Source organism: Hyla sarda, unplaced genomic scaffold, assembly GCF_029499605.1.
Source record: "Hyla sarda isolate aHylSar1 unplaced genomic scaffold, aHylSar1.hap1 scaffold_942, whole genome shotgun sequence".
Classification (NCBI taxonomy): Eukaryota; Metazoa; Chordata; class Amphibia; order Anura; family Hylidae; genus Hyla; species Hyla sarda.
Window position 1 is genome coordinate 1 of NW_026610972.1, and position 69,913 is coordinate 69,913.

Sequence of the window (69,913 nt, forward strand, 5' to 3'; positions counted from 1 at the left end):
AAACAACAACAACCCAGCTTTGTTGTGTATGTAACCATAGGGATTTGTGATGTCACCTAGAACCTTCACAGCAGCGACAGCTTTATGAGGAGCATCAGCACTGCTCTGCCTGAGCAGAACCATCACCGCCATAGGTTGTCAAATAACCCGGATTTAACCCACACAGGTAAGTCCAATGGGGTGCAGGCATGTCCTCTATGCTTACAGCTTCCCGTGGGTGTTGGTTTGATACCGTTTGGGGACAGCCAAGGAGGCATCTGCAGGCAACAAAGGTAGGTGTGTGCTTGTGTGTGTGTTTCCTATGCAGATCCTAAGCCCAGTGTCACATGCAAGTAGGAGGAGTAAGAAGGGTTCCTGGCAAATCCGGGTTATGGATTGCATTTAAAAAGGCCCCGTGGGAGTGCAATGGGCCCCTGTCTTGCTGCTTAGCAATAATGGTATGGGTTTAGGTTCTGCTGTGTGTACTGGTGGTTGACTGCCCCCCAGCCCAGAGTGTGCATGGAAAATTGTCTGGCAGCCTCCCTGACAGCAAGCAGTGATAGTGCCCATGAAGGGGACCTTGTTGGGCCCGCCCCTTTCACGGTTATCGCTTCTCGGCCTTTTGGCTAAGATCAAGTGTAGTATCTGTTCTTATCAGTTTAATATCTGATACGTCCCCTATCTGGGGACCATATATTAAATGGATTTTTGAGAACGGGGGCCGATTTCGAAGCTTGCTTCCGTCGCCCTATGCATTGACCCGATATGGCAGTATCTTCGGGTACAGTGCACCACCCCCTTACAGGGTTAAAAAGAAAGATTCCTACTTTCATTGCTACCTGCTTGCTGGCTAGCCAGCTAGCCAGCCCTGTGGGCCTTGCTGCTGCTGCTGCAGCCAAAAAACAAAAGGTGGTGCTGCTGCTGCTTCTGCTGCTTCTGCTTCTGCTTGTGTCTGGCCCCTGTTGGAGCGTCCAGGCACAGGACTTCTGCTGCTGCTGACTAAATGGCCTCCTTAATTGGATCATTTGAGTAGCCAGCACACCTGTGCAGGTAGGGCATGACATGATAGGCAGCTGCCTTGATAGCGGGTGGGTGCTGAATGTTCCTAATTGACAAAATAAGATTAATGCTTATGAAGAAATATAAAATCTCATCCCTTCCCCAATATCGCGCCACACCCCTACCCCTTAATTCCCTGGTTGAACGTGATGGACATATGTCTTTTTTCGACCGTACTAACTATGTAACTATGTAACATAACATGGGGGGGGGGGGGGGGGGGTCTCCTGGCTGTTCACACAGGTGTGTCATTGCTGTACATTGACCATGCATTGCTTCTGTGGTATTGCAAAGGCAAAGACAAATGCTTCCAGCCATCCATTGCACTAATGGATTGGTCATCAGCTGGCTGTCTATGTCCCGCATCAATATAGACCAAAGTACAGAGGGTTAGGCTATGCTATTGTGCACCTACCTGATGCATCAGAAGGTGCGAGGCCCTTGCTAAATTCTGTGCACAGACTTTGAGATCTATGCTTTAGACTGTATCTAAACCTGCTCCAACATGGACTGACATTCTGGCCTACTTTCAGCCGATGCGACTTGTCTGTCGCTGAACAGTCGCTTTTTATGTATTCAGCACCTATGTATAATGTTGTAAAAATGCTCTAGAAGCTAAAGTCGCAGAAATGTCACACATATTTGGCCTGCAACTTTCTGTGCGACAAATTCAGACAGGAAAAATCAGTATAAATCCTTAGAAAATTATCCCCCAGTGTCTCCATCTGCTGGCGGTATTGAATAAGCATTGCTGCACTGATGGGGTATGCATTAGACGAAAAAAAAGAAGAAAAAGAAGAATAATACGCCCAGAAAAGAGGCGAAAAGGAGAAAAACGTAAAAAAACGTGAAAAAAAAGTAAGAGGAAGAGAAGGGAAAAAAAGGTGGAAATGGGTTTAAAAGTGATTTCGGCGGAGAAATATATATATATATATATATATATATATATATATATATATATATGCGCACACACACACATAGATATAAACGTATTCTCCGTTGAGATATTGCAGCCGCTGCTGTGTCCAGGCCCAGGAGCCTTAGCACTGTGCTGTGATGTCACTCAATACCACTGACATCACTAGGTGTAAACAACATCTCTCCTTTGCTGTGTATGTGACTATGGAGCTGTTTGGTGATGTCGTCTATTACGGCCTTCATAGAAGCAACAGGAGATTGTTGCATCCATCTTGAACCCTCAGAACTACAGTGCTATGATGTCACTCACTTCCACAGGCCTTGCAGAGTGTAAACAACAACAACCCAGCTTTGTTGTGTATGTAACCATAGGGATTTGTGATGTCACCTAGAACCTTCACAGCAGCGACAGCTTTATGAGGAGCATCAGCACTGCTCTGCCTGAGCAGAACCATCACCGCCATAGGTTGTCAAATAACCCGGATTTAACCCACACAGGTAAGTCCAATGGGGTGCAGGCATGTCCTCTATGCTTACAGCTTCCCGTGGGTGTTGGTTTGATACCGTTTGGGGACAGCCAAGGAGGCATCTGCAGGCAACAAAGGTAGGTGTGTGCTTGTGTGTGTGTTTCCTATGCAGATCCTAAGCCCAGTGTCACATGCAAGTAGGAGGAGTAAGAAGGGTTCCTGGCAAATCCGGGTTATGGATTGCATTTAAAAAGGCCCCGTGGGAGTGCAATGGGCCCCTGTCTTGCTGCTTAGCAATAATGGTATGGGTTTAGGTTCTGCTGTGTGTACTGGTGGTTGACTGCCCCCCAGCCCAGAGTGTGCATGGAAAATTGTCTGGCAGCCTCCCTGACAGCAAGCAGTGATAGTGCCCATGAAGGGGACCTTGTTGGGCCCGCCCCTTTCACGGTTATCGCTTCTCGGCCTTTTGGCTAAGATCAAGTGCAGTTGCCTTGGTCTCGCCTGAGGGTGCGATCTCTGGGTTTACCCAGTTTGCTGGAAGGGATTCTCTTTCTGTGGTTTCGTGCCGACAGTTCTGCCTGGAGAGATGGCTGGTCTGAAGAATACCATTCGTTTGGAGGTGGATCCCGGAAGTGCTGTGAAGAACAATGTTGTTTACCTGGTTCGGGACATCATCATGCTGAAGCTTGGAGTGGACAAGTCAGAAATATTCAGCGTTAATGAGGCTCCTCGCAAGGGTTCTTATGAGGTCACCTTTGAGCAGGAAGGTAGGTGCCTTGATGTTTATGAACGTTTGAGAAATTTCAGCAAGGACCCCATGATGGAGGGAGTGAAGATTACTCCTTTGTTTGGGTTTCAAGAAAAAACTGTCCTTGTGCATGTTTATAACCCTTTCACGGATGTGGCTATAATTGAAAGTTTTCTGCGCCAATATTGTGACTCTGTGCGTGGAGGTGAAAAACAGACCAATGTACTGGGAATCTTTAATTGCAAATATAAATTTGTTGTGAAACTGAAAGTGGATCCCAGTTGTGTTGGTGGCTTTAAACATCCCCCAGCTAGTTTTTCAGTTGCTGGACATAGGGGATATTTATCCTATGCTGGACAGCCTTATTATTGCCGCAATTGTTTTTCTTTTGGCCACGTGAAAGAGAGCTGCCTTAAGGGACAGGTGTGCCGGAACTGTAATGGTACTGGTCACCATGCGGGGAGTTGCCCCAACACAAAAAAATGTGACCTGTGCCGTGAGGAAGGGCATGTTTATAAAGACTGTCCTGGTACAAAAAGACCAAGCTATGCAAGTGCTGCAAGAGGGGAGGAAATTGTGAGGAAGTTGGCCCCTCAAAAACTGAAAGTTATTCCTCAGAAACCTGTGGATGTACAAGTTGCGGTGGCTGATGCCTTTAGGAAGCTGGAGGAGGTGATTGAGGGAGTGCAGAGCCCTGTTCACACAGCTGAATCTGTTCATCCCTCTGATCCTGCTAACATAGAGGAGTTTCAGTCCTCTGGAGAGACTAGTTTGTGTAACAGGGAGGGTGGTGGGAAACATAATGTCCAGGATGAAAATAATGATGGCTTCAAGCTGGTGCATGGTGGGAAGTCCGCCAAAAAAAGACGTGGTGAGGAGAGTACGAATTTGGCGCCAGAAACCAGGAACACATTTGAAGTGCTGGAAACGGACATTATGGAGACTGCTGAAAGTGGTGAATAGATATGCCGGGACTTGATATGAAATGTTATCAGGTGGTGAAGCACCTGTTTTCTAATGACTTTGTTATACCTGCTTTGTGTTTTACTATGTGTTCTCAATAGGTTTGCCGGGACTTGATATGCAAATGATATCAGGTAGTGAATCACCTATTTTCTAATGGTTATGTTATACCTGCTTTGTGTTTGTATATAGTTATGAGCATTATTATTTGTTCTCAAAATGTGAGAGTATTTAAAAATAAGGCTAGGAGAGCTGCTATTTTAAGTTTTTTAGCACAAGAGAATGCTTCAATTTTCTGTTTGCAGGAATGTGGTATTGAGTTCGCAGTAAGTCAGGATGAATGGGTGTATAGTCGGTGTGTGTGGTCTGGGAGTTCAGTGAATAAGAATGATGGTGTGGGTGTTTTAATTAAATCACCTGAAATTTCTGTTGAAAGTTATTTAGTTATTGAGCCTGGTAGGTGTATTTCTGTTAATTTATGTTATAAAGGTATTATGTTTCGTGTTATAAATGTGTATGCTTCTGCATGCAAAAATGAAAGAAAAAATTTGTTTGAGAAATTAAAATTTTATGTTCAAGGTAAAATACCTATTATTTTAGTTGGAGATATGAATGTGGACTTATGTAAGAAAGCATTTGATATATCAGGAAGAAAATTATTTGAGTTAGTTTCAGATTTTAGGTTTAAAGATATTCAGGATTTATGCAAAGTTAGTCCTAATTTATGCACTTATCATGCAGATAGGGGGAATGTTCACTCTAAGTTAGATTATTGTTTTTTGTCTGAGAATGTTAATGCATTAAGTTACAGACAGAGGTCTGTTTGTTATTCGGACCATGAGTCTTTGCTGTGTGAGATTGATGTGGGTCAGAATGCTGTGTATGGGAGAGGTTTGTGGAAGATGAATATTAAACATTTAGATAGTGTGGATGTGAGAGACCAGTATGAATGCATATATAAAAAATGGCGTGAAAGGAAAAGTGAGTTTGATAACATTATTTTGTGGTGGGAATGGGTTAAAAAGAAAACAAAATCCTTTTTTAGGTCTTTTGGTTATAAAATTGCTGCTATTAAGAGGGAACAATATGTTAAGTTAAATGCCCGTCTATCCTTTTTGTATAGATTGAGAGACTGTGGTGTGGATGTTCAGAATGAAATTGTGAGTGTTAAAAGGGACATTAATGAGTTTGTGTTGGAGAAAGGGAGGAGTATTATGTATAGAGCTAAATTAGATAAGAGGGAACATGATGAAAAATGTTCACGTTATTTTTTCAAAAAAGTTTTTTCAAAAAAGCCGGTTATTGATGTGATTGTGAAAGAGGATGGTAGTGTTGTGTCTGGTGATGGTGTGAGTGAGGAAGTTGCAGTTTTTTATGAAGAATTGTATGGAGAGAAGTGGAGGGATGAGAATTTGGAGAATGAGGTATTGAGTGTGTTGGAAAGGAAACTTGGAGAGGCTGAGCAGGCTTTTGTTATGCGTGGTATATCAAGTGAGGAAGTTTGGGATGTAGTGCAGAAAATGTCAGCAAATAAGACTCCAGGTGAGGATGGTTTGCCTGTGGAATTTTATCGGTTGTTATGGAATGTGGTGGGGAAGGATGTAGTTGAAGTGTGTCAGTTTATGTGGGAGAATATGGAGGTTGCGGAGAGTATGCGTGGGGGTGTGGTTGTGCTGATTCCGAAAAAAGGGGATTTAAAAAGTTTAAAGAATTGGCGTCCAATTACATTACTTAATTGTGATTATAAGATCTATGCGAAAATTATTGCCAATCGGATGAGAGATGTTGTTGAAAGCGTGGTGGGTGATGATCAGTTTTGTGCTGTGCCTGGACGTCGTATACAGGAGAGTTTGTGTTTGTTGAGAGATTGTTTGTGGGATTGTAAGAGTAGGAAGCAAGATGTGTGTTTGTTGTCATTAGATTTTGAAAAAGCGTATGATAGGCTGTCTCATAGTTTCTTGTTCAGGGTGTTGTTGCGTATGGGTTTTCCGAGTGACTTTGTGTGGAGAGTTAGGAGTTTGTATGACAAAATATATAGTAGGATGCTTGTTAATGGATGTGTGGGGAGAAGAGTGAATGTGTTCTCAGGGGTTAGGCAGGGGTGTCCTTTATCACCAGTGGCATTTATATGTGCTATTGAGCCTCTGGTATGTATGATTAGGAGGGATAAGATAGTGAGAGGTGTACGCATTCCTGGTAGTGATGGAAGGGAGTTTAAAGTTAATGCTTATATGGATGATGTATGTGTCCTGTGTGATTCTGAGTCCGCTGTGAGGAGGGTGAAACTTTTAGTGTCTATTTTTTGTGGTGCATCTGCTTTTAAGGTTAATTGGTTAAAGAGTGAATGTAAGTGTTTTGGTGAGAGTAGATTAAGTAGAGATGTTGGGGTGAATGTTGTGGAGGGGTCTATTAAAGTGTTGGGGATTAAGTTTAGTGACGATTTGGATGGGAAAGAGAGTTGGGAGGAGGCGAAAAAGAAGGTGGAGTTGCGTCTAAATTATTGGAGTTTGAGAAGTCTTTCCTTCATTGGGAAGATTGTAGTTATTAAAAGTGTTGTGTTACCAATTTTTCTGTATGTTGCTATGATTTTTCCTCCCCATTATATGGGTTTGAGGAGCTTGAACAGGGTTCTGTTTGTCTTTTTTTGGGGTTCTAAAGTTGAGAGGTTGAGGAGAGAAATAGTGGTGAAAAATTGGAAGAAGGGTGGTATGAGTTTTCCAAATTTGGAGGTGTACTTTGGAGTGAATATTTTAGTTTTTATTTTAGCTATTATTGGGAGTGATAGAAAGGTGTCCTGTATGACAAGATTTCTGGCTGGTAGATTTTTTGTCAGGTTGAAGTGGTGTGAGAGGGATTTGAATAGGCCTATTGCTTTTGAGGTTCCTAAATGGTATGAGTGGGTTGTGAGGTTTTTGGAGAAATTTGAGTTGATAGAAGAAGAGGTGAGTGTTTTGAAGAATAAACGTTTGTTGATGAAAATGATTGAGAGTAAAGAGGTTGTATGTAATATTAATTCTGTGAGAGGAGCGGATGTGGAAAAAGTTTGGAAGAAAGTGAGGATGGATGGTATGTCTAATAAGCAAAAGGAGATTGTATGGCAAAGTTTGCATGGGGTGTTGCCAGTGAGAGAGTTTCAGAAAGCAAGGGGTTTGGTGAGATGTGATGTGTGTCCTAGGGAGAATTGTAATGGTTTTGAAAGTGTTATTCATCTTTTTTGGAATTGTAAGTATGCTCGTGAGGTTGTGAGAAAACTTGGGCCTTTGTGCAAGGAATTAACAGGTGTGGAATTTTTGTATTATGAAATGATGATGTTTGGATTATGTGTGAGTGGTGGTCAGAATGAAAGAGTGTTGTGGTTATTGTTGTCGTGTATTAAAGAAGTCTTATGGGATGTTCGGAATGTTTATTTGTTTTTGAGAAAGGAAATAAGTGTAAATAATAGTGTGAGGATGGTGTTAGGAAAGCTTTATTTGTGTTATTTGTGGGATGCTAGGAGGGGTGGGATTGATGCGGAGGGTATTTGGAAAACGAAAAAATGGATTCATTCTGTTGATTTATCTTGATGTTTTTCATGTACTTGTAATTTTGTCTGTTTTTGATTATAAATAAAGTTCCCGATGATGAGAGGGTTGTGTGTTACAGAAAGTTTGTAATGCCAGTTTTGAAAGTATTGTTTTGAGTACTTTCATCCCTTATCTGAGGGTTTAAAAAAAAAAAAAAAAAAAAAAATCTGTTCTTATCAGTTTAATATCTGATACGTCCCCTATCTGGGGACCATATATTAAATGGATTTTTGAGAACGGGGGCCGATTTCGAAGCTTGCTTCCGTCGCCCTATGCATTGACCCGATATGGCAGTATCTTCGGGTACAGTGCACCACCCCCTTACAGGGTTAAAAAGAAAGATTCCTACTTTCATTGCTACCTGCTTGCTGGCTAGCCAGCTAGCCAGCCCTGTGGGCCTTGCTGCTGCTGCAGCCAAAAAACAAAAGGTGGTGCTGCTGCTGCTTCTGCTGCTTCTGCTTCTGCTTGTGTCTGGCCCCTGTTGGAGCGTCCAGGCACAGGACTTCTGCTGCTGCTGACTAAATGGCCTCCTTAATTGGATCATTTGAGTAGCCAGCACACCTGTGCAGGTAGGGCATGACATGATAGGCAGCTGCCTTGATAGCGGGTGGGTGCTGAATGTTCCTAATTGACAAAATAAGATTAATGCTTATGAAGAAATATAAAATCTCATCCCTTCCCCAATATCGCGCCACACCCCTACCCCTTAATTCCCTGGTTGAACGTGATGGACATATGTCTTTTTTCGACCGTACTAACTATGTAACTATGTAACATAACATGGGGGGGGGGGGGGGGGGTCTCCTGGCTGTTCACACAGGTGTGTCATTGCTGTACATTGACCATGCATTGCTTCTGTGGTATTGCAAAGGCAAAGACAAATGCTTCCAGCCATCCATTGCACTAATGGATTGGTCATCAGCTGGCTGTCTATGTCCCGCATCAATATAGACCAAAGTACAGAGGGTTAGGCTATGCTATTGTGCACCTACCTGATGCATCAGAAGGTGCGAGGCCCTTGCTAAATTCTGTGCACAGACTTTGAGATCTATGCTTTAGACTGTATCTAAACCTGCTCCAACATGGACTGACATTCTGGCCTACTTTCAGCCGATGCGACTTGTCTGTCGCTGAACAGTCGCTTTTTATGTATTCAGCACCTATGTATAATGTTGTAAAAATGCTCTAGAAGCTAAAGTCGCAGAAATGTCACACATATTTGGCCTGCAACTTTCTGTGCGACAAATTCAGACAGGAAAAATCAGTATAAATCCTTAGAAAATTATCCCCCAGTGTCTCCATCTGCTGGCGGTATTGAATAAGCATTGCTGCACTGATGGGGTATGCATTAGACGAAAAAAAAGAAGAAAAAGAAGAATAATACGCCCAGAAAAGAGGCGAAAAGGAGAAAAACGTAAAAAAACGTGAAAAAAAAGTAAGAGGAAGAGAAGGGAAAAAAAGGTGGAAATGGGTTTAAAAGTGATTTCGGCGGAGAAATATATATATATATATATATATATATATATATATATATGCGCACACACACACATAGATATAAACGTATTCTCCGTTGAGATATTGCAGCCGCTGCTGTGTCCAGGCCCAGGAGCCTTAGCACTGTGCTGTGATGTCACTCAATACCACTGACATCACTAGGTGTAAACAACATCTCTCCTTTGCTGTGTATGTGACTATGGAGCTGTTTGGTGATGTCGTCTATTACGGCCTTCATAGAAGCAACAGGAGATTGTTGCATCCATCTTGAACCCTCAGAACTACAGTGCTATGATGTCACTCACTTCCACAGGCCTTGCAGAGTGTAAACAACAACAACCCAGCTTTGTTGTGTATGTAACCATAGGGATTTGTGATGTCACCTAGAACCTTCACAGCAGCGACAGCTTTATGAGGAGCATCAGCACTGCTCTGCCTGAGCAGAACCATCACCGCCATAGGTTGTCAAATAACCCGGATTTAACCCACACAGGTAAGTCCAATGGGGTGCAGGCATGTCCTCTATGCTTACAGCTTCCCGTGGGTGTTGGTTTGATACCGTTTGGGGACAGCCAAGGAGGCATCTGCAGGCAACAAAGGTAGGTGTGTGCTTGTGTGTGTGTTTCCTATGCAGATCCTAAGCCCAGTGTCACATGCAAGTAGGAGGAGTAAGAAGGGTTCCTGGCAAATCCGGGTTATGGATTGCATTTAAAAAGGCCCCGTGGGAGTGCAATGGGCCCCTGTCTTGCTGCTTAGCAATAATGGTATGGGTTTAGGTTCTGCTGTGTGTACTGGTGGTTGACTGCCCCCCAGCCCAGAGTGTGCATGGAAAATTGTCTGGCAGCCTCCCTGACAGCAAGCAGTGATAGTGCCCATGAAGGGGACCTTGTTGGGCCCGCCCCTTTCACGGTTATCGCTTCTCGGCCTTTTGGCTAAGATCAAGTGTAGTATCTGTTCTTATCAGTTTAATATCTGATACGTCCCCTATCTGGGGACCATATATTAAATGGATTTTTGAGAACGGGGGCCGATTTCGAAGCTTGCTTCCGTCGCCCTATGCATTGACCCGATATGGCAGTATCTTCGGGTACAGTGCACCACCCCCTTACAGGGTTAAAAAGAAAGATTCCTACTTTCATTGCTACCTGCTTGCTGGCTAGCCAGCTAGCCAGCCCTGTGGGCCTTGCTGCTGCTGCAGCCAAAAAACAAAAGGTGGTGCTGCTGCTGCTTCTGGTGCTGCTGCTTCTGCTTGTGTCTGGCCCCTGTTGGAGCGTCCAGGCACAGGACTTCTGCTGCTGCTGACTAAATGGCCTCCTTAATTGGATCATTTGAGTAGCCAGCACACCTGTGCAGGTAGGGCATGACATGATAGGCAGCTGCCTTGATAGCGGGTGGGTGCTGAATGTTCCTAATTGACAAAATAAGATTAATGCTTATGAAGAAATATTAAATCTCATCCCTTCCCCAATATCGCGCCACACCCCTACCCCTTAATTCCCTGGTTGAACGTGATGGACATATGTCTTTTTTCGACCGTACTAACTATGTAACTATGTAACATAACATGGGGGGGGGGGGGGTCTCCTGGCTGTTCACACAGGTGTGTCATTGCTGTACATTGACCATGCATTGCTTCTGTGGTATTGCAAAGGCAAAGACAAATGCTTCCAGCCATCCATTGCACTAATGGATTGGTCATCAGCTGGCTGTCTATGTCCCGCATCAATATAGACCAAAGTACAGAGGGTTAGGCTATGCTATTGTGCACCTACCTGATGCATCAGAAGGTGCGAGGCCCTTGCTAAATTCTGTGCACAGACTTTGAGATCTATGCTTTAGACTGTATCTAAACCTGCTCCAACATGGACTGACATTCTGGCCTACTTTCAGCCGATGCGACTTGTCTGTCGCTGAACAGTCGCTTTTTATGTATTCAGCACCTATGTATAATGTTGTAAAAATGCTCTAGAAGCTAAAGTCGCAGAAATGTCACACATATTTGGCCTGCAACTTTCTGTGCGACAAATTCAGACAGGAAAAATCAGTATAAATCCTTAGAAAATTATCCCCCAGTGTCTCCATCTGCTGGCGGTATTGAATAAGCATTGCTGCACTGATGGGGTATGCATTAGACGAAAAAAAAGAAGAAAAAGAAGAATAATACGCCCAGAAAAGAGGCGAAAAGGAGAAAAACGTAAAAAAACGTGAAAAAAAAGTAAGAGGAAGAGAAGGGAAAAAAAGGTGGAAATGGGTTTAAAAGTGATTTCGGCGGAGAAATATATATATATATATATATATATATATATATATATATATATATATATATATATATATGCGCACACACACACATAGATATAAACGTATTCTCCGTTGAGATATTGCAGCCGCTGCTGTGTCCAGGCCCAGGAGCCTTAGCACTGTGCTGTGATGTCACTCAATACCACTGACATCACTAGGTGTAAACAACATCTCTCCTTTGCTGTGTATGTGACTATGGAGCTGTTTGGTGATGTCGTCTATTACGGCCTTCATAGAAGCAACAGGAGATTGTTGCATCCATCTTGAACCCTCAGAACTACAGTGCTATGATGTCACTCACTTCCACAGGCCTTGCAGAGTGTAAACAACAACAACCCAGCTTTGTTGTGTATGTAACCATAGGGATTTGTGATGTCACCTAGAACCTTCACAGCAGCGACAGCTTTATGAGGAGCATCAGCACTGCTCTGCCTGAGCAGAACCATCACCGCCATAGGTTGTCAAATAACCCGGATTTAACCCACACAGGTAAGTCCAATGGGGTGCAGGCATGTCCTCTATGCTTACAGCTTCCCGTGGGTGTTGGTTTGATACCGTTTGGGGACAGCCAAGGAGGCATCTGCAGGCAACAAAGGTAGGTGTGTGCTTGTGTGTGTGTTTCCTATGCAGATCCTAAGCCCAGTGTCACATGCAAGTAGGAGGAGTAAGAAGGGTTCCTGGCAAATCCGGGTTATGGATTGCATTTAAAAAGGCCCCGTGGGAGTGCAATGGGCCCCTGTCTTGCTGCTTAGCAATAATGGTATGGGTTTAGGTTCTGCTGTGTGTACTGGTGGTTGACTGCCCCCCAGCCCAGAGTGTGCATGGAAAATTGTCTGGCAGCCTCCCTGACAGCAAGCAGTGATAGTGCCCATGAAGGGGACCTTGTTGGGCCCGCCCCTTTCACGGTTATCGCTTCTCGGCCTTTTGGCTAAGATCAAGTGTCTTGCCCTAAGGTATTCGGGTACCCCTCTCCTCGGCCTTGTGGGATCGCCCAGGTTTATTGCCTGGGCTTCACCCACCTGCTGCTATTGGGGAGAGGGCTTAGTCCCAGGATAACGGGAAGGTGATCATCGGAGGACGGGTCTGCCGGAGAGGATGGCTAATGCGCCGAACGCTCCTAATACAGTACGGCTGTTTATCGAGGAGGAAAAGAGGAGTGCCTACGGGATTTTGCATGTCCAGCAGAAGGTCGTGGAAGGAGTGCTGAGGATGCCGCATGCTTCCATCTTCTGTGTCCAGGTCTTTCCCAGCCAAGGATTCTTTGACGTGACCTTCTACAACCTGGATGATCTCCGTACCTGTCTCTACCGGAGTAAGGAGAATGCTTCTCACCCTGACCTACAAGGGATCCGATTCATTTCCTGCGAGGCTCGGCCTAAGAAAGTTCCAGTGGTAGTGCATATGTACAACCCTTTTGTGCGGGATGAGGAGATCCAGACCTTTCTAAGAAGGTATTGTGTGTCTGTTTCTGGTGCGGAGAGGAAAAATAACATCCTGGGGACTTTCACAGGCATGAGACGTTTTTGGGTGGAGTTTAGGCCTGCCCCCGAGGGTGGTGCTGAAGGTTTTTGTCACCCCCCGCAGAACTTTGCGATAGGGAACAACAGGGGGTTTCTGCACTACCCGGGGATGCCAAGTTTTTGCCGGGACTGTTTTTGCTTTGGTCATACCAGAGAGAACTGTACAACCGGGCAGGTTTGCAGGAACTGCCACAAGCCTGATCACCGCACTGCAGACTGTCCCGAGAAACGCAAGTGTCATTTCTGTGGTTCTTCGGATCACCTGGCTAGGAGTTGCCCCACTTACCAGTCCGGGGCACCCCGATCATATGCAATGGCTCTTCGAGGTGGGACAGTTCCTGAGGACTCCAATGCTGCCAGGGCAGGCGATGCAGAGGTTAGCGTGCTGACCAGTGAAGCAGAGTCTGCCCCTGTTTTTCCTTCCATTTCTAGGTCTGTTCCGGATGCTTTGGTGGCAGAGGGGGAGAAGGCGGAGTCTGTTTCGGGGGCATCTGTTTCGGAGGCCTCTGATCCCCCAGAGGAGATGACTGTGGACAAAGAATCCTTGAAGAGAAAGATGCCGGTGGAAGAATCGGAGGATGACTGTCCGACTCCTCAGAGTCAAAGGATTGAGGACTTTCCTAGCCCGGGAAGGGAGGAGGCAGGTGGAGGGTCGTCATGTCAGATTGATTCTGACTCCTCTTTATCCTCCCTGGGCACAGGTTATTTGGAGGAATGTTCAGTCAAAAAATTGACAAAGACTCTTAAGTTTAAGGAAGGGGAGGCAAAAAATAAGGGTAGAGGTCGGGGAAAGGCTAGGCCTCCTTTTGATAATGCTTGATTTTGTATTTCCTTTTTTTCCTTCAAATGTTTGAATGAGTTTAACAATTGGTTCTCTAAATGTCCGCAGTATTAGATCTTTAGAAAGGAGATCCGCCATTTTTGATTTACTTTCTAGATATTCTTTTGATGTTCTAGGTCTCCAGGAGTGCTGCTTGGATGGGGAGCCAAATATCTCCTGGCCTTATGGGCAATCGGTATGGTCTGGTTCAATGGAACGTAATTCGGGGGTGGGGATTTTGTTCAAAAGTAATGAGTTTGTTGTTAAAAAAGTTGTCCATATTGTTCCGGGTAGGGTATTATTAGTGCATTTTATTTTCAGGGGTTTCACATATAAAGTAATTAATGTTTATGCTCCAACTGGGAGGAAGGAAAGAGGGGAGGTGTTTGAGAAATTATATTTCTTTTTGAGTGGGAGGGATGATGTGTTCCTTATAGGGGATTTCAATTGTATAATAACAGAGGGGGATAGGAGTAGTACTACGGTGGGTGGTGGGTCTGGTTTAGACAGTACTAGTAAGCAGCTTAAAGAGATTGTAAATTTATTTGGGTTAAAGGATTCCTTTGTTGCCCATAATGATGGTACTATCGGTTATACATATTTTTCTAACAATACAAGTTCGCGTATTGATTTCATTTTTGTCTCAAAACTAATGTCTGTTTCTAATTTCAGACGGAGGAGGTTACCGTTCACGGATCATGCCTGGATTGAGTGTGTGGTAAAAGGTGGTGGTCTAAGTGAGTATGGAAAGGGTGTTTGGAAGTTGAATGTGTCTTTATTGGATAATGAATGTGTATTACAAGAATATAGGGAGCGTTTTGATGGATGGGTGTTGAGGAAGGATGCATTTTATAGTGTGGTTGAGTGGTGGGAGTGGGTGAAGTTAGAGACTAAAAGGTTTTTTATTAAAAAAGGGTGTGAGAAAGGGAGGAAAGATAGAGAAGAGTATGAGAGATGGCAAAGAAGGTTAGAGTATTTGTATGAATTGAGGCGTTTGGGGATGAGTGTTGAGAAGGAGATTGAGGAAGCTCGTGGAAGTGTGAATGAGTGTCTGGAGAGGAATGGAAGGAAGATTATTGCACAGGCTAGGGTTGAAGTGAAAGAGAAGGATGAGAAATGTAGCAAATTTTTCTTTAAAAAGGCATTCAGTAAAAAAACTGAGATGATGAGTGTTTTTACGAATGATGGGGTAGAGGTCTTTGGTAAGGATGAGGTGTTAGAGGAAGTGTGGAAGTTTTATTCTGATTTATTCACGGAGAAGGAGCGGGACGTGACTCTAGAGGAGGAATGTTTGGGATATGTGGATAAGCGTTTGGATGAAATTGATGGGTTCTTTATGGAAGAGGATGTGAGGAAGAGTGAGGTGGAGGATGCTGTGAATGGGATGAAGAAAGGAAAAGTGGCAGGGAGTGATGGTTTGCCTGTGGAATTTTATCTTGTGTTTTGGGATATGTTAGGGGATTATGTATGGGAGGTGTGTAAGGAAGTACTTAGGAGAGGGAAGTTATCTAAAAGTATGAGTGAGAGTGTGACTGTGTTATTGTTTAAAAAAGGGGATAAGAGGGATCTTAAAAATTGGAGGCCTATAGCGCTCTTGAATTGTGATTACAAAATTATTGCTAAAGTTATTGCGAATAGGTTAAAGGATGTGATTGATTGTATGGTAGGTGAGGAGCAAATGTGTACAGTGCCTGATCGTAGGATTTCTGAATGTCTGTTAGGTCTGAGGGATGTATTGTGGGACTGTAAAACTAGGAAGCAAGGTGTGGCTGTTGTTACGGTGGATTTTGAAAAAGCGTATGATAGGGTGGTGCATGATTTATTGTTTAGGGTTTTGAGGAGGATGAATGTGCCGGACAGAATGGTGAAGTGGATTGAATGTTTGTATAGGGACATTTATAGTAAGATTCAGGTCAATGGTTTTCTGAGTAGGGAAGTGAGTATAAAATCTGGAGTGCGGCAGGGGTGTCCCCTGTCGCCAATTCTTTTTATTTGTATGATTGAGCCTTTGTTGGGGATGATTAGGAGAGATAAGGTGATGCGGGGTATAGAAATACCTGGTAGTCATGGGAAGGATATGCGAGTGATTGGTTACATGGATGATGTTACTGTTGTATGTAAGTCAATGGCAGGGGTAAGGCGTGCTAAGTTATTGATTGAGTGTTTCTGTTTAATGAGTGGGTTTAAGCTTAATGTTGGGAAGAGTGGTTGTAAATTTTTTGAGGGGTGGGGAGAGAGTGGGTTGTGCGAGTGGCCTGTGAGAGAGGGGGGTGTGGAAGTGCTTGGGGTGGTGTTTGATAATGATTTGTATGGGAAAGAAAGTTGGGAGAGGGTTTTGGGGAGGGTGGGGAATAAAATAAACTTCTGGTCTTTAAGGACTTTATCGATTGAGGGAAGGATTCTGGTTATTAAAGCTGTTATAATTCCTATTTTGCTTTATGTTAATTATGTGTTTCCTCCACCGGATAGGTGTCTGGCAAGAATTATCAGGCAGATCTTTGTTTTCTTATGGAATTCAAGGATGGAGAAATTGAGTCGTGGGAAGGTGGTGAAAAGCAGAATGCATGGTGGGAAAGGAATGATGAATGTGGAAGTGTTCCTGGCTGTGAAGTATGTCAGTTTTTGTCTCGCTGTAAGTAAGAAGGAATGTGTGTTTGGGTGCATGGTAAGGTATTTGGCTGGTAATGTGTTGTTGAAATATAAGCTAATGGAAAGGGACTTAAGGGTACCTGTAAGTTTTGAGGTTCCTTGGTTCTATCAGAGAATAGGGCGGTGTGTCAGGAAAAATAATCTGGAATGTGTGACTGAATGGAATGATAGTAAGAAGGTGATGATAGTGTTGGAGCAGAGAGAAACAGTGGAATGTGTGGGAGGTCTGTCTGAGAAGGATTGTAAGGTAGTGTGGGAAAATGTCAGTCACAAGGAACTGACAAATAAACAAAAGGACTTGTCTTGGATGTTAGCTCATGGGTGTCTGCCAACAAGGGAATTTCAGAGGAGAAGGAGATTGGTAGACAGTGAAGTGTGTCCCAGGGATGGTTGCGGTGGATGTGAGAATTATGTACATGTGTTTTGGGAGTGTGGTTATGCGAAGTCTGTGTGGAGAAAAATGTCTGGTCTAATTAAAAATCTTACTGGAATTGAAATCTTATCCTTTAATATGATGATGTTTGGTTTGTGTGCAGTGGAGAGAGAGAAGGCAAGAGTGTTATGGTTCATAGTAAATTGTGTAAAAGAGGTTCTGTGGGATGTAAGGAATATTAGGATTTTCAATCAAACTGAAGTAAGTGTGAAGGAATGTCTGGGCATGATCCGTGGTAAAATTTACCTTTACGTATTATGTGATAGGAAAAACTATGGTTCTGATGATGCAGAGGGGATCTGGAAACACAAAAAATGGAAGTACTGGTTATGATTGTATTCTTATTTGTCTTTCTTTTTCTTTTCTTACAGATTATATCCTGATATGAAGGGACAGTTGGAGGGACAGAATCCGCTGCAATTAATTTTTTCTGAGGGAAAGTCATGAAGGGAAAGCTTTTTGTTATATGTACATGTAAAGACATGCTTCCTGTATATATTGTATATGTCAAATATGTGTTATTCATGTGTTTTCAGATGAATATGTAATTTTTTGAATGATTTACTTGGTTATGTATTGTATATTTCCTTTTCAATAAAAAAAAAAAAAAAAAAAAATCTGTTCTTATCAGTTTAATATCTGATACGTCCCCTATCTGGGGACCATATATTAAATGGATTTTTGAGAACGGGGGCCGATTTCGAAGCTTGCTTCCGTCGCCCTATGCATTGACCCGATATGGCAGTATCTTCGGGTACAGTGCACCACCCCCTTACAGGGTTAAAAAGAAAGATTCCTACTTTCATTGCTACCTGCTTGCTGGCTAGCCAGCTAGCCAGCCCTGTGGGCCTTGCTGCTGCTGCAGCCAAAAAACAAAAGGTGGTGCTGCTGCTGCTTCTGCTTCTGCTTGTGTCTGGCCCCTGTTGGAGCGTCCAGGCACAGGACTTCTGCTGCTGCTGACTAAATGGCCTCCTTAATTGGATCATTTGAGTAGCCAGCACACCTGTGCAGGTAGGGCATGACATGATAGGCAGCTGCCTTGATAGCGGGTGGGTGCTGAATGTTCCTAATTGACAAAATAAGATTAATGCTTATGAAGAAATATAAAATCTCATCCCTTCCCCAATATCGCGCCACACCCCTACCCCTTAATTCCCTGGTTGAACGTGATGGACATATGTCTTTTTTCGACCGTACTAACTATGTAACTATGTAACATAACATGGGGGGGGGGGGGGGGGGGTCTCCTGGCTGTTCACACAGGTGTGTCATTGCTGTACATTGACCATGCATTGCTTCTGTGGTATTGCAAAGGCAAAGACAAATGCTTCCAGCCATCCATTGCACTAATGGATTGGTCATCAGCTGGCTGTCTATGTCCCGCATCAATATAGACCAAAGTACAGAGGGTTAGGCTATGCTATTGTGCACCTACCTGATGCATCAGAAGGTGCGAGGCCCTTGCTAAATTCTGTGCACAGACTTTGAGATCTATGCTTTAGACTGTATCTAAACCTGCTCCAACATGGACTGACATTCTGGCCTACTTTCAGCCGATGCGACTTGTCTGTCGCTGAACAGTCGCTTTTTATGTATTCAGCACCTATGTATAATGTTGTAAAAATGCTCTAGAAGCTAAAGTCGCAGAAATGTCACACATATTTGGCCTGCAACTTTCTGTGCGACAAATTCAGACAGGAAAAATCAGTATAAATCCTTAGAAAATTATCCCCCAGTGTCTCCATCTGCTGGCGGTATTGAATAAGCATTGCTGCACTGATGGGGTATGCATTAGACGAAAAAAAAGAAGAAAAAGAAGAATAATACGCCCAGAAAAGAGGCGAAAAGGAGAAAAACGTAAAAAAACGTGAAAAAAAAGTAAGAGGAAGAGAAGGGAAAAAAAGGTGGAAATGGGTTTAAAAGTGATTTCGGCGGAGAAATATATATATATATATATATATATATATATATATGCGCACACACACACATAGATATAAACGTATTCTCCGTTGAGATATTGCAGCCGCTGCTGTGTCCAGGCCCAGGAGCCTTAGCACTGTGCTGTGATGTCACTCAATACCACTGACATCACTAGGTGTAAACAACATCTCTCCTTTGCTGTGTATGTGACTATGGAGCTGTTTGGTGATGTCGTCTATTACGGCCTTCATAGAAGCAACAGGAGATTGTTGCATCCATCTTGAACCCTCAGAACTACAGTGCTATGATGTCACTCACTTCCACAGGCCTTGCAGAGTGTAAACAACAACAACCCAGCTTTGTTGTGTATGTAACCATAGGGATTTGTGATGTCACCTAGAACCTTCACAGCAGCGACAGCTTTATGAGGAGCATCAGCACTGCTCTGCCTGAGCAGAACCATCACCGCCATAGGTTGTCAAATAACCCGGATTTAACCCACACAGGTAAGTCCAATGGGGTGCAGGCATGTCCTCTATGCTTACAGCTTCCCGTGGGTGTTGGTTTGATACCGTTTGGGGACAGCCAAGGAGGCATCTGCAGGCAACAAAGGTAGGTGTGTGCTTGTGTGTGTGTTTCCTATGCAGATCCTAAGCCCAGTGTCACATGCAAGTAGGAGGAGTAAGAAGGGTTCCTGGCAAATTCGGGTTATGGATTGCATTTAAAAAGGCCCCGTGGGAGTGCAATGGGCCCCTGTCTTGCTGCTTAGCAATAATGGTATGGGTTTAGGTTCTGCTGTGTGTACTGGTGGTTGACTGCCCCCCAGCCCAGAGTGTGCATGGAAAATTGTCTGGCAGCCTCCCTGACAGCAAGCAGTGATAGTGCCCATGAAGGGGACCTTGTTGGGCCCGCCCCTTTCACGGTTATCGCTTCTCGGCCTTTTGGCTAAGATCAAGTGTAGTATCTGTTCTTATCAGTTTAATATCTGATACGTCCCCTATCTGGGGACCATATATTAAATGGATTTTTGAGAACGGGGGCCGATTTCGAAGCTTGCTTCCGTCGCCCTATGCATTGACCCGATATGGCAGTATCTTCGGGTACAGTGCACCACCCCCTTACAGGGTTAAAAAGAAAGATTCCTACTTTCATTGCTACCTGCTTGCTGGCTAGCCAGCTAGCCAGCCCTGTGGGCCTTGCTGCTGCTGCAGCCAAAAAACAAAAGGTGGTGCTGCTGCTGCTTCTGCTGCTTCTGCTTCTGCTTGTGTCTGGCCCCTGTTGGAGCGTCCAGGCACAGGACTTCTGCTGCTGCTGACTAAATGGCCTCCTTAATTGGATCATTTGAGTAGCCAGCACACCTGTGCAGGTAGGGCATGACATGATAGGCAGCTGCCTTGATAGCGGGTGGGTGCTGAATGTTCCTAATTGACAAAATAAGATTACTGCTTATGAAGAAATATTAAATCTCATCCCTTCCCCAATATCGCGCCACACCCCTACCCCTTAATTCCCTGGTTGAACGTGATGGACATATGTCTTTTTTCGACCGTACTAACTATGTAACTATGTAACATAACATGGGGGGGGGGGGTCTCCTGGCTGTTCACACAGGTGTGTCATTGCTGTACATTGACCATGCATTGCTTCTGTGGTATTGCAAAGGCAAAGACAAATGCTTCCAGCCATCCATTGCACTAATGGATTGGTCATCAGCTGGCTGTCTATGTCCCGCATCAATATAGACCAAAGTACAGAGGGTTAGGCTATGCTATTGTGCACCTACCTGATGCATCAGAAGGTGCGAGGCCCTTGCTAAATTCTGTGCACAGACTTTGAGATCTATGCTTTAGACTGTATCTAAACCTGCTCCAACATGGACTGACATTCTGGCCTACTTTCAGCCGATGCGACTTGTCTGTCGCTGAACAGTCGCTTTTTATGTATTCAGCACCTATGTATAATGTTGTAAAAATGCTCTAGAAGCTAAAGTCGCAGAAATGTCACACATATTTGGCCTGCAACTTTCTGTGCGACAAATTCAGACAGGAAAAATCAGTATAAATCCTTAGAAAATTATCCCCCAGTGTCTCCATCTGCTGGCGGTATTGAATAAGCATTGCTGCACTGATGGGGTATGCATTAGACGAAAAAAAAGAAGAAAAAGAAGAATAATACGCCCAGAAAAGAGGCGAAAAGGAGAAAAACGTAAAAAAACGTGAAAAAAAAGTAAGAGGAAGAGAAGGGAAAAAAAGGTGGAAATGGGTTTAAAAGTGATTTCGGCGGAGAAATATATATATATATATATATATATATATATATATATATATATATATGCGCACACACACACATAGATATAAACGTATTCTCCGTTGAGATATTGCAGCCGCTGCTGTGTCCAGGCCCAGGAGCCTTAGCACTGTGCTGTGATGTCACTCAATACCACTGACATCACTAGGTGTAAACAACATCTCTCCTTTGCTGTGTATGTGACTATGGAGCTGTTTGGTGATGTCGTCTATTACGGCCTTCATAGAAGCAACAGGAGATTGTTGCATCCATCTTGAACCCTCAGAACTACAGTGCTATGATGTCACTCACTTCCACAGGCCTTGCAGAGTGTAAACAACAACAACCCAGCTTTGTTGTGTATGTAACCATAGGGATTTGTGATGTCACCTAGAACCTTCACAGCAGCGACAGCTTTATGAGGAGCATCAGCACTGCTCTGCCTGAGCAGAACCATCACCGCCATAGGTTGTCAAATAACCCGGATTTAACCCACACAGGTAAGTCCAATGGGGTGCAGGCATGTCCTCTATGCTTACAGCTTCCCGTGGGTGTTGGTTTGATACCGTTTGGGGACAGCCAAGGAGGCATCTGCAGGCAACAAAGGTAGGTGTGTGCTTGTGTGTGTGTTTCCTATGCAGATCCTAAGCCCAGTGTCACATGCAAGTAGGAGGAGTAAGAAGGGTTCCTGGCAAATCCGGGTTATGGATTGCATTTAAAAAGGCCCCGTGGGAGTGCAATGGGCCCCTGTCTTGCTGCTTAGCAATAATGGTATGGGTTTAGGTTCTGCTGTGTGTACTGGTGGTTGACTGCCCCCCAGCCCAGAGTGTGCATGGAAAATTGTCTGGCAGCCTCCCTGACAGCAAGCAGTGATAGTGCCCATGAAGGGGACCTTGTTGGGCCCGCCCCTTTCACGGTTATCGCTTCTCGGCCTTTTGGCTAGATCAAGTGTCTGGTCAGGAGGATCCTGGGAGTTTGTCCTACCTTTCCAAGGGGGGCTGCTACGAGGAACCGAAAAGGCGATCGACAAGATGGGTGTTCGCATCCGTTACCTTACATCCGGTGAAACGCGGATTCGTTTTTCCTTTCGCTTTGATGTTGATGAAGACAAGCAAGAACTCGTCCAACTTTCTTATTTTGTGAAAGAAACTCTCTACAAGCTTCTTGGGGTGAAGAAAGAGAACATCGTCTGTCTCAGAGATCCTCGGAAGGGCAGCTTCATCCTAACTCTGGACTCTGCTTATGCATGCCAGAATCTTTTTGAGAAGCTGAAAAGCAATCAAGACCTTGCTGAGCTTGATGGGATCACGGTCACAGTGTTGTATACTGGAGGCGATATTCCTCTAGTTGTGTGTATGCACAATCCCTTTGTGACTGTGTCCCATATTGAGCTCTTTTTGGGGAAATACTGCAGTTCTGTTAAGTATTCCCATAAGGTGATGAATTCAGAAGACCTATGGACGGGGAAACATAAGTTTTTTGTGAAAATGAAGGAGGATGCTACTGGCATTGGAGGGTTGTGTCATCCACCCTCCAACTTTTCTATCGGTCGGGATAAGGGCTATTTGTTTTATCCCGAGATGCCTACTTTTTGTAGGAAATGTAAGAAATTCGGACATACTATGGAAGTTTGCACGGACACTACAGTTCGCTGTGGTCGGTGCAATCAAGAAGGCCATGTTTCTAAGGACTGTGCTAAAATCGTCTGCAACATTTGTGGTGAAGAAGGCCATGCCTTTAAAGATTGCAGTCTCCGTTCCAGTGTAGCTAGATCGTGGGCTGACCGTGTAGCGGGGAGAGTGGGTGTAGTGCAAGCTGAAGTACCACCTGCGAAAGCACCCCAGCGGTCTGAGGCGCCTTCAGAAAAGCCGGCTGTAACTTCTCATGTCGTGGCGGAGCTTATGGACCTTTCTGCTGTGCCTGAGACAGAGGGGAGACCTTCTGTGGAGGGTTCTGGTGGTGGAGGGTCACTAGTGAGCAGTGAAGCCATGGAGGTTGGCGTGAAGGAGATCAAGCGGAAGAAGGAACTTGGAGATGAGCCACAACTTGGCATTAAACGGCCTGTCAAAAAAAGCTCAGACGAATGTGAGGACAGTCAACATGCATGGAGGCCTTCTATAAGATCAGCGTCCGATCCAAAAAATATCAAAGAGTTCGAAAGCCCGGAGTCACCTGTGGGTTTCATATCGGACTCAAACTCCAGTAGCGAATAGCTTCCTTAAAGTGCTCCTCTCTTAATGTGAGAGGTCTAAAGAGCCCTACGAGAAGGGCTGCTTTGTTTAGTTTTTTAGAGACCTTGGACTGTTCTCTGTTCTTTTTACAAGAATGTGGAATTGAACATAGTCCAAATTATGAGGACCTTTGTCGTAGCTGGACTTTGGGACCATCGGTCTGGTCGGGTGACAATCTGAACAGATCTTCAGGTGTTGGGATCTTGTTTAGAGGTTCAGATGTACAAGTTTTGTCCTTCTTAGAAATTATACCTGGTAGAGCGCTATTAGTTAATATTAAGTACAATGGCTCAGAGATTAAGCTTTTTAACATCTATGCTTCTCCTGAAAAAAATGAGAGAGCCGACTTGATTAATGATATTCAGGCTTTTATCCCAGGTTCAACACCTATTTTAATGGCTGGAGATTTTAATTGTTGTATGAGTGGTGATCATCGTGAGAGTGGAAGTGTGCATGTCAGAGTGGATAAAACAGAGAAACAGATTAAGAGTATGACTGAGGATTTTAACTTTACCGATGTCTGGAGGAGAAAATACCCAGACGACCCTGGTTACACATGGGAAAATAATGTCTGCAAATCCAGGATTGATTTTATTTTTTTATCGGAAAGTTTTAATCTAGTTGAGGTTTCTCTTTTATCGAATATTTTCTCTGATCATAAGTTATTACATGCACATGTCACTTTACCTGGCCTAGAGAAAGGCAGAGGCGTTTGGAAGCTCAACACTACTTTATTAGAGGACATGAAAACAAAAAATGATTTTATTGCTGCTTATAACAAATGGAGATTGCGTCAATCCCAATATAAAAATATTTTGGATTGGTGGGAGGATGTTAAAAAGTGGACTAAACTGTTTTTTATCCGTGTGGGCATCCAAAAGGCTAAGGAGAAAAAGTTATGGTTTAAAATGTTAAACACTAAAATCCAAACATATTATAAACTAAAGCAAGCCGGGCTTGAGATGGATGATGTTATTGCTCAGACAAAGAATGAAATAAAAAATGCCATTAGTCAAAAAGGAAAAGAAATGATTTTTAACAGCAAGGTGCAATGTCTGGAGAATGATGAAAAGTGTTCGAGATTCTTTTTTAAGAAGGTGGTGGGAAAGAAAGAAATGATATCTGTAATAGAAGGGAAGATAACTAATGAAGAGATGTTGCGAGAAGCACAAGTATTTTATCAGGAGCTTTTTAATAAAAAAGATATTGATATTTCCTTTACTAATGATGTTTTAGATACCTTGGATTCAAAACTTGACAAAACTGACCAAGAGAGCCTTTGTGATGAAATCTTTTTACCTGAACTTTTAAGCACTTTTAAGAGTTTTTTAAATGGTAAAACACCTGGTTCGGATGGGTTGCCAGTTGAATTTTATCTGTGTTTTTGGTCCATTTTAAAAGATGATCTTTTAGGTATTTTTAACTGTGCTTTTAAATCTGAGATTTTACCTGCGTCCTGGAGAGATGGTGTTGTTACTCTGATTTTTAAAAAAGGAGACATCTCTAAATTAGAAAATTGGAGGCCTATTACCCTGCTAAATACAGACTATAAGGTTTTAGCAAAAATTTTAGCAAATAGGCTCAAGCAGGTAATTTCTAAGGTTATACACAGTGACCAAGTATGCGGAGTACCTGGAAGGAAAATAAGTGATCATCTAAACCTTGTAAAAGATGTTTTATGGTATCAGAAACAATGTGATCAGAAATTGGCAATTTTATCCTTGGATTTTCAAAAGGCTTATGACCGTGTTTCTCATGATTTTTTATGGTTGGTTTTAAAGAAAATGAATTTTCCTGATTTTATTGTTGGAAAAATTGCACTTTTATATAAAAACTGTTTTAGTCGTATTTTAATTAACGGTTTTTTATCCCAAGAGGTATGTTTACAGTCTGGGGTGAAACAGGGGTGCCCCCTATCACCCATTCTTTTCATATGTGCAATAGAACCTCTGTTGAATGTTTTGAGAAAAGATAAGCTCATTAGAGGAGTGCCAATCCCTGGAAGTGGAGGACAGAGCGTAAAGACGATAGCATACATGGATGATGTTAATATTCTATGTCCAGATGAACCATCCCTGAAACGTGCTATCAGACAGACAGAATTTTTTTGTGAGGGCTCTGGCTTCAAATTAAATAAAAATAAATGTGATTGCTTTGCAATAGGGAATTGGGGCAATACGGAGGTGAATGTGCAATATGATAAAATCAAAATCTTGGGTGTCATCTTTGACAATGAAAATAATGGAGAGGAAAGCTGGTCCATCGTCAAAGAGAAAGTGCAAAAGAAAATAAGTTTTTGGAAAATGAGGAAATTAACAATAGAAGGAAAAGTACTGATAATGAAAGCTTTGTTGCTACCTATCATGCTATATTTAAGCTTGGTTTTCCCACCGAGTGAACGCACCTTAAAGTTTTTAAACAAGATTTGCTTTCATTTTTTATGGGGGTCTAAAATGGATAAACTCAGGAGAGATGTAATGATGAAGACAAAGAAATTGGGGGGTAAGGATGTGCCTGATTTAAAAAGGTTTTTATATATTCACTTTTTTTCTATGTGTTTTAATGGCTTGCAAAGAAACTGTTATTGGTCTTATTTTTTAAAATATGCTGCAGGTCACATTTTTAGAAAAAGAAAGTGGATAACCTTACCTTTAACGTCCCCAATCTTATTTATTCCCCCAGCGCACTATGTGGTTTTAGAAAAGATTATTCGTATTTATGGCATTGCTAATTTTAGTCAAGAAATTTATAGTAATGCACGAAAATTAGTTCCTGAAATCAGGAAGATAGAACAGATTTGCTTAATATCTAATTATTCCACTGAGAAATCTCTAAGAGTTTGGAGGATGGTGAATATGGGATTCTTATCTAATGACTTAAAAGATCTGGCCTGGCAGATAGCACATCAATGTTTGCCTACCAGAGAATTCCAACACAGAAGAGGATTGTGTCGTAGTGCAAAGTGCCCGAGAATGGGGTGTCCTAGTGAGGAAACAGTTTTACACCTTTTTTGGAACTGTTTTTACGCCCAAGAGATATGGCATTTGATAGGACCCTTACTAAAATTCATTTCTGATCTTAATTTTTTAAATCATGAAGTTATTTTATATGGATTTTATAATGTTTTATCTGTGGAAAAGTCTCGGGTTTTGTGGATTAGTATAAATTGTATTAAAATTGCACTATGGAAGACGAGGAATATTCTTCTTTTTAAAAGAGACACTATTACCTCTAAAGATTGTGTTCGCCTAGCTCTTAGTGAGATGTATGTTTTCTATTTATTGGATAAAAAAAGATTAGGTCACAAAGTGGCTAAAAGTCTTTGGAATCTACATCTGTGGAATATGCTTTTAGCAGACTAAGTATAATCTGGACTGCGTAAGGTCTTTTAGTCTAAGAATATTATATCTAAAAGTAAAAAATCTGTTCTTATCAGTTTAATATCTGATACGTCCCCTATCTGGGGACCATATATTAAATGGATTTTTGAGAACGGGGGCCGATTTCGAAGCTTGCTTCCGTCGCCCTATGCATTGACCCGATATGGCAGTATCTTCGGGTACAGTGCACCACCCCCTTACAGGGTTAAAAAGAAAGATTCCTACTTTCATTGCTACCTGCTTGCTGGCTAGCCAGCTAGCCAGCCCTGTGGGCCTTGCTGCTGCTGCAGCCAAAAAACAAAAGGTGGTGCTGCTGCTGCTTCTGCTGCTTCTGCTTCTGCTTGTGTCTGGCCCCTGTTGGAGCGTCCAGGCACAGGACTTCTGCTGCTGCTGACTAAATGGCCTCCTTAATTGGATCATTTGAGTAGCCAGCACACCTGTGCAGGTAGGGCATGACATGATAGGCAGCTGCCTTGATAGCGGGTGGGTGCTGAATGTTCCTAATTGACAAAATAAGATTAATGCTTATGAAGAAATATAAAATCTCATCCCTTCCCCAATATCGCGCCACACCCCTACCCCTTAATTCCCTGGTTGAACGTGATGGACATATGTCTTTTTTCGACCGTACTAACTATGTAACTATGTAACATAACATGGGGGGGGGGGGGGGGTCTCCTGGCTGTTCACACAGGTGTGTCATTGCTGTACATTGACCATGCATTGCTTCTGTGGTATTGCAAAGGCAAAGACAAATGCTTCCAGCCATCCATTGCACTAATGGATTGGTCATCAGCTGGCTGTCTATGTCCCGCATCAATATAGACCAAAGTACAGAGGGTTAGGCTATGCTATTGTGCACCTACCTGATGCATCAGAAGGTGCGAGGCCCTTGCTAAATTCTGTGCACAGACTTTGAGATCTATGCTTTAGACTGTATCTAAACCTGCTCCAACATGGACTGACATTCTGGCCTACTTTCAGCCGATGCGACTTGTCTGTCGCTGAACAGTCGCTTTTTATGTATTCAGCACCTATGTATAATGTTGTAAAAATGCTCTAGAAGCTAAAGTCGCAGAAATGTCACACATATTTGGCCTGCAACTTTCTGTGCGACAAATTCAGACAGGAAAAATCAGTATAAATCCTTAGAAAATTATCCCCCAGTGTCTCCATCTGCTGGCGGTATTGAATAAGCATTGCTGCACTGATGGGGTATGCATTAGACGAAAAAAAAGAAGAAAAAGAAGAATAATACGCCCAGAAAAGAGGCGAAAAGGAGAAAAACGTAAAAAAACGTGAAAAAAAAGTAAGAGGAAGAGAAGGGAAAAAAAGGTGGAAATGGGTTTAAAAGTGATTTCGGCGGAGAAATATATATATATATATATATATATATATATATATATATGCGCACACACACACATAGATATAAACGTATTCTCCGTTGAGATATTGCAGCCGCTGCTGTGTCCAGGCCCAGGAGCCTTAGCACTGTGCTGTGATGTCACTCAATACCACTGACATCACTAGGTGTAAACAACATCTCTCCTTTGCTGTGTATGTGACTATGGAGCTGTTTGGTGATGTCGTCTATTACGGCCTTCATAGAAGCAACAGGAGATTGTTGCATCCATCTTGAACCCTCAGAACTACAGTGCTATGATGTCACTCACTTCCACAGGCCTTGCAGAGTGTAAACAACAACAACCCAGCTTTGTTGTGTATGTAACCATAGGGATTTGTGATGTCACCTAGAACCTTCACAGCAGCGACAGCTTTATGAGGAGCATCAGCACTGCTCTGCCTGAGCAGAACCATCACCGCCATAGGTTGTCAAATAACCCGGATTTAACCCACACAGGTAAGTCCAATGGGGTGCAGGCATGTCCTCTATGCTTACAGCTTCCCGTGGGTGTTGGTTTGATACCGTTTGGGGACAGCCAAGGAGGCATCTGCAGGCAACAAAGGTAGGTGTGTGCTTGTGTGTGTGTTTCCTATGCAGATCCTAAGCCCAGTGTCACATGCAAGTAGGAGGAGTAAGAAGGGTTCCTGGCAAATCCGGGTTATGGATTGCATTTAAAAAGGCCCCGTGGGAGTGCAATGGGCCCCTGTCTTGCTGCTTAGCAATAATGGTATGGGTTTAGGTTCTGCTGTGTGTACTGGTGGTTGACTGCCCCCCAGCCCAGAGTGTGCATGGAAAATTGTCTGGCAGCCTCCCTGACAGCAAGCAGTGATAGTGCCCATGAAGGGGACCTTGTTGGGCCCGCCCCTTTCACGGTTATCGCTTCTCGGCCTTTTGGCTAAGATCAAGTGTAGTATCTGTTCTTATCAGTTTAATATCTGATACGTCCCCTATCTGGGGACCATATATTAAATGGATTTTTGAGAACGGGGGCCGATTTCGAAGCTTGCTTCCGTCGCCCTATGCATTGACCCGATATGGCAGTATCTTCGGGTACAGTGCACCACCCCCTTACAGGGTTAAAAAGAAAGATTCCTACTTTCATTGCTACCTGCTTGCTGGCTAGCCAGCTAGCCAGCCCTGTGGGCCTTGCTGCTGCTGCAGCCAAAAAACAAAAGGTGGTGCTGCTGCTGCTTCTGCTTCTGCTTGTGTCTGGCCCCTGTTGGAGCGTCCAGGCACAGGACTTCTGCTGCTGCTGACTAAATGGCCTCCTTAATTGGATCATTTGAGTAGCCAGCACACCTGTGCAGGTAGGGCATGACATGATAGGCAGCTGCCTTGATAGCGGGTGGGTGCTGAATGTTCCTAATTGACAAAATAAGATTAATGCTTATGAAGAAATATAAAATCTCATCCCTTCCCCAATATCGCGCCACACCCCTACCCCTTAATTCCCTGGTTGAACGTGATGGACATATGTCTTTTTTCGACCGTACTAACTATGTAACTATGTAACATAACATGGGGGGGGGGGGGGGGGTCTCCTGGCTGTTCACACAGGTGTGTCATTGCTGTACATTGACCATGCATTGCTTCTGTGGTATTGCAAAGGCAAAGACAAATGCTTCCAGCCATCCATTGCACTAATGGATTGGTCATCAGCTGGCTGTCTATGTCCCGCATCAATATAGACCAAAGTACAGAGGGTTAGGCTATGCTATTGTGCACCTACCTGATGCATCAGAAGGTGCGAGGCCCTTGCTAAATTCTGTGCACAGACTTTGAGATCTATGCTTTAGACTGTATCTAAACCTGCTCCAACATGGACTGACATTCTGGCCTACTTTCAGCCGATGCGACTTGTCTGTCGCTGAACAGTCGCTTTTTATGTATTCAGCACCTATGTATAATGTTGTAAAAATGCTCTAGAAGCTAAAGTCGCAGAAATGTCACACATATTTGGCCTGCAACTTTCTGTGCGACAAATTCAGACAGGAAAAATCAGTATAAATCCTTAGAAAATTATCCCCCAGTGTCTCCATCTGCTGGCGGTATTGAATAAGCATTGCTGCACTGATGGGGTATGCATTAGACGAAAAAAAAGAAGAAAAAGAAGAATAATACGCCCAGAAAAGAGGCGAAAAGGAGAAAAACGTAAAAAAACGTGAAAAAAAAGTAAGAGGAAGAGAAGGGAAAAAAAGGTGGAAATGGGTTTAAAAGTGATTTCGGCGGAGAAATATATATATATATATATATATATATATATATATATGCGCACACACACACATAGATATAAACGTATTCTCCGTTGAGATATTGCAGCCGCTGCTGTGTCCAGGCCCAGGAGCCTTAGCACTGTGCTGTGATGTCACTCAATACCACTGACATCACTAGGTGTAAACAACATCTCTCCTTTGCTGTGTATGTGACTATGGAGCTGTTTGGTGATGTCGTCTATTACGGCCTTCATAGAAGCAACAGGAGATTGTTGCATCCATCTTGAACCCTCAGAACTACAGTGCTATGATGTCACTCACTTCCACAGGCCTTGCAGAGTGTAAACAACAACAACCCAGCTTTGTTGTGTATGTAACCATAGGGATTTGTGATGTCACCTAGAACCTTCACAGCAGCGACAGCTTTATGAGGAGCATCAGCACTGCTCTGCCTGAGCAGAACCATCACCGCCATAGGTTGTCAAATAACCCGGATTTAACCCACACAGGTAAGTCCAATGGGGTGCAGGCATGTCCTCTATGCTTACAGCTTCCCGTGGGTGTTGGTTTGATACCGTTTGGGGACAGCCAAGGAGGCATCTGCAGGCAACAAAGGTAGGTGTGTGCTTGTGTGTGTGTTTCCTATGCAGATCCTAAGCCCAGTGTCACATGCAAGTAGGAGGAGTAAGAAGGGTTCCTGGCAAATCCGGGTTATGGATTGCATTTAAAAAGGCCCCGTGGGAGTGCAATGGGCCCCTGTCTTGCTGCTTAGCAATAATGGTATGGGTTTAGGTTCTGCTGTGTGTACTGGTGGTTGACTGCCCCCCAGCCCAGAGTGTGCATGGAAAATTGTCTGGCAGCCTCCCTGACAGCAAGCAGTGATAGTGCCCATGAAGGGGACCTTGTTGGGCCCGCCCCTTTCACGGTTATCGCTTCTCGGCCTTTTGGCTAAGATCAAGTGTAGTATCTGTTCTTATCAGTTTTCATGCTGGTGGGGATGGGTGCTGCATGGAGGATGCAGGTGTACCAGGGCTTTCCGGGGCTGGTTCTGAGGAATCAGCTCGACGGCTGCCCCGATGTGACCTGTTCCCTCCGGGTCTCGCCATGAGGCTGAGAGGGTCTAGAGCCGAGGTACTTTTGTGCCTCGGGGAGTGGTGACCCCGAGGTGCCGAAACTCACTGGGAGAATAGACTCACTGAGTTGAAGCACGGGCACCATAATCTCTTCACCTTGTGGCACTCACCTCTTGATTCCCGGCCTTCTGGCTAGGATCAGAGAAATTTTTATAGATCCGGCCGGATGTCCGGGCAGTATATCTGCACACATTCACTTATTTATTTCTTTTTTGTCTCACTGTGTCACTTTTTGCGTGTTTTGTGTTCACGGGATTTGTCAGGATGCGGTAGCCCTTCTGGGTGTCCCTCCTGGCGGTCTAGGGGAGGTGTGTGTGGCCATTAGGTTCCGCACCTCCCTGCAAACACCCCGGGTACTCCTGCTTTGGCAGGGTACCTACCGTAATCGGCTCTGCGGGCAGATACCTTGGCTAACGCCAAGGGGGATGCCGGGAGCATTTGTGGTCCCCTAGTAGCTTCGGCGAAAAGGGACATCGAACCTGGAACCTCGCAGGTACCTTTTGGTCCGGAGGCGAAGGGTAAGGTTTGTTGGGGGGCCTCTCTCCTATCGGAGTAGGGCTTGCGATAGACCGCATCCTTTGTGCACGTTTTTTTAGTGTAACACGTTTGCACTTTTTCTTGCACTTTGGGTGAATCGAAAGCACGTTCCTCGGCTTTAGATAAAAAAAAAAAAAAAAAAAATCTGTTCTTATCAGTTTAATATCTGATACGTCCCCTATCTGGGGACCATATATTAAATGGATTTTTGAGAACGGGGGCCGATTTCGAAGCTTGCTTCCGTCGCCCTATGCATTGACCCGATATGGCAGTATCTTCGGGTACAGTGCACCACCCCCTTACAGGGTTAAAAAGAAAGATTCCTACTTTCATTGCTACCTGCTTGCTGGCTAGCCAGCTAGCCAGCCCTGTGGGCCTTGCTGCTGCTGCAGCCAAAAAACAAAAGGTGGTGCTGCTGCTGCTTCTGCTGCTTCTGCTTCTGCTTGTGTCTGGCCCCTGTTGGAGCGTCCAGGCACAGGACTTCTGCTGCTGCTGACTAAATGGCCTCCTTAATTGGATCATTTGAGTAGCCAGCACACCTGTGCAGGTAGGGCATGACATGATAGGCAGCTGCCTTGATAGCGGGTGGGTGCTGAATGTTCCTAATTGACAAAATAAGATTAATGCTTATGAAGAAATATAAAATCTCATCCCTTCCCCAATATCGCGCCACACCCCTACCCCTTAATTCCCTGGTTGAACGTGATGGACATATGTCTTTTTTCGACCGTACTAACTATGTAACTATGTAACATAACATGGGGGGGGGGGGGGGGGTCTCCTGGCTGTTCACACAGGTGTGTCATTGCTGTACATTGACCATGCATTGCTTCTGTGGTATTGCAAAGGCAAAGACAAATGCTTCCAGCCATCCATTGCACTAATGGATTGGTCATCAGCTGGCTGTCTATGTCCCGCATCAATATAGACCAAAGTACAGAGGGTTAGGCTATGCTATTGTGCACCTACCTGATGCATCAGAAGGTGCGAGGCCCTTGCTAAATTCTGTGCACAGACTTTGAGATCTATGCTTTAGACTGTATCTAAACCTGCTCCAACATGGACTGACATTCTGGCCTACTTTCAGCCGATGCGACTTGTCTGTCGCTGAACAGTCGCTTTTTATGTATTCAGCACCTATGTATAATGTTGTAAAAATGCTCTAGAAGCTAAAGTCGCAGAAATGTCACACATATTTGGCCTGCAACTTTCTGTGCGACAAATTCAGACAGGAAAAATCAGTATAAATCCTTAGAAAATTATCCCCCAGTGTCTCCATCTGCTGGCGGTATTGAATAAGCATTGCTGCACTGATGGGGTATGCATTAGACGAAAAAAAAGAAGAAAAAGAAGAATAATACGCCCAGAAAAGAGGCGAAAAGGAGAAAAACGTAAAAAAACCTGAAAAAAAAGTAAGAGGAAGAGAAGGGAAAAAAAGGTGGAAATGGGTTTAAAAGTGATTTCGGCGGAGAAATATATATATATATATATATATATATATATATATATATGCGCACACACACACATAGATATAAACGTATTCTCCGTTGAGATATTGCAGCCGCTGCTGTGTCCAGGCCCAGGAGCCTTAGCACTGTGCTGTGATGTCACTCAATACCACTGACATCACTAGGTGTAAACAACATCTCTCCTTTGCTGTGTATGTGACTATGGAGCTGTTTGGTGATGTCGTCTATTACGGCCTTCATAGAAGCAACAGGAGATTGTTGCATCCATCTTGAACCCTCAGAACTACAGTGCTATGATGTCACTCACTTCCACAGGCCTTGCAGAGTGTAAACAACAACAACCCAGCTTTGTTGTGTATGTAACCATAGGGATTTGTGATGTCACCTAGAACCTTCACAGCAGCGACAGCTTTATGAGGAGCATCAGCACTGCTCTGCCTGAGCAGAACCATCACCGCCATAGGTTGTCAAATAACCCGGATTTAACCCACACAGGTAAGTCCAATGGGGTGCAGGCATGTCCTCTATGCTTACAGCTTCCCGTGGGTGTTGGTTTGATACCGTTTGGGGACAGCCAAGGAGGCATCTGCAGGCAACAAAGGTAGGTGTGTGCTTGTGTGTGTGTTTCCTATGCAGATCCTAAGCCCAGTGTCACATGCAAGTAGGAGGAGTAAGAAGGGTTCCTGGCAAATCCGGGTTATGGATTGCATTTAAAAAGGCCCCGTGGGAGTGCAATGGGCCCCTGTCTTGCTGCTTAGCAATAATGGTATGGGTTTAGGTTCTGCTGTGTGTACTGGTGGTTGACTGCCCCCCAGCCCAGAGTGTGCATGGAAAATTGTCTGGCAGCCTCCCTGACAGCAAGCAGTGATAGTGCCCATGAAGGGGACCTTGTTGGGCCCGCCCCTTTCACGGTTATCGCTTCTCGGCCTTTTGGCTAAGATCAAGTGTAGTATCTGTTCTTATCAGTTTAATATCTGATACGTCCCCTATCTGGGGACCATATATTAAATGGATTTTTGAGAACGGGGGCCGATTTCGAAGCTTGCTTCCGTCGCCCTATGCATTGACCCGATATGGCAGTATCTTCGGGTACAGTGCACCACCCCCTTACAGGGTTAAAAAGAAAGATTCCTACTTTCATTGCTACCTGCTTGCTGGCTAGCCAGCTAGCCAGCCCTGTGGGCCTTGCTGCTGCTGCAGCCAAAAAACAAAAGGTGGTGCTGCTGCTGCTTCTGCTGCTTCTGCTTCTGCTTGTGTCTGGCCCCTGTTGGAGCGTCCAGGCACAGGACTTCTGCTGCTGCTGACTAAATGGCCTCCTTAATTGGATCATTTGAGTAGCCAGCACACCTGTGCAGGTAGGGCATGACATGATAGGCAGCTGCCTTGATAGCGGGTGGGTGCTGAATGTTCCTAATTGACAAAATAAGATTAATGCTTATGAAGAAATATAAAATCTCATCCCTTCCCCAATATCGCGCCACACCCCTACCCCTTAATTCCCTGGTTGAACGTGATGGACATATGTCTTTTTTCGACCGTACTAACTATGTAACTATGTAACATAACATGGGGGGGGGGGGTCTCCTGGCTGTTCACACAGGTGTGTCATTGCTGTACATTGACCATGCATTGCTTCTGTGGTATTGCAAAGGCAAAGACAAATGCTTCCAGCCATCCATTGCACTAATGGATTGGTCATCAGCTGGCTGTCTATGTCCCGCATCAATATAGACCAAAGTACAGAGGGTTAGGCTATGCTATTGTGCACCTACCTGATGCATCAGAAGGTGCGAGGCCCTTGCTAAATTCTGTGCACAGACTTTGAGATCTATGCTTTAGACTGTATCTAAACCTGCTCCAACATGGACTGACATTCTGGCCTACTTTCAGCCGATGCGACTTGTCTGTCGCTGAACAGTCGCTTTTTATGTATTCAGCACCTATGTATAATGTTGTAAAAATGCTCTAGAAGCTAAAGTCGCAGAAATGTCACACATATTTGGCCTGCAACTTTCTGTGCGACAAATTCAGACAGGAAAAATCAGTATAAATCCTTAGAAAATTATCCCCCAGTGTCTCCATCTGCTGGCGGTATTGAATAAGCATTGCTGCACTGATGGGGTATGCATTAGACGAAAAAAAAGAAGAAAAAGAAGAATAATACGCCCAGAAAAGAGGCGAAAAGGAGAAAAACGTAAAAAAACGTGAAAAAAAAGTAAGAGGAAGAGAAGGGAAAAAAAGGTGGAAATGGGTTTAAAAGTGATTTCGGCGGAGAAATATATATATATATATATATATATATATATATATATATATATATATGCGCACACACACACATAGATATAAACGTATTCTCCGTTGAGATATTGCAGCCGCTGCTGTGTCCAGGCCCAGGAGCCTTAGCACTGTGCTGTGATGTCACTCAATACCACTGACATCACTAGGTGTAAACAACATCTCTCCTTTGCTGTGTATGTGACTATGGAGCTGTTTGGTGATGTCGTCTATTACGGCCTTCATAGAAGCAACAGGAGATTGTTGCATCCATCTTGAACCCTCAGAACTACAGTGCTATGATGTCACTCACTTCCACAGGCCTTGCAGAGTGTAAACAACAACAACCCAGCTTTGTTGTGTATGTAACCATAGGGATTTGTGATGTCACCTAGAACCTTCACAGCAGCGACAGCTTTATGAGGAGCATCAGCACTGCTCTGCCTGAGCAGAACCATCACCGCCATAGGTTGTCAAATAACCCGGATTTAACCCACACAGGTAAGTCCAATGGGGTGCAGGCATGTCCTCTATGCTTACAGCTTCCCGTGGGTGTTGGTTTGATACCGTTTGGGGACAGCCAAGGAGGCATCTGCAGGCAACAAAGGTAGGTGTGTGCTTGTGTGTGTGTTTCCTATGCAGATCCTAAGCCCAGTGTCACATGCAAGTAGGAGGAGTAAGAAGGGTTCCTGGCAAATCCGGGTTATGGATTGCATTTAAAAAGGCCCCGTGGGAGTGCAATGGGCCCCTGTCTTGCTGCTTAGCAATAATGGTATGGGTTTAGGTTCTGCTGTGTGTACTGGTGGTTGACTGCCCCCCAGCCCAGAGTGTGCATGGAAAATTGTCTGGCAGCCTCCCTGACAGCAAGCAGTGATAGTGCCCATGAAGGGGACCTTGTTGGGCCCGCCCCTTTCACGGTTATCGCTTCTCGGCCTTATGGCTAAGATCAAGTGTAGTATCTGTTCTTATCAGTTTAATATCTGATACGTCCCCTATCTGGGGACCATATATTAAATTGATTTTTGAGAACGGGGGCCGATTTCGAAGCTTGCTTCCGTCGCCCTATGCATTGACCCGATATGGCAGTATCTTCGGGTACAGTGCACCACCCCCTTACAGGGTTAAAAAGAAAGATTCCTACTTTCATTGCTACCTGCTTGCTGGCTAGCCAGCTAGCCAGCCCTGTGGGCCTTGCTGCTGCTGCAGCCAAAAAACAAAAGGTGGTGCTGCTGCTGCTTCTGCTGCTTCTGCTTCTGCTTGTGTCTGGCCCCTGTTGGAGCGTCCAGGCACAGGACTTCTGCTGCTGCTGACTAAATGGCCTCCTTAATTGGATCATTTGAGTAGCCAGCACACCTGTGCAGGTAGGGCATGACATGATAGGCAGCTGCCTTGATAGCGGGTGGGTGCTGAATGTTCCTAATTGACAAAATAAGATTAATGCTTATGAAGAAATATAAAATCTCATCCCTTCCCCAATATCGCGCCACACCCCTACCCCTTAATTCCCTGGTTGAACGTGATGGACATATGTCTTTTTTCGACCGTACTAACTATGTAACTATGTAACATAACATGGGGGGGGGGGGGGGGTCTCCTGGCTGTTCACACAGGTTGTCACGATGCCGGCTGGCAGGTAGTGGATCCTCTGTGCCAGAGAGGGATTGGCGTGGACCGTGCTAGTGGACCGGTTCTAAGCCACTACTGGTTTTCACCAGAGCCCGCCGCAAAGCGGGATGGTCTTGCTGCGGCGGTAGTGACCAGGTCGTATCCACTAGCAACGGCTCACCTCTCTGGCTGCTGAAGATGGGCGCGGTACAAGGGAGTAGGCAAAAGCAAGGTCGGACGTAGCAGAAGGTCGGGGCAGGCAGCAAGGATCGTAGTCAGGGGCAACGGCAGAAGGTCTGGAAACACAGGCAAGGAACACACAAGGAACGCTTTCACTGGCACTAAGGCAACAAGATCCGGCAAGGGAGTGCAGGGGAAGTGAGGTGATATAGGGAAGTGCACAGGTGAACACACTAATTGGGACCACTGCGCCAATCAGCGGCGCAGTGGCCCTTTAAATCGCAGAGACCCGGCGCGCGCGCGCCCTAGGGAGCGGGGCCGCGCGCGCCGGGACAGAACAGACGGAGAGCGGGTCAGGTAGGGGAGCCGGGGTGCGCATCGCGAGCGGGCGCTACCCGCATCGCGGATCGCATCCCGGCTGGCAGCGGAATCGCAGCGCCCCGGGTCAGAGGACGTGACCGGAGCGCTGCCGCGGGGAGAGTGAAGCGAGCGCTCCGGGGAGGAGCGGGGACCCGGAGCGCTCGGCGTAACAGTACCCCCCCCCTTGGGTCTCCCCCTCTTCTTAGAGCCTGAGAACCTGAGGAGCAGACTTTTGTCTAGGATGTTGTCCTCAGGTTCCCAGGATCTCTCTTCAGGACCACAACCCTCCCAGTCCACTAAAAAAAAATTTTTCCCTCTGACCTTTTTGGCAGCTAAAATCTCTTTGACCGAGAAGATGTCCGAGGAGCCGGAAACAGGAGTGGGAGGAACAGATTTGGGAGAAAAACGGTTGAGGATGAGTGGTTTGAGAAGAGAGACGTGAAAGGCATTAGGGATACGAAGAGAGGGAGGAAGAAGAAGTTTATAAGAGACAGGATTAATTTGACACAAAATTTTGAAAGGACCAAGATAGCGTGGTCCCAACTTGTAGCTAGGGACACGGAAGCGGACATATTTAGCGGAGAGCCATACCTTGTCTCCAGGGGAAAAAACGGGGGGAGCTCTTCTTTTCTTATCCGCGAACTTCTTCATGCGTGATGAAGCCTGTAAGAGAGAATTTTGGGTCTCTCTCCATATGATGGAAAGGTCACGAGAAATTTCATCCACAGCGGGCAGACCAGAGGGCAAGGGAGTAGGGAGGGGGGGAAGAGGGTGACGGCCGTACACCACGAAAAATGGGGATTTGGAGGAAGACTCAGAGACCCTGAAGTTATACGAGAATTCGGCCCATGGGAGGAGATCTGCCCAGTCATCCTGGCGGGAGGAAACAAAATGTCGCAAATAATCACCCAAGATCTGGTTAATCCTTTCTACTTGTCCATTGGACTGGGGATGATATGCAGAAGAAAAATTTAATTTAATCTTGAGTTGTTTACAGAGAGCCCTCCAGAATTTAGACACGAATTGGACGCCTCTATCCGAGACAATCTGCGTAGGCAACCCGTGAAGACGAAAAATGTGTACAAAAAATTGTTTAGCCAACTGAGGCGCAGAAGGAAGACCAGGAAGAGGGATGAAATGTGCCATTTTGGAGAATCGATCAACGACCACCCAAATAACAGTGTTGCCACGGGAAGGGGGTAAATCAGTAATAAAATCCATACCAATCAGAGACCAAGGCTGTTCGGGGACAGGCAGAGGATGAAGAAAACCAGCGGGCTTCTGGCGAGGAGTCTTATCCCGGGCACAGATAGTGCAGGCTCGCACAAAGTCCACAACATCCGTCTCCAGAGTCGGCCACCAATAGAAGCGGGAGATGAGTTGCACAGATTTCTTGATACCCGCATGACCTGCGAGATGGGAGGAGTGACCCCATTTGAGGATTCCGAGGCGTTGGCGAGGAGAAACAAAGGTCTTTCCTGGAGGAGTCTGCCTGATGGAGGCAGGAGAAGTGGAGATCAGGCAGTCAGGTGGAATGATGTGTTGCGGAGAGAGTTCAACTTCTGAGGCATCCGAGGAACGAGAGAGAGCATCGGCCCTAATGTTCTTATCGGCAGGACGAAAGTGAATCTCAAAATTAAATCGGGCAAAGAACAGAGACCACCGGGCCTGGCGAGGATTCAGCCGTTGGGCAGACTGGAGGTAGGAGAGGTTCTTGTGGTCGGTGTAGATAATAACAGGAGAACTTGATCCCTCCAGCAGATGCCTCCATTCCTCAAGTGCTAATTTAATGGCTAGAAGCTCTCGATCCCCGATGGAGTAGTTCCTCTCCGCTGGAGAGAAGGTCCTAGAGAAAAAACCACAAGTGACAGCATGCCCGGAAGAATTTTTTTGTAGAAGAACAGCTCCAGCTCCCACTGAGGAGGCATCAACCTCCAATAGGAAGGGTTTGGAAGGGTCAGGTCTGGAGAGGACGGGAGCCGAAGAAAAGGCAGACTTGAGTCGTTTAAAGGCGTCTTCTGCTTGAGGAGGCCAGGACTTGGGATCAGCATTTTTTTGGGTTAAAGCCACGATAGGAGCCACAATGGTAGAAAAATGTGGAATAAATTGCCTGTAATAATTGGCGAACCCCAAAAAGCGTTGGATAGCACGGAGTCCGGAGGGGCGTGGCCAATCTAAGACGGCAGAGAGTTTGTCTGGATCCATCTGTAGTCCCTGGCCAGAGACCAAATATCCTAGAAAAGGAAGAGATTGGCATTCAAACAGACATTTCTCAATTTTGGCATAGAGTTGGTTGTCACGAAGTCTCTGAAGAACCATACGGACATGCTGGCGGTGTTCTTCTAGATTGGCAGAAAAAATTAGGATATCGTCCAGATATACAACAACACAGGAGTATAACAGATCACGAAAAATTTCATTGACAAAGTCTTGGAAAACGGCAGGGGCGTTGCACAGTCCAAAGGGCATGACCAGATACTCAAAGTGTCCATCTCTGGTGTTAAATGCCGTTTTCCACTCGTCCCCCTCTCTGATGCGGATGAGGTTATAGGCGCCTCTTAAGTCCAATTTAGTGAAGATGTGGGCACCTTGGAGGCGATCAAAGAGTTCAGAGATGAGGGGTAAGGGGTAGCGGTTCTTAACCGTGATTTTATTAAGACCGCGGTAGTCAATGCAAGGACGTAGGGAGCCATCTTTTTTGGACACAAAGAAAAATCCGGCTCCGGCAGGAGAGGAGGATTTACGGATAAAGCCCTTTTTTAGATTCTCCTGGACGTATTCGGACATGGCAAGAGTCTCTGGGGCAGAGAGAGGATAAATTCTGCCCCGGGGTGGAGTAGTGCCCGGGAGGAGGTCGATAGGGCAATCATAAGGCCTGTGAGGAGGTAGAGTCTCAGCTTGTTTTTTGCAGAAAACATCCGCGAAGTCCATATAGGCCTTAGGGAGACCGGTTACTGGAGGAACCACAGAGTTACGGCAAGGGTTACTGGGAACCGGTTTTAGACAGTTCTTGGAACAAGAGGACCCCCAACTCTTGATCTCCCCAGTGGACCAATCCAGGGTAGGGGAATGAAGTTGAAGCCAGGGAAGTCCAAGGAGAATTTCCGAGGTGCAATTGGGGAGGACCAAAAGTTCAATCCTCTCATGATGAGATCCGATGCTCATAAGAAGGGGCTCCGTGCGGAAACGTATGGTACAGTCCAATCTTTCATTATTTACACAATTGATGTAGAGGGGTCTGGCGAGACTGGTCACCGGGATGTTGAACCTGTTGACGAGAGAGGCCAAAATAAAATTTCCTGCAGATCCAGAGTCCAAGAAGGCCACTGTAGAGAAGGAGAAGGCAGAGGCAGACATCCGCACAGGCACAGTAAGACGTGGAGAAGCAGAGTAGACATCAAGGACTGTCTCACTTTTGTGCGGAGTCAGCGTACGTCTTTCCAGGCGGGGAGGACGGATAGGACAATCCCTCAGGAAGTGTTCGGTACTAGCACAGTACAGGCAGAGGTTCTCCATACGGCGTCGTGTCCTCTCTTGAGGTGTCAGGCGAGACCGGTCGACCTGCATAGCCTCCACGGCGGGAGGCACAGGAACAGATTGCAGGGGACCAGAGGAGAGAGGAGCCGAGGAGAAGAAACGCCTCGTGCGAACAGAGTCCATATCTTGGCGGAGTTCCTGACGCCTTTCGGAAAAACGCATGTCAATGCGAGTGGCTAGGTGAATAAGTTCATGTAGATTAGCAGGAATTTCTCGTGCGGCCAGAACATCTTTAATGTTGCTGGATAGGCCTTTTTTGAAGGTCGCGCAGAGGGCCTCATTATTCCAGGACAATTCTGAAGCAAGAGTACGGAATTGTACGGCATACTCGCCAACGGAAGAATTACCCTGGACCAGGTTCAACAGGGCAGTCTCAGCAGAAGAGGCTCGGGCAGGTTCCTCAAAGACACTTCGGATTTCCGAGAAGAAGGAGTGTACAGAGGCAGTGACGGGGTCATTGCGGTCCCAGAGCGGTGTGGCCCATGACAGGGCTTTTCCGGACAGAAGGCTGACTACGAAAGCCACCTTAGACCTTTCAGTGGGAAACAGGTCCGACATCATCTCCAGATGCAGGGAACATTGGGAAAGAAAGCCACGGCAAAACTTAGAGTCCCCATCAAATTTATCCGGCAAGGATAAGCGTATCCCAGGAGCGGCCACTCGCTGCGGAGGAGGTGCAGGAGCTGGCGGAGGAGATGACTGCTGAAGCTGTGGTAGTAACTGTTGTAGCATAACGGTCAGTTGAGACAGCTGTTGGCCTTGTTGCGCTATCTGTTGTGACTGCTGGGCGACCACCGTGGTGAGGTCAGCGACAACTGGCAGAGGAACTTCAGCGGGATCCATGGCCGGATCTACTGTCACGATGCCGGCTGGCAGGTAGTGGATCCTCTGTGCCAGAGAGGGATTGGCGTGGACCGTGCTAGTGGACCGGTTCTAAGCCACTACTGGTTTTCACCAGAGCCCGCCGCAAAGCGGGATGGTCTTGCTGCGGCGGTAGTGACCAGGTCGTATCCACTAGCAACGGCTCACCTCTCTGGCTGCTGAAGATGGGCGCGGTACAAGGGAGTAGGCAAAAGCAAGGTCGGACGTAGCAGAAGGTCGGGGCAGGCAGCAAGGATCGTAGTCAGGGGCAACGGCAGAAGGTCTGGAAACACAGGCAAGGAACACACAAGGAACGCTTTCACTGGCACTAAGGCAACAAGATCCGGCAAGGGAGTGCAGGGGAAGTGAGGTGATATAGGGAAGTGCACAGGTGAACACACTAATTGGGACCACTGCGCCAATCAGCGGCGCAGTGGCCCTTTAAATCGCAGAGACCCGGCGCGCGCGCGCCCTAGGGAGCGGGGCCGCGCGCGCCGGGACAGAACAGACGGAGAGCGGGTCAGGTAGGGGAGCCGGGGTGCGCATCGCGAGCGGGCGCTACCCGCATCGCGGATCGCATCCCGGCTGGCAGCGGAATCGCAGCGCCCCGGGTCAGAGGACGTGACCGGAGCGCTGCCGCGGGGAGAGTGAAGCGAGCGCTCCGGGGAGGAGCGGGGACCCGGAGCGCTCGGCGTAACACAGGTGTGTCATTGCTGTACATTGACCATGCATTGCTTCTGTGGTATTGCAAAGGCAAAGACAAATGCTTCCAGCCATCCATTGCACTAATGGATTGGTCATCAGCTGGCTGTCTATGTCCCGCATCAATATAGACCAAAGTACAGAGGGTTAGGCTATGCTATTGTGCACCTACCTGATGCATCAGAAGGTGCGAGGCCCTTGCTAAATTCTGTGCACAGACTTTGAGATCTATGCTTTAGACTGTATCTAAACCTGCTCCAACATGGACTGACATTCTGGCCTACTTTCAGCCGATGCGACTTGTCTGTCGCTGAACAGTCGCTTTTTATGTATTCAGCACCTATGTATAATGTTGTAAAAATGCTCTAGAAGCTAAAGTCGCAGAAATGTCACACATATTTGGCCTGCAACTTTCTGTGCGACAAATTCAGACAGGAAAAATCAGTATAAATCCTTAGAAAATTATCCCCCAGTGTCTCCATCTGCTGGCGGTATTGAATAAGCATTGCTGCACTGATGGGGTATGCATTAGACGAAAAAAAAGAAGAAAAAGAAGAATAATACGCCCAGAAAAGAGGCGAAAAGGAGAAAAACGTAAAAAAACGTGAAAAAAAAGTAAGAGGAAGAGAAGGGAAAAAAAGGTGGAAATGGGTTTAAAAGTGATTTCGGCGGAGAAATATATATATATATATATATATATATATATATATATATATATATGCGCACACACACACATAGATATAAACGTATTCTCCGTTGAGATATTGCAGCCGCTGCTGTGTCCAGGCCCAGGAGCCTTAGCACTGTGCTGTGATGTCACTCAATACCACTGACATCACTAGGTGTAAACAACATCTCTCCTTTGCTGTGTATGTGACTATGGAGCTGTTTGGTGATGTCGTCTATTACGGCCTTCATAGAAGCAACAGGAGATTGTTGCATCCATCTTGAACCCTCAGAACTACAGTGCTATGATGTCACTCACTTCCACAGGCCTTGCAGAGTGTAAACAACAACAACCCAGCTTTGTTGTGTATGTAACCATAGGGATTTGTGATGTCACCTAGAACCTTCACAGCAGCGACAGCTTTATGAGGAGCATCAGCACTGCTCTGCCTGAGCAGAACCATCACCGCCATAGGTTGTCAAATAACCCGGATTTAACCCACACAGGTAAGTCCAATGGGGTGCAGGCATGTCCTCTATGCTTACAGCTTCCCGTGGGTGTTGGTTTGATACCGTTTGGGGACAGCCAAGGAGGCATCTGCAGGCAACAAAGGTAGGTGTGTGCTTGTGTGTGTGTTTCCTATGCAGATCCTAAGCCCAGTGTCACATGCAAGTAGGAGGAGTAAGAAGGGTTCCTGGCAAATCCGGGTTATGGATTGCATTTAAAAAGGCCCCGTGGGAGTGCAATGGGCCCCTGTCTTGCTGCTTAGCAATAATGGTATGGGTTTAGGTTCTGCTGTGTGTACTGGTGGTTGACTGCCCCCCAGCCCAGAGTGTGCATGGAAAATTGTCTGGCAGCCTCCCTGACAGCAAGCAGTGATAGTGCCCATGAAGGGGACCTTGTTGGGCCCGCCCCTTTCACGGTTATCGCTTCTCGGCCTTTTGGCTAAGATCAAGTGTAGTATCTGTTCTTATCAGTTTAATATCTGATACGTCCCCTATCTGGGGACCATATATTAAATGGATTTTTGAGAACGGGGGCCGATTTCGAAGCTTGCTTCCGTCGCCCTATGCATTGACCCGATATGGCAGTATCTTCGGGTACAGTGCACCACCCCCTTACAGGGTTAAAAAGAAAGATTCCTACTTTCATTGCTACCTGCTTGCTGGCTAGCCAGCTAGCCAGCCCTGTGGGCCTTGCTGCTGCTGCAGCCAAAAAACAAAAGGTGGTGCTGCTGCTGCTTCTGCTGCTTCTGCTTGTGTCTGGCCCCTGTTGGAGCGTCCAGGCACAGGACTTCTGCTGCTGCTGACTAAATGGCCTCCTTAATTGGATCATTTGAGTAGCCAGCACACCTGTGCAGGTAGGGCATGACATGATAGGCAGCTGCCTTGATAGCGGGTGGGTGCTGAATGTTCCTAATTGACAAAATAAGATTAATGCTTATGAAGAAATATAAAATCTCATCCCTTCCCCAATATCGCGCCACACCCCTACCCCTTAATTCCCTGGTTGAACGTGATGGACATATGTCTTTTTTCGACCGTACTAACTATGTAACTATGTAACATAACATGGGGGGGGGGGGGGGGGTCTCCTGGCTGTTCACACAGGTGTGTCATTGCTGTACATTGACCATGCATTGCTTCTGTGGTATTGCAAAGGCAAAGACAAATGCTTCCAGCCATCCATTGCACTAATGGATTGGTCATCAGCTGGCTGTCTATGTCCCGCATCAATATAGACCAAAGTACAGAGGGTTAGGCTATGCTATTGTGCACCTACCTGATGCATCAGAAGGTGCGAGGCCCTTGCTAAATTCTGTGCACAGACTTTGAGATCTATGCTTTAGACTGTATCTAAACCTGCTCCAACATGGACTGACATTCTGGCCTACTTTCAGCCGATGCGACTTGTCTGTCGCTGAACAGTCGCTTTTTATGTATTCAGCACCTATGTATAATGTTGTAAAAATGCTCTAGAAGCTAAAGTCGCAGAAATGTCACACATATTTGGCCTGCAACTTTCTGTGCGACAAATTCAGACAGGAAAAATCAGTATAAATCCTTAGAAAATTATCCCCCAGTGTCTCCATCTGCTGGCGGTATTGAATAAGCATTGCTGCACTGATGGGGTATGCATTAGACGAAAAAAAAGAAGAAAAAGAAGAATAATACGCCCAGAAAAGAGGCGAAAAGGAGAAAAACGTAAAAAAACGTGAAAAAAAAGTAAGAGGAAGAGAAGGGAAAAAAAGGTGGAAATGGGTTTAAAAGTGATTTCGGCGGAGAAATATATATATATATATATATATATATATATATATATATATATATGCGCACACACACACATAGATATAAACGTATTCTCCGTTGAGATATTGCAGCCGCTGCTGTGTCCAGGCCCAGGAGCCTTAGCACTGTGCTGTGATGTCACTCAATACCACTGACATCACTAGGTGTAAACAACATCTCTCCTTTGCTGTGTATGTGACTATGGAGCTGTTTGGTGATGTCGTCTATTACGGCCTTCATAGAAGCAACAGGAGATTGTTGCATCCATCTTGAACCCTCAGAACTACAGTGCTATGATGTCACTCACTTCCACAGGCCTTGCAGAGTGTAAACAACAACAACCCAGCTTTGTTGTGTATGTAACCATAGGGATTTGTGATGTCACCTAGAACCTTCACAGCAGCGACAGCTTTATGAGGAGCATCAGCACTGCTCTGCCTGAGCAGAACCATCACCGCCATAGGTTGTCAAATAACCCGGATTTAACCCACACAGGTAAGTCCAATGGGGTGCAGGCATGTCCTCTATGCTTACAGCTTCCCGTGGGTGTTGGTTTGATACCGTTTGGGGACAGCCAAGGAGGCATCTGCAGGCAACAAAGGTAGGTGTGTGCTTGTGTGTGTGTTTCCTATGCAGATCCTAAGCCCAGTGTCACATGCAAGTAGGAGGAGTAAGAAGGGTTCCTGGCAAATCCGGGTTATGGATTGCATTTAAAAAGGCCCCGTGGGAGTGCAATGGGCCCCTGTCTTGCTGCTTAGCAATAATGGTATGGGTTTAGGTTCTGCTGTGTGTACTGGTGGTTGACTGCCCCCCAGCCCAGAGTGTGCATGGAAAATTGTCTGGCAGCCTCCCTGACAGCAAGCAGTGATAGTGCCCATGAAGGGGACCTTGTTGGGCCCGCCCCTTTCACGGTTATCGCTTCTCGGCCTTTTGGCTAAGATCAAGTGTAGTATCTGTTCTTATCAGTTTAATATCTGATACGTCCCCTATCTGGGGACCATATATTAAATGGATTTTTGAGAACGGGGGCCGATTTCGAAGCTTGCTTCCGTCGCCCTATGCATTGACCCGATATGGCAGTATCTTCGGGTACAGTGCACCACCCCCTTACAGGGTTAAAAAGAAAGATTCCTACTTTCATTGCTACCTGCTTGCTGGCTAGCCAGCTAGCCAGCCCTGTGGGCCTTGCTGCTGCTGCAGCCAAAAAACAAAAGGTGGTGCTGCTGCTGCTTCTGCTGCTTCTGCTTCTGCTTGTGTCTGGCCCCTGTTGGAGCGTCCAGGCACAGGACTTCTGCTGCTGCTGACTAAATGGCCTCCTTAATTGGATCATTTGAGTAGCCAGCACACCTGTGCAGGTAGGGCATGACATGATAGGCAGCTGCCTTGATAGCGGGTGGGTGCTGAATGTTCCTAATTGACAAAATAAGATTAATGCTTATGAAGAAATATAAAATCTCATCCCTTCCCCAATATCGCGCCACACCCCTACCCCTTAATTCCCTGGTTGAACGTGATGGACATATGTCTTTTTTCGACCGTACTAACTATGTAACTATGTAACATAACATGGGGGGGGGGGGGGGGGGGTCTCCTGGCTGTTCACACAGGTGTGTCATTGCTGTACATTGACCATGCATTGCTTCTGTGGTATTGCAAAGGCAAAGACAAATGCTTCCAGCCATCCATTGCACTAATGGATTGGTCATCAGCTGGCTGTCTATGTCCCGCATCAATATAGACCAAAGTACAGAGGGTTAGGCTATGCTATTGTGCACCTACCTGATGCATCAGAAGGTGCGAGGCCCTTGCTAAATTCTGTGCACAGACTTTGAGATCTATGCTTTAGACTGTATCTAAACCTGCTCCAACATGGACTGACATTCTGGCCTACTTTCAGCCGATGCGACTTGTCTGTCGCTGAACAGTCGCTTTTTATGTATTCAGCACCTATGTATAATGTTGTAAAAATGCTCTAGAAGCTAAAGTCGCAGAAATGTCACACATATTTGGCCTGCAACTTTCTGTGCGACAAATTCAGACAGGAAAAATCAGTATAAATCCTTAGAAAATTATCCCCCAGTGTCTCCATCTGCTGGCGGTATTGAATAAGCATTGCTGCACTGATGGGGTATGCATTAGACGAAAAAAAAGAAGAAAAAGAAGAATAATACGCCCAGAAAAGAGGCGAAAAGGAGAAAAACGTAAAAAAACGTGAAAAAAAAGTAAGAGGAAGAGAAGGGAAAAAAAGGTGGAAATGGGTTTAAAAGTGATTTCGGCGGAGAAATATATATATATATATATATATATATATATATATATATATATATGCGCACACACACACATAGATATAAACGTATTCTCCGTTGAGATATTGCAGCCGCTGCTGTGTCCAGGCCCAGGAGCCTTAGCACTGTGCTGTGATGTCACTCAATACCACTGACATCACTAGGTGTAAACAACATCTCTCCTTTGCTGTGTATGTGACTATGGAGCTGTTTGGTGATGTCGTCTATTACGGCCTTCATAGAAGCAACAGGAGATTGTTGCATCCATCTTGAACCCTCAGAACTACAGTGCTATGATGTCACTCACTTCCACAGGCCTTGCAGAGTGTAAACAACAACAACCCAGCTTTGTTGTGTATGTAACCATAGGGATTTGTGATGTCACCTAGAACCTTCACAGCAGCGACAGCTTTATGAGGAGCATCAGCACTGCTCTGCCTGAGCAGAACCATCACCGCCATAGGTTGTCAAATAACCCGGATTTAACCCACACAGGTAAGTCCAATGGGGTGCAGGCATGTCCTCTATGCTTACAGCTTCCCGTGGGTGTTGGTTTGATACCGTTTGGGGACAGCCAAGGAGGCATCTGCAGGCAACAAAGGTAGGTGTGTGCTTGTGTGTGTGTTTCCTATGCAGATCCTAAGCCCAGTGTCACATGCAAGTAGGAGGAGTAAGAAGGGTTCCTGGCAAATCCGGGTTATGGATTGCATTTAAAAAGGCCCCGTGGGAGTGCAATGGGCCCCTGTCTTGCTGCTTAGCAATAATGGTATGGGTTTAGGTTCTGCTGTGTGTACTGGTGGTTGACTGCCCCCCAGCCCAGAGTGTGCATGGAAAATTGTCTGGCAGCCTCCCTGACAGCAAGCAGTGATAGTGCCCATGAAGGGGACCTTGTTGGGCCCGCCCCTTTCACGGTTATCGCTTCTCGGCCTTTTGGCTAAGATCAAGTGTAGTATCTGTTCTTATCAGTTTAATATCTGATACGTCCCCTATCTGGGGACCATATATTAAATTGATTTTTGAGAACGGGGGCCGATTTCGAAGCTTGCTTCCGTCGCCCTATGCATTGACCCGATATGGCAGTATCTTCGGGTACTGTGCACCACCCCCTTACAGGGTTAAAAAGAAAGATTCCTACTTTCATTGCTACCTGCTTGCTGGCTAGCCAGCTAGCCAGCCCTGTGGGCCTTGCTGCTGCTGCAGCCAAAAAATAAAAGGTGGTGCTGCTGCTGCTTCTGCTGCTTCTGCTTCTGCTTGTGTCTGGCCCCTGTTGGAGCGTCCAGGCACAGGACTTCTGCTGCTGCTGACTAAATGGCCTCCTTAATTGGATCATTTGAGTAGCCAGCACACCTGTGCAGGTAGGGCATGACATGATAGGCAGCTGCCTTGATAGCGGGTGGGTGCTGAATGTTCCTAATTGACAAAATAAGATTAATGCTTATGAAGAAATATAAAATCTCATCCCTTCCCCAATATCGCGCCACACCCCTACCCCTTAATTCCCTGGTTGAACGTGATGGACATATGTCTTTTTTCGACCGTACTAACTATGTAACTATGTAACATAACATGGGGGGGGGGGGGGGGGTCTCCTGGCTGTTCACACAGGTTGTCACGATGCCGGCTGGCAGGTAGTGGATCCTCTGTGCCAGAGAGGGATTGGCGTGGACCGTGCTAGTGGACCGGTTCTAAGCCACTACTGGTTTTCACCAGAGCCCGCCGCAAAGCGGGATGGTCTTGCTGCGGCGGTAGTGACCAGGTCGTATCCACTAGCAACGGCTCACCTCTCTGGCTGCTGAAGATGGGCGCGGTACAAGGGAGTAGGCAAAAGCAAGGTCGGACGTAGCAGAAGGTCGGGGCAGGCAGCAAGGATCGTAGTCAGGGGCAACGGCAGAAGGTCTGGAAACACAGGCAAGGAACACACAAGGAACGCTTTCACTGGCACTAAGGCAACAAGATCCGGCAAGGGAGTGCAGGGGAAGTGAGGTGATATAGGGAAGTGCACAGGTGAACACACTAATTGGGACCACTGCGCCAATCAGCGGCGCAGTGGCCCTTTAAATCGCAGAGACCCGGCGCGCGCGCGCCCTAGGGAGCGGGGCCGCGCGCGCCGGGACAGAACAGACGGAGAGCGGGTCAGGTAGGGGAGCCGGGGTGCGCATCGCGAGCGGGCGCTACCCGCATCGCGGATCGCATCCCGGCTGGCAGCGGAATCGCAGCGCCCCGGGTCAGAGGACGTGACCGGAGCGCTGCCGCGGGGAGAGTGAAGCGAGCGCTCCGGGGAGGAGCGGGGACCCGGAGCGCTCGGCGTAACAGTACCCCCCCCCTTGGGTCTCCCCCTCTTCTTAGAGCCTGAGAACCTGAGGAGCAGACTTTTGTCTAGGATGTTGTCCTCAGGTTCCCAGGATCTCTCTTCAGGACCACAACCCTCCCAGTCCACTAAAAAAAAATTTTTCCCTCTGACCTTTTTGGCAGCTAAAATCTCTTTGACCGAGAAGATGTCCGAGGAGCCGGAAACAGGAGTGGGAGGAACAGATTTGGGAGAAAAACGGTTGAGGATGAGTGGTTTGAGAAGAGAGACGTGAAAGGCATTAGGGATACGAAGAGAGGGAGGAAGAAGAAGTTTATAAGAGACAGGATTAATTTGACACAAAATTTTGAAAGGACCAAGATAGCGTGGTCCCAACTTGTAGCTAGGGACACGGAAGCGGACATATTTAGCGGAGAGCCATACCTTGTCTCCAGGGGAAAAAACGGGGGGAGCTCTTCTTTTCTTATCCGCGAACTTCTTCATGCGTGATGAAGCCTGTAAGAGAGAATTTTGGGTCTCTCTCCATATGATGGAAAGGTCACGAGAAATTTCATCCACAGCGGGCAGACCAGAGGGCAAGGGAGTAGGGAGGGGGGGAAGAGGGTGACGGCCGTACACCACGAAAAATGGGGATTTGGAGGAAGACTCAGAGACCCTGAAGTTATACGAGAATTCGGCCCATGGGAGGAGATCTGCCCAGTCATCCTGGCGGGAGGAAACAAAATGTCGCAAATAATCACCCAAGATCTGGTTAATCCTTTCTACTTGTCCATTGGACTGGGGATGATATGCAGAAGAAAAATTTAATTTAATCTTGAGTTGTTTACAGAGAGCCCTCCAGAATTTAGACACGAATTGGACGCCTCTATCCGAGACAATCTGCGTAGGCAACCCGTGAAGACGAAAAATGTGTACAAAAAATTGTTTAGCCAACTGAGGCGCAGAAGGAAGACCAGGAAGAGGGATGAAATGTGCCATTTTGGAGAATCGATCAACGACCACCCAAATAACAGTGTTGCCACGGGAAGGGGGTAAATCAGTAATAAAATCCATACCAATCAGAGACCAAGGCTGTTCGGGGACAGGCAGAGGATGAAGAAAACCAGCGGGCTTCTGGCGAGGAGTCTTATCCCGGGCACAGATAGTGCAGGCTCGCACAAAGTCCACAACATCCGTCTCCAGAGTCGGCCACCAATAGAAGCGGGAGATGAGTTGCACAGATTTCTTGATACCCGCATGACCTGCGAGATGGGAGGAGTGACCCCATTTGAGGATTCCGAGGCGTTGGCGAGGAGAAACAAAGGTCTTTCCTGGAGGAGTCTGCCTGATGGAGGCAGGAGAAGTGGAGATCAGGCAGTCAGGTGGAATGATGTGTTGCGGAGAGAGTTCAACTTCTGAGGCATCCGAGGAACGAGAGAGAGCATCGGCCCTAATGTTCTTATCGGCAGGACGAAAGTGAATCTCAAAATTAAATCGGGCAAAGAACAGAGACCACCGGGCCTGGCGAGGATTCAGCCGTTGGGCAGACTGGAGGTAGGAGAGGTTCTTGTGGTCGGTGTAGATAATAACAGGAGAACTTGATCCCTCCAGCAGATGCCTCCATTCCTCAAGTGCTAATTTAATGGCTAGAAGCTCTCGATCCCCGATGGAGTAGTTCCTCTCCGCTGGAGAGAAGGTCCTAGAGAAAAAACCACAAGTGACAGCATGCCCGGAAGAATTTTTTTGTAGAAGAACAGCTCCAGCTCCCACTGAGGAGGCATCAACCTCCAATAGGAAGGGTTTGGAAGGGTCAGGTCTGGAGAGGACGGGAGCCGAAGAAAAGGCAGACTTGAGTCGTTTAAAGGCGTCTTCTGCTTGAGGAGGCCAGGACTTGGGATCAGCATTTTTTTTGGTTAAAGCCACGATAGGAGCCACAATGGTAGAAAAATGTGGAATAAATTGCCTGTAATAATTGGCGAACCCCAAAAAGCGTTGGATAGCACGGAGTCCGGAGGGGCGTGGCCAATCTAAGACGGCAGAGAGTTTGTCTGGATCCATCTGTAGTCCCTGGCCAGAGACCAAATATCCTAGAAAAGGAAGAGATTGGCATTCAAACAGACATTTCTCAATTTTGGCATAGAGTTGGTTGTCACGAAGTCTCTGAAGAACCATACGGACATGCTGGCGGTGTTCTTCTAGATTGGCAGAAAAAATTAGGATATCGTCCAGATATACAACAACACAGGAGTATAACAGATCACGAAAAATTTCATTGACAAAGTCTTGGAAAACGGCAGGGGCGTTGCACAGTCCAAAGGGCATGACCAGATACTCAAAGTGTCCATCTCTGGTGTTAAATGCCGTTTTCCACTCGTCCCCCTCTCTGATGCGGATGAGGTTATAGGCGCCTCTTAAGTCCAATTTAGTGAAGATGTGGGCACCTTGGAGGCGATCAAAGAGTTCAGAGATGAGGGGTAAGGGGTAGCGGTTCTTAACCGTGATTTTATTAAGACCGCGGTAGTCAATGCAAGGACGTAGGGAGCCATCTTTTTTGGACACAAAGAAAAATCCGGCTCCGGCAGGAGAGGAGGATTTACGGATAAAGCCCTTTTTTAGATTCTCCTGGACGTATTCGGACATGGCAAGAGTCTCTGGGGCAGAGAGAGGATAAATTCTGCCCCGGGGTGGAGTAGTGCCCGGGAGGAGGTCGATAGGGCAATCATAAGGCCTGTGAGGAGGTAGAGTCTCAGCTTGTTTTTTGCAGAAAACATCCGCGAAGTCCATATAGGCCTTAGGGAGACCGGTTACTGGAGGAACCACAGAGTTACGGCAAGGGTTACTGGGAACCGGTTTTAGACAGTTCTTGGAACAAGAGGACCCCCAACTCTTGATCTCCCCAGTGGACCAATCCAGGGTAGGGGAATGAAGTTGAAGCCAGGGAAGTCCAAGGAGAATTTCCGAGGTGCAATTGGGGAGGACCAAAAGTTCAATCCTCTCATGATGAGATCCGATGCTCATAAGAAGGGGCTCCGTGCGGAAACGTATGGTACAGTCCAATCTTTCATTATTTACACAATTGATGTAGAGGGGTCTGGCGAGACTGGTCACCGGGATGTTGAACCTGTTGACGAGAGAGGCCAAAATAAAATTTCCTGCAGATCCAGAGTCCAAGAAGGCCACTGTAGAGAAGGAGAAGGCAGAGGCAGACATCCGCACAGGCACAGTAAGACGTGGAGAAGCAGAGTAGACATCAAGGACTGTCTCACTTTTGTGCGGAGTCAGCGTACGTCTTTCCAGGCGGGGAGGACGGATAGGACAATCCCTCAGGAAGTGTTCGGTACTAGCACAGTACAGGCAGAGGTTCTCCATACGGCGTCGTGTCCTCTCTTGAGGTGTCAGGCGAGACCGGTCGACCTGCATAGCCTCCACGGCGGGAGGCACAGGAACAGATTGCAGGGGACCAGAGGAGAGAGGAGCCGAGGAGAAGAAACGCCTCGTGCGAACAGAGTCCATATCTTGGCGGAGTTCCTGACGCCTTTCGGAAAAACGCATGTCAATGCGAGTGGCTAGGTGAATAAGTTCATGTAGATTAGCAGGAATTTCTCGTGCGGCCAGAACATCTTTAATGTTGCTGGATAGGCCTTTTTTGAAGGTCGCGCAGAGGGCCTCATTATTCCAGGACAATTCTGAAGCAAGAGTACGGAATTGTACGGCATACTCGCCAACGGAAGAATTACCCTGGACCAGGTTCAACAGGGCAGTCTCAGCAGAAGAGGCTCGGGCAGGTTCCTCAAAGACACTTCGGATTTCCGAGAAGAAGGAGTGTACAGAGGCAGTGACGGGGTCATTGCGGTCCCAGAGCGGTGTGGCCCATGACAGGGCTTTTCCGGACAGAAGGCTGACTACGAAAGCCACCTTAGACCTTTCAGTGGGAAACAGGTCCGACATCATCTCCAGATGCAGGGAACATTGGGAAAGAAAGCCACGGCAAAACTTAGAGTCCCCATCAAATTTATCCGGCAAGGATAAGCGTATCCCAGGAGCGGCCACTCGCTGCGGAGGAGGTGCAGGAGCTGGCGGAGGAGATGACTGCTGAAGCTGTGGTAGTAACTGTTGTAGCATAACGGTCAGTTGAGACAGCTGTTGGCCTTGTTGCGCTATCTGTTGTGACTGCTGGGCGACCACCGTGGTGAGGTCAGCGACAACTGGCAGAGGAACTTCAGCGGGATCCATGGCCGGATCTACTGTCACGATGCCGGCTGGCAGGTAGTGGATCCTCTGTGCCAGAGAGGGATTGGCGTGGACCGTGCTAGTGGACCGGTTCTAAGCCACTACTGGTTTTCACCAGAGCCCGCCGCAAAGCGGGATGGTCTTGCTGCGGCGGTAGTGACCAGGTCGTATCCACTAGCAACGGCTCACCTCTCTGGCTGCTGAAGATGGGCGCGGTACAAGGGAGTAGGCAAAAGCAAGGTCGGACGTAGCAGAAGGTCGGGGCAGGCAGCAAGGATCGTAGTCAGGGGCAACGGCAGAAGGTCTGGAAACACAGGCAAGGAACACACAAGGAACGCGTTCACTGGCACTAAGGCAACAAGATCCGGCAAGGGAGTGCAGGGGAAGTGAGGTGATATAGGGAAGTGCACAGGTGAACACACTAATTGGGACCACTGCGCCAATCAGCGGCGCAGTGGCCCTTTAAATCGCAGAGACCCGGCGCGCGCGCGCCCTAGGGAGCGGGGCCGCGCGCGCCGGGACAGAACAGACGGAGAGCAGGTCAGGTAGGGGAGCCGGGGTGCGCATCGCGAGCGGGCGCTACCCGCATCGCGGATCGCATCCCGGCTGGCAGCGGAATCGCAGCGCCCCGGGTCAGAGGACGTGACCGGAGCGCTGCCGCGGGGAGAGTGAAGCGAGCGCTCCGGGGAGGAGCGGGGACCCGGAAACTCGGCGTAACACAGGTGTGTCATTGCTGTACATTGACCATGCATTGCTTCTGTGGTATTGCAAAGGCAAAGACAAATGCTTCCAGCCATCCATTGCACTAATGGATTGGTCATCAGCTGGCTGTCTATGTCCCGCATCAATATAGACCAAAGTACAGAGGGTTAGGCTATGCTATTGTGCACCTACCTGATGCATCAGAAGGTGCGAGGCCCTTGCTAAATTCTGTGCACAGACTTTGAGATCTATGCTTTAGACTGTATCTAAACCTGCTCCAACATGGACTGACATTCTGGCCTACTTTCAGCCGATGCGACTTGTCTGTCGCTGAACAGTCGCTTTTTATGTATTCAGCACCTATGTATAATGTTGTAAAAATGCTCTAGAAGCTAAAGTCGCAGAAATGTCACACATATTTGGCCTGCAACTTTCTGTGCGACAAATTCAGACAGGAAAAATCAGTATAAATCCTTAGAAAATTATCCCCCAGTGTCTCCATCTGCTGGCGGTATTGAATAAGCATTGCTGCACTGATGGGGTATGCATTAGACGAAAAAAAAGAAGAAAAAGAAGAATAATACGCCCAGAAAAGAGGCGAAAAGGAGAAAAACGTAAAAAAACGTGAAAAAAAAGTAAGAGGAAGAGAAGGGAAAAAAAGGTGGAAATGGGTTTAAAAGTGATTTCGGCGGAGAAATATATATATATATATATATATATATATATATATATATATATATATATGCGCACACACACACATAGATATAAACGTATTCTCCGTTGAGATATTGCAGCCGCTGCTGTGTCCAGGCCCAGGAGCCTTAGCACTGTGCTGTGATGTCACTCAATACCACTGACATCACTAGGTGTAAACAACATCTCTCCTTTGCTGTGTATGTGACTATGGAGCTGTTTGGTGATGTCGTCTATTACGGCCTTCATAGAAGCAACAGGAGATTGTTGCATCCATCTTGAACCCTCAGAACTACAGTGCTATGATGTCACTCACTTCCACAGGCCTTGCAGAGTGTAAACAACAACAACCCAGCTTTGTTGTGTATGTAACCATAGGGATTTGTGATGTCACCTAGAACCTTCACAGCAGCGACAGCTTTATGAGGAGCATCAGCACTGCTCTGCCTGAGCAGAACCATCACCGCCATAGGTTGTCAAATAACCCGGATTTAACCCACACAGGTAAGTCCAATGGGGTGCAGGCATGTCCTCTATGCTTACAGCTTCCCGTGGGTGTTGGTTTGATACCGTTTGGGGACAGCCAAGGAGGCATCTGCAGGCAACAAAGGTAGGTGTGTGCTTGTGTGTGTGTTTCCTATGCAGATCCTAAGCCCAGTGTCACATGCAAGTAGGAGGAGTAAGAAGGGTTCCTGGCAAATCCGGGTTATGGATTGCATTTAAAAAGGCCCCGTGGGAGTGCAATGGGCCCCTGTCTTGCTGCTTAGCAATAATGGTATGGGTTTAGGTTCTGCTGTGTGTACTGGTGGTTGACTGCCCCCCAGCCCAGAGTGTGCATGGAAAATTGTCTGGCAGCCTCCCTGACAGCAAGCAGTGATAGTGCCCATGAAGGGGACCTTGTTGGGCCCGCCCCTTTCACGGTTATCGCTTCTCGGCCTTTTGGCTAAGATCAAGTGTAGTATCTGTTCTTATCAGTTTAATATCTGATACGTCCCCTATCTGGGGACCATATATTAAATGGATTTTTGAGAACGGGGGCCGATTTCGAAGCTTGCTTCCGTCGCCCTATGCATTGACCCGATATGGCAGTATCTTCGGGTACAGTGCACCACCCCCTTACAAGGTTAAAAAGAAAGATTCCTACTTTCATTGCTACCTGCTTGCTGGCTAGCCAGCTAGCCAGCCCTGTGGGCCTTGCTGCTGCTGCAGCCAAAAAACAAAAGGTGGTGCTTCTGCTGCTTCTGCTTCTGCTTGTGTCTGGCCCCTGTTGGAGCGTCCAGGCACAGGACTTCTGCTGCTGCTGACTAAATGGCCTCCTTAATTGGATCATTTGAGTAGCCAGCACACCTGTGCAGGTAGGGCATGACATGATAGGCAGCTGCCTTGATAGCGGGTGGGTGCTGAATGTTCCTAATTGACAAAATAAGATTAATGCTTATGAAGAAATATAAAATCTCATCCCTTCCCCAATATCGCGCCACACCCCTACCCCTTAATTCCCTGGTTGAACGTGATGGACATATGTCTTTTTTCGACCGTACTAACTATGTAACTATGTAACATAACATGGGGGGGGGGGGGGTCTCCTGGCTGTTCACACAGGTGTGTCATTGCTGTACATTGACCATGCATTGCTTCTGTGGTATTGCAAAGGCAAAGACAAATGCTTCCAGCCATCCATTGCACTAATGGATTGGTCATCAGCTGGCTGTCTATGTCCCGCATCAATATAGACCAAAGTACAGAGGGTTAGGCTATGCTATTGTGCACCTACCTGATGCATCAGAAGGTGCGAGGCCCTTGCTAAATTCTGTGCACAGACTTTGAGATCTATGCTTTAGACTGTATCTAAACCTGCTCCAACATGGACTGACATTCTGGCCTACTTTCAGCCGATGCGACTTGTCTGTCGCTGAACAGTCGCTTTTTATGTATTCAGCACCTATGTATAATGTTGTAAAAATGCTCTAGAAGCTAAAGTCGCAGAAATGTCACACATATTTGGCCTGCAACTTTCTGTGCGACAAATTCAGACAGGAAAAATCAGTATAAATCCTTAGAAAATTATCCCCCAGTGTCTCCATCTGCTGGCGGTATTGAATAAGCATTGCTGCACTGATGGGGTATGCATTAGACGAAAAAAAAGAAGAAAAAGAAGAATAATACGCCCAGAAAAGAGGCGAAAAGGAGAAAAACGTAAAAAAACGTGAAAAAAAAGTAAGAGGAAGAGAAGGGAAAAAAAGGTGGAAATGGGTTTAAAAGTGATTTCGGCGGAGAAATATATATATATATATATATATATATATATATATATATATATATGCGCACACACACACATAGATATAAACGTATTCTCCGTTGAGATATTGCAGCCGCTGCTGTGTCCAGGCCCAGGAGCCTTAGCACTGTGCTGTGATGTCACTCAATACCACTGACATCACTAGGTGTAAACAACATCTCTCCTTTGCTGTGTATGTGACTATGGAGCTGTTTGGTGATGTCGTCTATTACGGCCTTCATAGAAGCAACAGGAGATTGTTGCATCCATCTTGAACCCTCAGAACTACAGTGCTATGATGTCACTCACTTCCACAGGCCTTGCAGAGTGTAAACAACAACAACCCAGCTTTGTTGTGTATGTAACCATAGGGATTTGTGATGTCACCTAGAACCTTCACAGCAGCGACAGCTTTATGAGGAGCATCAGCACTGCTCTGCCTGAGCAGAACCATCACCGCCATAGGTTGTCAAATAACCCGGATTTAACCCACACAGGTAAGTCCAATGGGGTGCAGGCATGTCCTCTATGCTTACAGCTTCCCGTGGGTGTTGGTTTGATACCGTTTGGGGACAGCCAAGGAGGCATCTGCAGGCAACAAAGGTAGGTGTGTGCTTGTGTGTGTGTTTCCTATGCAGATCCTAAGCCCAGTGTCACATGCAAGTAGGAGGAGTAAGAAGGGTTCCTGGCAAATCCGGGTTATGGATTGCATTTAAAAAGGCCCCGTGGGAGTGCAATGGGCCCCTGTCTTGCTGCTTAGCAATAATGGTATGGGTTTAGGTTCTGCTGTGTGTACTGGTGGTTGACTGCCCCCCAGCCCAGAGTGTGCATGGAAAATTGTCTGGCAGCCTCCCTGACAGCAAGCAGTGATAGTGCCCATGAAGGGGACCTTGTTGGGCCCGCCCCTTTCACGGTTATCGCTTCTCGGCCTTTTGGCTAAGATCAAGTGTAGTATCTGTTCTTATCAGTTTAATATCTGATACGTCCCCTATCTGGGGACCATATATTAAATGGATTTTTGAGAACGGGGGCCGATTTCGAAGCTTGCTTCCGTCGCCCTATGCATTGACCCGATATGGCAGTATCTTCGGGTACAGTGCACCACCCCCTTACAGGGTTAAAAAGAAAGATTCCTACTTTCATTGCTACCTGCTTGCTGGCTAGCCAGCTAGCCAGCCCTGTGGGCCTTGCTGCTGCTGCAGCCAAAAAACAAAAGGTGGTGCTGCTGCTGCTTCTGCTGCTTCTGCTTCTGCTTGTGTCTGGCCCCTGTTGGAGCGTCCAGGCACAGGACTTCTGCTGCTGCTGACTAAATGTCCTCCTTAATTGGATCATTTGAGTAGCCAGCACACCTGTGCAGGTAGGGCATGACATGATAGGCAGCTGCCTTGATAGCGGGTGGGTGCTGAATGTTCCTAATTGACAAAATAAGATTAATGCTTATGAAGAAATATAAAATCTCATCCCTTCCCCAATATCGCGCCACACCCCTACCCCTTAATTCCCTGGTTGAACGTGATGGACATATGTCTTTTTTCGACCGTACTAACTATGTAACTATGTAACATAACATGGGGGGGGGGGGGGGGTCTCCTGGCTGTTCACACAGGTGTGTCATTGCTGTACATTGACCATGCATTGCTTCTGTGGTATTGCAAAGGCAAAGACAAATGCTTCCAGCCATCCATTGCACTAATGGATTGGTCATCAGCTGGCTGTCTATGTCCCGCATCAATATAGACCAAAGTACAGAGGGTTAGGCTATGCTATTGTGCACCTACCTGATGCATCAGAAGGTGCGAGGCCCTTGCTAAATTCTGTGCACAGACTTTGAGATCTATGCTTTAGACTGTATCTAAACCTGCTCCAACATGGACTGACATTCTGGCCTACTTTCAGCCGATGCGACTTGTCTGTCGCTGAACAGTCGCTTTTTATGTATTCAGCACCTATGTATAATGTTGTAAAAATGCTCTAGAAGCTAAAGTCGCAGAAATGTCACACATATTTGGCCTGCAACTTTCTGTGCGACAAATTCAGACAGGAAAAATCAGTATAAATCCTTAGAAAATTATCCCCCAGTGTCTCCATCTGCTGGCGGTATTGAATAAGCATTGCTGCACTGATGGGGTATGCATTAGATGAAAAAAAAGAAGAAAAAGAAGAATAATACGCCCAGAAAAGAGGCGAAAAGGAGAAAAACGTAAAAAAACGTGAAAAAAAAGTAAGAGGAAGAGAAGGGAAAAAAAGGTGGAAATGGGTTTAAAAGTGATTTCGGCGGAGAAATATATATATATATGTATATATATATATATATATATATATATATATATATATATATATATGCGCACACACACACATAGATATAAACGTATTCTCCGTTGAGATATTGCAGCCGCTGCTGTGTCCAGGCCCAGGAGCCTTAGCACTGTGCTGTGATGTCACTCAATACCACTGACATCACTAGGTGTAAACAACATCTCTCCTTTGCTGTGTATGTGACTATGGAGCTGTTTGGTGATGTCGTCTATTACGGCCTTCATAGAAGCAACAGGAGATTGTTGCATCCATCTTGAACCCTCAGAACTACAGTGCTATGATGTCACTCACTTCCACAGGCCTTGCAGAGTGTAAACAACAACAACCCAGCTTTGTTGTGTATGTAACCATAGGGATTTGTGATGTCACCTAGAACCTTCACAGCAGCGACAGCTTTATGAGGAGCATCAGCACTGCTCTGCCTGAGCAGAACCATCACCGCCATAGGTTGTCAAATAACCCGGATTTAACCCACACAGGTAAGTCCAATGGGGTGCAGGCATGTCCTCTATGCTTACAGCTTCCCGTGGGTGTTGGTTTGATACCGTTTGGGGACAGCCAAGGAGGCATCTGCAGGCAACAAAGGTAGGTGTGTGCTTGTGTGTGTGTTTCCTATGCAGATCCTAAGCCCAGTGTCACATGCAAGTAGGAGGAGTAAGAAGGGTTCCTGGCAAATCCGGGTTATGGATTGCATTTAAAAAGGCCCCGTGGGAGTGCAATGGGCCCCTGTCTTGCTGCTTAGCAATAATGGTATGGGTTTAGGTTCTGCTGTGTGTACTGGTGGTTGACTGCCCCCCAGCCCAGAGTGTGCATGGAAAATTGTCTGGCAGCCTCCCTGACAGCAAGCAGTGATAGTGCCCATGAAGGGGACCTTGTTGGGCCCGCCCCTTTCACGGTTATCGCTTCTCGGCCTTTTGGCTAAGATCAAGTGTAGTATCTGTTCTTATCAGTTTAATATCTGATACGTCCCCTATCTGGGGACCATATATTAAATGGATTTTTGAGAACGGGGGCCGATTTCGAAGCTTGCTTCCGTCGCCCTATGCATTGACCCGATATGGCAGTATCTTCGGGTACAGTGCACCACCCCCTTACAGGGTTAAAAAGAAAGATTCCTACTTTCATTGCTACCTGCTTGCTGGCTAGCCAGCTAGCCAGCCCTGTGGGCCTTGCTGCTGCTGCAGCCAAAAAACAAAAGGTGGTGCTGCTGCTGCTTCTGCTGCTTCTGCTTCTGCTTGTGTCTGGCCCCTGTTGGAGCGTCCAGGCACAGGACTTCTGCTGCTGCTGACTAAATGGCCTCCTTAATTGGATCATTTGAGTAGCCAGCACACCTGTGCAGGTAGGGCATGACATGATAGGCAGCTGCCTTGATAGCGGGTGGGTGCTGAATGTTCCTAATTGACAAAATAAGATTAATGCTTATGAAGAAATATAAAATCTCATCCCTTCCCCAATATCGCGCCACACCCCTACCCCTTAATTCCCTGGTTGAACGTGATGGACATATGTCTTTTTTCGACCGTACTAACTATGTAACTATGTAACATAACATGGGGGGGGGGGGTCTCCTGGCTGTTCACACAGGTGTGTCATTGCTGTACATTGACCATGCATTGCTTCTGTGGTATTGCAAAGGCAAAGACAAATGCTTCCAGCCATCCATTGCACTAATGGATTGGTCATCAGCTGGCTGTCTATGTCCCGCATCAATATAGACCAAAGTACAGAGGGTTAGGCTATGCTATTGTGCACCTACCTGATGCATCAGAAGGTGCGAGGCCCTTGCTAAATTCTGTGCACAGACTTTGAGATCTATGCTTTAGACTGTATCTAAACCTGCTCCAACATGGACTGACATTCTGGCCTACTTTCAGCCGATGCGACTTGTCTGTCGCTGAACAGTCGCTTTTTATGTATTCAGCACCTATGTATAATGTTGTAAAAATGCTCTAGAAGCTAAAGTCGCAGAAATGTCACACATATTTGGCCTGCAACTTTCTGTGCGACAAATTCAGACAGGAAAAATCAGTATAAATCCTTAGAAAATTATCCCCCAGTGTCTCCATCTGCTGGCGGTATTGAATAAGCATTGCTGCACTGATGGGGTATGCATTAGACGAAAAAAAAGAAGAAAAAGAAGAATAATACGCCCAGAAAAGAGGCGAAAAGGAGAAAAACGTAAAAAAACGTGAAAAAAAAGTAAGAGGAAGAGAAGGGAAAAAAAGGTGGAAATGGGTTTAAAAGTGATTTCGGCGGAGAAATATATATATATATATATATATATATATATATATATATATATATATATGCGCACACACACACATAGATATAAACGTATTCTCCGTTGAGATATTGCAGCCGCTGCTGTGTCCAGGCCCAGGAGCCTTAGCACTGTGCTGTGATGTCACTCAATACCACTGACATCACTAGGTGTAAACAACATCTCTCCTTTGCTGTGTATGTGACTATGGAGCTGTTTGGTGATGTCGTCTATTACGGCCTTCATAGAAGCAACAGGAGATTGTTGCATCCATCTTGAACCCTCAGAACTACAGTGCTATGATGTCACTCACTTCCACAGGCCTTGCAGAGTGTAAACAACAACAACCCAGCTTTGTTGTGTATGTAACCATAGGGATTTGTGATGTCACCTAGAACCTTCACAGCAGCGACAGCTTTATGAGGAGCATCAGCACTGCTCTGCCTGAGCAGAACCATCACCGCCATAGGTTGTCAAATAACCCGGATTTAACCCACACAGGTAAGTCCAATGGGGTGCAGGCATGTCCTCTATGCTTACAGCTTCCCGTGGGTGTTGGTTTGATACCGTTTGGGGACAGCCAAGGAGGCATCTGCAGGCAACAAAGGTAGGTGTGTGCTTGTGTGTGTGTTTCCTATGCAGATCCTAAGCCCAGTGTCACATGCAAGTAGGAGGAGTAAGAAGGGTTCCTGGCAAATCCGGGTTATGGATTGCATTTAAAAAGGCCCCGTGGGAGTGCAATGGGCCCCTGTCTTGCTGCTTAGCAATAATGGTATGGGTTTAGGTTCTGCTGTGTGTACTGGTGGTTGACTGCCCCCCAGCCCAGAGTGTGCATGGAAAATTGTCTGGCAGCCTCCCTGACAGCAAGCAGTGATAGTGCCCATGAAGGGGACCTTGTTGGGCCCGCCCCTTTCACGGTTATCGCTTCTCGGCCTTTTGGCTAAGATCAAGTGTAGTATCTGTTCTTATCAGTTTAATATCTGATACGTCCCCTATCTGGGGACCATATATTAAATGGATTTTTGAGAACGGGGGCCGATTTCGAAGCTTGCTTCCGTCGCCCTATGCATTGACCCGATATGGCAGTATCTTCGGGTACAGTGCACCACCCCCTTACAGGGTTAAAAAGAAAGATTCCTACTTTCATTGCTACCTGCTTGCTGGCTAGCCAGCTAGCCAGCCCTGTGGGCCTTGCTGCTGCTGCAGCCAAAAAACAAAAGGTGGTGCTGCTGCTGCTTCTGCTGCTTCTGCTTCTGCTTGTGTCTGGCCCCTGTTGGAGCGTCCAGGCACAGGACTTCTGCTGCTGCTGACTAAATGGCCTCCTTAATTGGATCATTTGAGTAGCCAGCACACCTGTGCAGGTAGGGCATGACATGATAGGCAGCTGCCTTGATAGCGGGTGGGTGCTGAATGTTCCTAATTGACAAAATAAGATTAATGCTTATGAAGAAATATAAAATCTCATCCCTTCCCCAATATCGCGCCACACCCCTACCCCTTAATTCCCTGGTTGAACGTGATGGACATATGTCTTTTTTCGACCGTACTAACTATGTAACTATGTAACATAACATGGGGGGGGGGGGGGGGGGGGGTCTCCTGGCTGTTCACACAGGTGTGTCATTGCTGTACATTGACCATGCATTGCTTCTGTGGTATTGCAAAGGCAAAGACAAATGCTTCCAGCCATCCATTGCACTAATGGATTGGTCATCAGCTGGCTGTCTATGTCCCGCATCAATATAGACCAAAGTACAGAGGGTTAGGCTATGCTATTGTGCACCTACCTGATGCATCAGAAGGTGCGAGGCCCTTGCTAAATTCTGTGCACAGACTTTGAGATCTATGCTTTAGACTGTATCTAAACCTGCTCCAACATGGACTGACATTCTGGCCTACTTTCAGCCGATGCGACTTGTCTGTCGCTGAACAGTCGCTTTTTATGTATTCAGCACCTATGTATAATGTTGTAAAAATGCTCTAGAAGCTAAAGTCGCAGAAATGTCACACATATTTGGCCTGCAACTTTCTGTGCGACAAATTCAGACAGGAAAAATCAGTATAAATCCTTAGAAAATTATCCCCCAGTGTCTCCATCTGCTGGCGGTATTGAATAAGCATTGCTGCACTGATGGGGTATGCATTAGATGAAAAAAAAGAAGAAAAAGAAGAATAATACGCCCAGAAAAGAGGCGAAAAGGAGAAAAACGTAAAAAAACGTGAAAAAAAAGTAAGAGGAAGAGAAGGGAAAAAAAGGTGGAAATGGGTTTAAAAGTGATTTCGGCGGAGAAATATATATATATATGTATATATATATATATATATATATATATATATATATATATATATATATATATGCGCACACACACACATAGATATAAACGTATTCTCCGTTGAGATATTGCAGCCGCTGCTGTGTCCAGGCCCAGGAGCCTTAGCACTGTGCTGTGATGTCACTCAATACCACTGACATCACTAGGTGTAAACAACATCTCTCCTTTGCTGTGTATGTGACTATGGAGCTGTTTGGTGATGTCGTCTATTACGGCCTTCATAGAAGCAACAGGAGATTGTTGCATCCATCTTGAACCCTCAGAACTACAGTGCTATGATGTCACTCACTTCCACAGGCCTTGCAGAGTGTAAACAACAACAACCCAGCTTTGTTGTGTATGTAACCATAGGGATTTGTGATGTCACCTAGAACCTTCACAGCAGCGACAGCTTTATGAGGAGCATCAGCACTGCTCTGCCTGAGCAGAACCATCACCGCCATAGGTTGTCAAATAACCCGGATTTAACCCACACAGGTAAGTCCAATGGGGTGCAGGCATGTCCTCTATGCTTACAGCTTCCCGTGGGTGTTGGTTTGATACCGTTTGGGGACAGCCAAGGAGGCATCTGCAGGCAACAAAGGTAGGTGTGTGCTTGTGTGTGTGTTTCCTATGCAGATCCTAAGCCCAGTGTCACATGCAAGTAGGAGGAGTAAGAAGGGTTCCTGGCAAATCCGGGTTATGGATTGCATTTAAAAAGGCCCCGTGGGAGTGCAATGGGCCCCTGTCTTGCTGCTTAGCAATAATGGTATGGGTTTAGGTTCTGCTGTGTGTACTGGTGGTTGACTGCCCCCCAGCCCAGAGTGTGCATGGAAAATTGTCTGGCAGCCTCCCTGACAGCAAGCAGTGATAGTGCCCATGAAGGGGACCTTGTTGGGCCCGCCCCTTTCACGGTTATCGCTTCTCGGCCTTTTGGCTAAGATCACGTGTGGATTTCTGTGCGTGGTTTGGGTTGAAAGGAGTGGTGATCGGGGCCCTCTTTACGGGGGGCCCTGGATTGTTGCTGAGCTGCGATCGTGGGTTTTACCTGCAAAAATGAGCGAGAAGGCGCGTGGACTTGAGGACACGGTGCGGATCTACGTTCCTGGCGAGCACCGGGGGACGATCGGACTTGACCAAATCGTTGTGGAGATTCTTCGCAAGCTTGATTACCTACAGGTATGGAATGTATTGGCTATACAGGATTTTCCTAGGCAAGGAATTTATGATATTACTTTTTGTGGTTCTGAGATTTGCCAGAGAGTCTATATGGATCTTGAAGAAATGAAGAGGAAAAGTGAGCCTGCTATAATGAAGAAGATTAAAGTGGAACCGTTATTTATGAATACAACAAAGGTAGTAATTGTCCACATGTATAATCCTAAGGTTTCTGATGAAATGGTTACAAACTTTTTGTTCCGGTATTGCGAGGAAGTGAAATTTATAGGAAGACTTAAGAACAAGTTTGGGTACTTTAATTGTAAGAGAAAGTTTATTGTAAAATTTAAAAAAGATGAAGGAATGCAAGATGGAAGGAAGAGCATACCACAGGTGTTTTCTATCGGAGGAGAGAGAGGTTTCTGCTTTTATGAAGGCCAGTTGCAATATTGTAGAAAGTGCCATGCCTATGGCCATGTGCAGGATTATTGCCCTGAGAAAGGAGAATGTTGCAGAAATTGTGGGAAAACTGGTCATGAAGCAAGTATTTGTACAGAGAAGAAGACATGTGATATCTGTGGAAGTGAGGAACATTTGGCAAGAGGCTGTGATATGTGGTATAAAAAGAAGAGAAGTTATGCTGATGCAGCTGGGAATAGAGGAGAACAAAGAGAAAAAGGGGGAGGGAGGTTTGTTCCTGGAGTTGGTGAGAGTGTGAGTGTGAGTGTTAATGTGGCACAGGTGGCTGAGGAAAGTTCTGTGATAGTGGAGCACATTAGCACTCAGGAGAGGTCAGGGGAGGAGGGTGTTTCCACTGCTGTGACTGGTGAGGAGACAGGTGTGGGAGGTGAATTTACCTTGGTGAAAAAGAAAAAAGCAAAAAAAGTGAAAGTGGTGGAGAAAATTGAGACAGTGTATGGTGATGTTCTTTCTAGTGAAGAGGCTATGGATGATATTGAATGTCCAAACCCAATTGTGGGGGAGGAGGAGGGAATGGAAGTTGTTGGGTCATCTCAGAGATCTCTAACACCTGGTCAGAGAGTTTCTCGCAGTAAGGAAGAAGAGGAGGAGGAAGATGAGGATGTGCAGGTTGTGAATAAAAGGTGTAAGACAGGGAGCTGGTCTGAGGATCAGGAAGCCCTTGTTCTTGGTAGTGATAATGAAATAGACAGGGACTCTAACATAGGGTCGCCTGATTGTTTTGCAAGTTTACATAGGAAAGTTGAAGGCCAAAATGTTAATTTCTAAGTTAAGATGGATTTTAAAGCATTTGGTTTTCTTTTCCTAGTTATTATGACTTTGGTTGTAACAACTATTAATGTAAGAAGTATTGAGTCTGAAATTAGGAGAGCTGCAATTTTTGATATTCTTGAGAATGTTAGAAGTGATGTGATATGTTTACAGGAGTGTGCAATAAAGTCAGCACCTTATGCAAATGAGTGGAAGTGTGGGCAGTCCTTCTGGTCCACATGTGCAGAAAACAAAAATGAAGGTGTTGGGATTTTATTGCGAAACAGGGACATTAAAGTTTTAAATTGCCAAACTTTAGTACCTGGTCGTTGTATGGTTTTAATTTTTGAGGTTTTGGGCCAGAGGATGAGAATTTTTAATGTGTATGCTCCAGCAGAAAAACAAGCACGTTTGTCTTTTTTAGAGTCCCTTAAGTTTTTTATCCCTGGTCGTGAAGATACTATTATTGTTGGCGATTTTAACTGCATTAGATCCGTCAATGATCGTGAGAGCTCTGCTGAGGTTAGAACTGATATTACTTCCAATGTTTTAAATCAAATTATTCAAGACTTGCATTTTACTGATGTTGGACTGATGGTTAGCACTGATGAAAGATATACGTACATATCAGATAGTGGCCGCTGTAAATCCCGGATCGATTACATCCTGGTCTCTGATGGGATTAAGGTGGTCCGGTGCAATCAAATGATGTCAACTTTCTCAGACCACAAGATGGTGTCGGCTGAGATAAGTGTCACAGAGTCCCTTCATTTTGGGAGGGGGCTCTGGAAATTAAATGTAAGTCTATTGGAAGATGAGGAAGTAATGGCTGGTTTTAATCATGTGTTTTTATCCTGTGTTTCTAAACAACCTGATTTTAGTAATGTCTTAGTGTGGTGGGAATGGGCTAAAGGAGAGTTTTCTAATTTCTTTAAGATGTTTTGCATAAAGAGAGCACAAGAGAAGAGGAGGAGTGATGAAAGGCTTGTATCCCGGTTAGAGACTCTCTATAAGTTTAAACGTGTTGGTGTGGAGGTGGAGGATGAGATTGTTAAGGTGAAGGGGGAGATGAAAAAAAGGTTGTTGGAAAAGGGAAGGAATATTGTATATAAGTCTAAAGTGCAGCACCTAGAAGAAAATGAGCAGTGTACACGGTATTTCTTTAAAAAATGTTTTAATGCTAAAGGTGTTTTTAAATCTGTTTTTACCCCTACGGGGGAAGTTTTTGGAGAGGAGATGGTGAAGGAGATTGGCAGATTTTATGAGACACTCTTTAGTAATAAGAGCAGAGCCAGTGAGACGGAGATGAATGATTATTGTAATATTTTGGAGAATAATGTTCCTGTTGAAAAAGTAGATTTTTTGATTGATGATGTTAGTGAAGGGGAGATCAAGCAGGCCCTGGATAAGATGGCCAAAGGGAACACACCAGGCTGTGATGGTCTCCCCGCTGAGTTTTATTCCGCGTTCTGGAATATTTTAAGTAAAGAGTTTACACGGGTGGTGCAATATGTTTTTAACTCAGGTGTTTTAGCTGAATCTATGAAGAAAGGGGTCATAACATTAATTCATAAAAAAGGTGATGGCAGAGATCTTAAAAATTGGAGACCTATAACTTTATTAAATTGTGACTACAAGATAATTGCTAAGATTGTGGCTAATAGACTGAGTGATGTAGTGGACCACCTTGTGGGAGAATACCAAGTTTGTGCAGTACCGAAAAGAAAAATAACAGATAATTTATTGCTTTTAAGAGACTCTATTTATTACAGTAACTTTAACAAGAATGCACTGTTTGTTGAGTCCATAGATTTCGAAAAGGCTTATGATAAGGTTGCACATGATTTTATGTTCATTGCTCTAAAACACTTAGGTATTCCAGAAAAGTTATTATCTGTTATTATGAGTTTTTATCATGGGGTGACAAGTCAGATTTTAGTAAATGGGCATGTGGGGCCTGCTTTTAATGTCTTGTCTGGAGTCAGACAGGGATGCCCACTCTCCCCAATTCTGTTTATATGCGTTATAGAGGGCCTGTTGAAGAATGTGCAGAAAGATAAATGTGTGAGTGGCGTTTTTATTCCAGGTAGTGATGGTAGTAAGTTAAAGGTTTTAAGTTACATGGACGATGTGGTTTTTACTTGTACATCCCAAGCAGATCTCAACAGAGTAAATTTGCATGTGAGGATTTTTTGTTGTGTGG

General features: G+C 45.9%; 1 long non-coding RNA gene, 16 other non-coding genes and 2 pseudogenes across 17 annotated transcripts; all 19 read left to right on the forward strand.

Moving 5' to 3' along the window:
* Window positions 1-585: 585 nt before the first annotated feature.
* LOC130350311 (U2 spliceosomal RNA) lies at window positions 586-776 on the forward strand. The gene has a single exon (XR_008887455.1). It is a non-coding gene; the product is annotated as a U2 spliceosomal RNA (small nuclear RNA).
* Window positions 777-7,821: 7,045 nt separating this feature from the next.
* On the forward strand, window positions 7,822-8,016 carry LOC130350341 (U2 spliceosomal RNA). The gene has a single exon (XR_008887479.1). It is a non-coding gene; the product is annotated as a U2 spliceosomal RNA (small nuclear RNA).
* A 2,087-nt stretch (window positions 8,017-10,103) lies between these two features.
* LOC130350323 (U2 spliceosomal RNA) lies at window positions 10,104-10,294 on the forward strand. The gene has a single exon (XR_008887466.1). It is a non-coding gene; the product is annotated as a U2 spliceosomal RNA (small nuclear RNA).
* A 4,216-nt stretch (window positions 10,295-14,510) lies between these two features.
* Window positions 14,511-17,390, forward strand: LOC130350310 (uncharacterized). The gene is made up of 3 exons (XR_008887454.1): window positions 14,511-14,566; window positions 16,299-16,461; window positions 17,283-17,390. It is a non-coding gene; the product is annotated as an uncharacterized LOC130350310 (long non-coding RNA).
* A 104-nt stretch (window positions 17,391-17,494) lies between these two features.
* LOC130350339 (U2 spliceosomal RNA) lies at window positions 17,495-17,681 on the forward strand. Its single transcript, XR_008887478.1, has one exon. It is a non-coding gene; the product is annotated as a U2 spliceosomal RNA (small nuclear RNA).
* A 2,075-nt stretch (window positions 17,682-19,756) lies between these two features.
* Window positions 19,757-19,947, forward strand: LOC130350335 (U2 spliceosomal RNA). Its single transcript, XR_008887477.1, has one exon. It is a non-coding gene; the product is annotated as a U2 spliceosomal RNA (small nuclear RNA).
* Window positions 19,948-26,747: 6,800 nt separating this feature from the next.
* Window positions 26,748-26,923, forward strand: LOC130350340 (U2 spliceosomal RNA; annotated as a pseudogene).
* A 2,085-nt stretch (window positions 26,924-29,008) lies between these two features.
* On the forward strand, window positions 29,009-29,199 carry LOC130350347 (U2 spliceosomal RNA). Its single transcript, XR_008887483.1, has one exon. It is a non-coding gene; the product is annotated as a U2 spliceosomal RNA (small nuclear RNA).
* A 2,075-nt stretch (window positions 29,200-31,274) lies between these two features.
* On the forward strand, window positions 31,275-31,434 carry LOC130350352 (U2 spliceosomal RNA; annotated as a pseudogene).
* A 693-nt stretch (window positions 31,435-32,127) lies between these two features.
* On the forward strand, window positions 32,128-32,313 carry LOC130350346 (U2 spliceosomal RNA). The gene has a single exon (XR_008887482.1). It is a non-coding gene; the product is annotated as a U2 spliceosomal RNA (small nuclear RNA).
* Window positions 32,314-34,399: 2,086 nt separating this feature from the next.
* On the forward strand, window positions 34,400-34,590 carry LOC130350355 (U2 spliceosomal RNA). Its single transcript, XR_008887486.1, has one exon. It is a non-coding gene; the product is annotated as a U2 spliceosomal RNA (small nuclear RNA).
* A 2,089-nt stretch (window positions 34,591-36,679) lies between these two features.
* Window positions 36,680-36,870, forward strand: LOC130350332 (U2 spliceosomal RNA). Its single transcript, XR_008887474.1, has one exon. It is a non-coding gene; the product is annotated as a U2 spliceosomal RNA (small nuclear RNA).
* Window positions 36,871-44,596: 7,726 nt separating this feature from the next.
* Window positions 44,597-44,787, forward strand: LOC130350312 (U2 spliceosomal RNA). Its single transcript, XR_008887456.1, has one exon. It is a non-coding gene; the product is annotated as a U2 spliceosomal RNA (small nuclear RNA).
* A 2,086-nt stretch (window positions 44,788-46,873) lies between these two features.
* Window positions 46,874-47,064, forward strand: LOC130350313 (U2 spliceosomal RNA). Its single transcript, XR_008887457.1, has one exon. It is a non-coding gene; the product is annotated as a U2 spliceosomal RNA (small nuclear RNA).
* A 2,094-nt stretch (window positions 47,065-49,158) lies between these two features.
* LOC130350333 (U2 spliceosomal RNA) lies at window positions 49,159-49,349 on the forward strand. The gene has a single exon (XR_008887475.1). It is a non-coding gene; the product is annotated as a U2 spliceosomal RNA (small nuclear RNA).
* A 7,730-nt stretch (window positions 49,350-57,079) lies between these two features.
* LOC130350314 (U2 spliceosomal RNA) lies at window positions 57,080-57,270 on the forward strand. Its single transcript, XR_008887458.1, has one exon. It is a non-coding gene; the product is annotated as a U2 spliceosomal RNA (small nuclear RNA).
* Window positions 57,271-59,350: 2,080 nt separating this feature from the next.
* Window positions 59,351-59,541, forward strand: LOC130350315 (U2 spliceosomal RNA). The gene has a single exon (XR_008887459.1). It is a non-coding gene; the product is annotated as a U2 spliceosomal RNA (small nuclear RNA).
* A 2,107-nt stretch (window positions 59,542-61,648) lies between these two features.
* LOC130350317 (U2 spliceosomal RNA) lies at window positions 61,649-61,839 on the forward strand. The gene has a single exon (XR_008887460.1). It is a non-coding gene; the product is annotated as a U2 spliceosomal RNA (small nuclear RNA).
* Window positions 61,840-63,930: 2,091 nt separating this feature from the next.
* On the forward strand, window positions 63,931-64,121 carry LOC130350318 (U2 spliceosomal RNA). Its single transcript, XR_008887461.1, has one exon. It is a non-coding gene; the product is annotated as a U2 spliceosomal RNA (small nuclear RNA).
* The last annotated feature ends 5,792 nt before the right edge of the window (window positions 64,122-69,913 follow it).